The sequence below is a fragment of the Macaca mulatta genome, chromosome 6, assembly GCF_049350105.2.
Source record: "Macaca mulatta isolate MMU2019108-1 chromosome 6, T2T-MMU8v2.0, whole genome shotgun sequence".
Taxonomy (NCBI): domain Eukaryota; kingdom Metazoa; phylum Chordata; class Mammalia; order Primates; family Cercopithecidae; genus Macaca; species Macaca mulatta.
This window is the reverse complement of record NC_133411.1, coordinates 169,299,665-169,371,753: the sequence shown is the minus strand read 5'-3', so window position 1 is coordinate 169,371,753 and position 72,089 is coordinate 169,299,665. Positions and strand designations below refer to the sequence as shown.

The 72,089-nt window shown below is 42.9% G+C and overlaps 1 long non-coding RNA gene and 1 other non-coding gene across 3 annotated transcripts; both read right to left on the bottom strand.

Moving 5' to 3' along the window:
- Nucleotides 1-20,720: 20,720 nt before the first annotated feature.
- On the bottom strand, nt 20,721-40,199 carry LOC144329595 (uncharacterized). Of its 2 annotated transcripts, XR_013394989.1 has the most exons (4): nt 39,978-40,199; nt 24,404-24,525; nt 23,780-23,988; nt 20,721-23,157 (listed from the first exon to the last, which is right to left on the bottom strand). It is a non-coding gene; the product is annotated as an uncharacterized LOC144329595 (long non-coding RNA). The 2 variants fall into 2 exon arrangements; XR_013394988.1 differs by lacking the exon at nt 24,404-24,525 and having other exon boundaries at nt 39,978-40,150.
- MIR146A (microRNA mir-146a) lies at nt 23,006-23,104 on the bottom strand. The gene is given in 1 exon segment (NR_032416.1): nt 23,006-23,104. It is a non-coding gene; the product is annotated as a microRNA mir-146a (primary transcript).
- Nucleotides 40,200-72,089: the final 31,890 nt, after the last annotated feature.

Sequence of the window (72,089 nt, the reverse complement as noted above, 5' to 3'; positions counted from 1 at the left end):
AGGACACTGTCACTTCTCCAACTTGTTTTCCTTGCACTGAGGGGAAAAGGTCCAAGAATGATGGACTCTCCAGGTTCTTCATAGAATGAGGGAAGGTGGGAGCCCAGATGCATAAGAACAGAAACTGAGAAGTTACCTTGTCCCGCCCCTACCTGATTCTCTCTTATGACAAATGGATTTCCCCTACACTTACACCCCTTCCCACGAACAACGGGCCCAGCCCACCCAAGTGTTAGATGGGACACTGGAAACCTTTCCCTAAGAACAATGTCCAAAGAGCTAGAGACACAAAGGGCAAGAGCCCAAAGGATTTTTAAGTGAAAGAGGAATTTGCGGTCCAAAGACCAGAACCTGTCAATTCACATAGCCCTAGCCGCATATTCCAGTTCTGCTCCTCTCTCTAGAACCATCCAAGACTGAAATGGAGAGATTCAGGAAGTGGTGAGTTCTCCATGACTGACATATTCAAGCCAACATCAGCCAGCAAGGAGCTGCCTGACAGGGGGCTGTTCAAATCGTTTCAGGCTTCAGAGAGTCACGGTCCTGCTGGGGCAGCTCAGAGAATCCATGCGGTAGAAGACCAAGTCTTTCACCCTGCACCCTTCTACATCCCCAGGCCAGGAAAGAGGGAGACCAGAGGTGGAAACTGGAGGAACCAGCAGCCTGGGAGCCCAGAACTCTGCTGTGATGCCTACACGCTTGTGGGGACTGGCTCTCACAGGAGGTGATCTCTTCTCCACTGCCTTCACTGCCATCCAAGCAGACCCCAAAAAGGACTTGTGTTCTCAGCCTGCCCTGTCCCTTAGCTCCTGGCCAAGGTGGCAGGCAGCCAAAGCCACTCTCTTTTTGTCAGGGGAAAATTTCTAGACGTTAAATAATAATAGTAATAATAATAATAAACACAAAGATTTTTCCTTGTATCTGGAAAAGTGGCAGGATTACTGAAGCTGAACACATCTGACATTTCCCCAGAAATCAGGTGAGCAGAGGCCCCAGGAGAGAAGGGAAGAGCCAAAGAGACAGGGTCTCTGGGTCTGTGACCTGCACCCCTGGGACCCGTCCTGTGCTCCAGGCCTGACAGCCGGCAGCTTGGGACCTGGGATTCCCCATCACTATTCCCGGGAAGGTCAGGACCGCCGGGGAAATGACAGCATCTTAAGAAGGAGATAAAAGCCAGGGAAAGAGAAGAGACAGTGGCCCAGTGTTCACACCACCCCGCCACCCACCTATGCCTTCTCACACAGAGTCAGGAACTCCAAGGTTCTGAGAAAAGGATCTGAGAAAGCAGGGAAACAGCACTGGCCTGGGCCTGCCACACATGCCCCACACACACATACACACACATATACCCCACACAGCCCACACACACACCCCTACATACCCCACACACACACCCCACACACACACCCCACACACACCCATACACACACCCCACACACACATACACACACATATACCCCACACAGCCCACACACACACCCCTACATACCCCACACACACACCCCACACACACCCCACACACACCCATACACACACCCCACACACACACCCCACACACACCCATACACACACCCCACACACACATACACACACATATACCCCACACAGCCCACACACACACCCCTACATACCCCACACACACACCCCACACACACACCCCACACACACCCATACACACACCCCACACACACATACACCACATACACATAAACCACACACACACTCCCCTCACACACACCCATGCACATATACACAGACACCCCTCACACACACCACACACACCCCTCACACCCCATACACAAATACACCACACACACACCACATACACCCCTCACACCCCACACATACAGACACCACACACACACAGACACCACACACACACACCTCTCACACACATACACCACACACACACAGACACCACACACACACACCCCTCACACACATACATCACACACGCACACCCATCACACCCCACACACCCCACACATACAGACACCATGCACACACATACACCACACACACACACCCCTCACACACATACACCACACACACACACCTCTCACACACATACACCACACACACACAGACACCACACACACACACCCCTCACACACATACACCACACACACACACCTCTCACACACATACACCACACACACACAGACACCACACACACACACCCCTCACACACATACACCACACACGCACACCCATCACACCCCACACACCCCACACATACATACACCACACACACACATACACCACACACACACACCCCTCACACACATACACCACACACACACACCACACACACATAAACCACACACACACACTCCTCTCACACACACCCATGCACACATACACATACACCCTTCACACACACCACACACACCCCTCACACCCCATACACAAATATACCACACACACACCACATACACTCCTCACACCCCACACATACAGACACAACACACACACCCCCTCACACACATACACCACACACACACCCATCACACCCCACACACCCCTCACACACATATAGCACACACACCCATCACACCCCACACATACACACACCACATACATACCCCACACACTCCCATACACACACCCCACACATACACCACACACACACACACACTTCCCTCACACACACCCATGCACACATACACATACACCCCTCACACACACCACACACACACACCCCTCATACTCCATACACAAATACACCACACACACACACCCCTCACACACATACACCACACACACACACCCATCACACCCCACACACCCCACACATACAGACACCACACACACACAGACACCACACACACCCCTCACACGCATACACCATACACCCATCACATCCCACACACCCCACACATACAGACACCACACACACACAGACACCACACACACACCCCTCACACACATACACCACACACCCATCACACCCCACACACCCCACACATACAGACACCACACACACACAGACACCACACACACACACCCCTCACACACATACACCACACACACACACCCCCATCACACCCCACACATACATACACCACACACACATACACCCCTCACACCCCACACACATACACCTAACACACATACCCTTCACACCCCACACACATACACCACACACATACCCCTTACACCCCACACATATACACCCCTCACACCCCACACACCACCCACACAAATACACACATGTCACACACACTCCACATACCACACACATACACACACCCCTCACACACACATACACATACACCATTCACACCTCACACACATACACACACACCCCACGCACACCCCTTACATCCCACACACACATACACCACACACACACACCTTACACCCCACACACACGTACACCATACACACACATGCACACACACACCCCTCACACCCCACACACACCTTCACACCCCACACACATGCATACACACATCCCTCACACACACCCCACACACACATACACACACAGACTCCACACACACACACCCCTGGATCAGGGACAGGAGCAGGAAGGGGCCTTTTGTAGAAACACTCTCCTGGGATATACACACACACACTAGGCTTGTGCATGCATGAAACAGCTCCTGAAAGATGCACAGGATCTGTCAACAGAAAGGGACCAAAGAACTGGAGATGAGGGGGATAGGAAGGAGGTTTATTTTCCACCACACACCTTTTCGTAGAATTTTACTTATGTGCTTCTATTGCCTTTTCAAAAAGTAAATTCTGTCCCTCCTTTCTAGAACACACATACAGAACCTGTCCCTTGTCCAGTCCACGTGAAGTTAGGAAAACTAAGTCCTAGTTTTATCCAGCCAGTAACAGTGAGGCAGTGTGATGTCATACCGAGTCTTAAATATCCTTTGCCTCAGTTTCTGAGGCTATAAAATGGGGTTAACAATACCTATCCTCCTGTCCTTAGAGGCACTTTAGAAGTTCATTGAGATGAAACAACGATAGCGATGATAATAGTTTAAATATGTTGAGTGCTTAACATGTAATGGGCACAGTGCTATTGTCTCAATCCAAAAACAATCCTCTAAGGTAGCAACTAATGTGAGTCTCATCTTGAGAGACAATGAAAATAAGGCAGAGAAAAGCAACTTGCTCAAGGTCATGCAACTATATATCATAAACTAAAAATAAAATTCAAAGCGCCCCCCCACCAACTGACTGAATGGACCATCTCTTGGCCAAGGGGATCCCAGAGTAAACTTGAAGACTGAGTTCTCAGACATGAAAGGATAGGAGACTCAAATACACATCGTTATACCCCCTCCCTCTTTAACCATCATTAGCCTTTCTTCCCTAAGGGCTTAACAGAAAGTAGCCCTTTCAGATTTCATGACCAAGAACCCAAAAGCAAATGCAACAAAAACAAAAATAAATAGAGAGAACTTAATTAAACTAAAGAGCTTCTACACAGCAAAAAGAAATAATCAGCAGAGCTAACAGACAACCCACAGAGTGGGAGAAAATCTTCACAATCTATACATCCGACAAAGGACTAATATCCAGAATCTACAAAGAACTCTGATATGGTTTGGCTGTATCCCCACCCAAATCTCAACTTGAATTGTATCTCCCAGAATTCCCACGTGTTGTGAGAGCGATCCAGGGTGAGGTAATTGAATCACTGGGGCTGGTCTTTCCCATGCTATTCTCATGATAGTGAATAAGTCTCATGAGATCTGATGGGTTTATCAGGGGTTTCCACTTTTGCTTCTTCCCCATTTTTCTCTTGCTGCCATGTAAGAAGTGCCTTTCACCTCCCACCATGATTCTGAGGCCTCCCCAGCCATGTGGAACTGTAACCAATTAAACCTCTTTCCTCCCAGTCTCAGGTATGTCTTTATCAGCAGCGTGAAAACAGACTGATACAAATTCAAACAAATTATCAAGAAAAAAAAAATCCCATTAAAAAGTGAGCTAAGGACATGAATATCTTCAAAAGAAAATATACAAATGGCCAAGAAGCATATGGAAAAATGCTCAACATCACTAATGATCAGGGAAATGCAAATCAAAACCACAGTGGGATACCTCCTCAGTCTTGCAAGAATGGCCATAATCAAAAAATCAGAGAAAGAATAGATGTTGGTGTGGATGCAGTGAAAAGGACTTTTACACTGTTGGTGGGAAAGTAAACTAGTACAACCACTGTGGAAACTAGCATGGAGAATCCTTAAAGAACTAAAAGTAGAACTACCATTTGATCCAGCAATCCCACTACTGGGTATCTACCCAGAGGAAAATAAGTCATTATATGAAAAAGATACTTTCACATGCGTATTTACAGCAACGTGATTTGCAATTGCAAAAATATGAAACCAGCCCAAATGCCAATCAACCAACAAGAAGTGAACAAAGAAAATATGGTGTGTATACACACACACACACACACACACCATGGAATACAACTCAGCCATAAAAGGAATGAAATAATGGCACTTGCAGCAACCTGGATGAAGTGAAGTAACTCAGGAATGGAAAACCAAACATTGTATGTTCCCACTCATATATGGGAGCTAAGTTATGAGAACAAAAGGCATAAGAATGATACGTTGGGCCAGGCACGGTGGCTCACGCCTGTAATCCCAGCACTTTGGGAGGCCGAGGTGGGTGGATCACGAGGTCAGGAGATCAAGACCGTCCTGGCTAACACGGTGAAACCCCGTCTCTACTAAAAATACAAAAAATTAGCCGGGCATGGTTGCAGGCGCCTGTAGTCCCAGCTACTCAGGAGGCTGAGGCAGGAGAATGGCCTGAACCCAGGAGGCAGGGCTTGCAGTGAGCCAAGATCATGCCGCTGCACTCCAGCCTGGGTGACAGAGCGAGACTCCATCTCAAAAAAAAAAAAAAAAATGAATGATACATTGGACTTTGGGGATTCAGGGGAAAGGGTGGGGTGGCGAAGGATAAAAGACCACACATTGGGTACAGGGTACACTGCTTGGTGATGGGCACACCAAAATCTCACAAATCACCACTAAAGAACTTATTCATGTAACCAAACACCACCAGTTCCCCAAAAACCTATCAAAAATAAAAAATAAATTTAAAAATATTTTAAAAAGAAAGCAGCCCTTTCAAAAGACTCCACCACTGATATCAGCCTACCACCTAACGCTGCCTCTCCTTTTTTGCCTGATAAGAGACCACCAACCACAGAGTGGTTCTGGCCAATCTACAAGGAATGTGCAATAAGGGTTTTCCTGTCTGCTTCACCTTTTGACGTCAAAGGGCCAAAAACTCCACCCTTAGATCATGCTAACACCGTCATTTTTTATACATGGGACCCATGGAGGGGTATGAAGCTCAATTGCACATGCTCATGTTTCTCCTTCATAAATATTCATGATTCCTCCGATAGTTTATTGAATATGTATATTTGACCACTCTGCTCAGCATAAATTTCTATTCCATTTGCCCCAGTCTCAGAGTATCTGTTTTGGGCTTCTGACCAGAGGCTATGCTTCTCACCCTGTCAGAATGGCAACCCTGCAGGCTGCAATCCTTTATGAGAAATAAAGCTCTCCTTTCCAAATTTATGAACCTCCTCATTCTTCAGTTGATGATATCCAGCCTTCCATTTCTACAGCTCACACTTTTACCCACAAAATGCAATGTGTAGATTTGATATTAGTATTCATTACTCTAGATACAGCTTCCTGTCCTGAGGTGTTTGGATTGGTCATTAGATTTCCTCCACCTGTTTCCCCATATTGGAATTTCTACCCTACTCAAGAAAGTTTAATGAACAGGTAGAATCTAGAGATAGAAATATAAGCAATTTCAAAATGGGATCCTGGTCCCAGGAGTTAGGATTTGTTGCACGGCAGAGACCAGGATCCTGGATTCACCTGTAACTCAAGAAAGTGCCCAGAAACAAGCCCCAGCTGAGGTTTATAAACACAATTAGCTTGTTACCACCCCCACCCCCCACTGTTACCACAGTGACGAGAGATGTTGGATGCCAGTCCTCAATAGCTGTTCCTGATTTGCAGAGCCTTCCTAACACATGCTTCCTCTTTCAGTTTCCTCTTCTCCTGTGTACTTCACAGACCTCTGCAATATCTACCAACTATTGATCATGCAATCCTTCCTTAAACTCCCCCAGAAACAAGCAGCTCACTACCCACCAGGCACAAATCTTTCTCAAACCAGCCTTAACTGTTTGTGAAGTCTTTCTATTGTCCTAAAACCTGTCTCCCATTTTTTCCAGCCAAAGGTTCTGGTGCTGCCCTCTAGGATCTCATATCACACCTCCCTCTCCTGACTCCTTCAAATAACCGGAGATCAACTTCATAATCTGCCTGGGTCTTCTCTTCTCTAGACCAGTGGCTCTCAAACTTAAGCATGCATCAGATGTGGAGGTCTTGTTAAACCATATAGTCCAGGACCCTACCCCCAGAATTTCTACAGGTCCGGGGTGGACCCAGAAATTTACATCTCTAAGATGCCGCTGCTGCTGCTTGGTGATTACTCTAAGGGCCACTGTTTTTGGCAAGTACTCCTCATCCCTTTGAAAACTCTTTCTGTGTGAGAGCTCCCAGGCCTCTTTACCATTCTAATCTCTCTCCTGGGGACCTGCTCCAGTTCACCAATATGACACCCAAAACTAGACAAGGAATCTTGAGTAGACATTTTTGATGACAAGGAACAAAGATTTTCCTCAGGCTACCTCAAGCAATAGGAGGAGGTTACAGTGGACGTAAGAAAAAAAGAACCTCAAATTCATGGCCAGTTGATTGGACCCCAGGCAAATGAGGCCTCTAGGAAGGAGTAGAGACAGCAGTACACCTGGATCTCTACCCAGAGGACAAGAGCTCTTGTTAGTCCCTTAGCAGTGGGGCTCTGTTCATCCTCAGTTCTCTCCGCCTCATCTACTATTTCTGCTGCCACCAACCAATTCCATATCCCCTCTCCATTTGTAGATTTTCTCTACCTCATAGCTTCTGCTTCCTCATTCTTGTTTCTGTTTTCTGATTTCCTTCTGCTCCCTTTTGGCCTCTACAATAGCATGGTCTCCATATGGCCTCTACCATAGCATGGTCCCCATTAAGAGTTCAGCTTCAAGGCCTGCCGCCAACCTTCTGATTTGCCTTCTTTTCCCAAGTTCAAACTCCCCAAAGAGGGAATCAGAGTGAGGTAAGCTTGTTTCAGTTTAAATAAAGCTCTTCAAAGTAGCCTGCAGACTGACAACCCTTGGGTCCTATTCAATCTTTTGTGGCTGGTAGAAGGTTGGAATACATGATATAAGCGCTAGCTGCCTACTTGGAAGGAGATGGTAAGAATAGCCTACAGTCCATTGGTTACCTGTAGGTTTCATCTTGCATGCCAACTTCATTCAAGAACTATTGGCTTCCTTAAAGACTGTGCTGATAGAGGTTCAGAGGCTACATCTAAACCCAGTGGAATATGGTTAATTAGTGGTATCCATCATAGGCATTCAAGCAACAATCCTCAGCCTACATGCCAGTTACTTGCCATCCCCAGTGTTACAGCATGTGGTCTAACAAGAGCAAACCAAGTGGAGTCATTATCTTCCTCATTTTGACAAGTTTCTTACTTGTCTTTATGAGGACAAAGATTATATTTGCTTGTTTAGACAGCTGGATCACACTATGGCTTCACACTGAACTTCAGCCACCTAAAACTCTTAAGCATTTTTTATACCTGCTATTAAGTGTCATTTCTCCCATTCTGCATCATGCAAAAAAAGAAACATAACTAAATGATAAGTTTTACATTTTTACTTAAAATAGTTCACCTTGTTTAATTTGACCCATCATTCCAGCCTATTGAGATCTTCTTACTATGAATAATGTCTTTTTCTGGCCTATTTGATAAATTGCTCAAACTCTGCAGACATCTGTCCATGAAATGGGGATTAAATATTTATCTTCTTTACAGGATTCACAATGATGAATTTAGATGATTGGTTTGCATGTACTACCTTGCACCATTTAGGGAACAACTGAAATTATCAAAAATAATTTCAAGGAATTATTTTTGCTGGGCACACTGGTTTGTGCCTGTAATCCCAGCTATTCAGGAAGCTGGAGCTGGAGGATCACTTGAGCCTGGGCATTTGAGACCAGCCTGGGTGCCTGGGCAATACAGTCAAACTCTGTCTTTAAAAAAAAAAAAGAAAAAAAAAGTAATTATCTTAGACTAACAAGTACACATGCATATTTGTCCACTGTGTTCACGGTGAGAATAACCAGAGATAGTTAAACTAGTTAACTATAGTTAAACTAGTTAATAGTTAAACTATTTCATGAAGGCAGCTCCTTTCCTAAAACAATAGATGTCGTTCATTGAACAACTATTGTAGGTAAAGGATATTTTAATTTGTTATTTCTAACTCTTACAACAACATTAAGAAGAAGGTTTTATTATCTTTTTTTAGGGATGAGATGACTGAGACATAAGGGGTTTAATCACTTTCCAAGATAACACAGCTAGTATGTGGGAGATCCCACCCCCAATCTGCCTGACCCCAAATGCCCATGTCCCGTCCACTGTGCAACATAGCTGCTCCCTGAGCATGGTTCTCTGAATGACATTGAGACTTGCTGAAAATAACTGAAGGGACAGATTGAGGGCTCATGAACATATTTACTCATGGATGGATCACAGTGTTTGTTTGTTTGTTTGTTTGTTTGTTTTGAGACAGAGTCTCATTCTGTTGCCCAGGCTGGAGTAGAGTAGCATGAGCACAGCTCACTACAGATTCCACCTCCAGGGCTCATGTTTCCCAAGTACCTGGGACTATAGGCTTGCCCCACCATGCCCAGTTAATTTTTGTTAATTTTTTATAGATATAGGGTTTCACTCTGCTGCCCAGGCTGGTCTTGAACTCCTGATCTCAAGTGATCCTCCTGCCTCAGCCTCCCCGAATGCTGAGATTACAGGCATTAGCCACCGTGCCGATCTGGATGAAAGTTTTTTAAAGTACCACATGTATTATATTGAAAAAATTATGGTATATCTATACTTTGGAATATTATAGATATTATTTAAAAGAATGGGGCAGACTGACATGTATTTGCACAAAGAACTGAGCTTTACTGTTAGCTATGTCTACTCTGATCCTATTTTTTTAACATTACATTTATATATAGGTAGGAGGTGGAGAATTACAGGAGAGTTCAGTTCCCATTCTTAACACTTCCATCTTGATTGAATTTTTACATTTGCATATTTTTTAATCAAAAAAATAGAAAAACAATCTGCCAAAATTATTAGTTACCCTTCTCCTTCCCCTCTGACTCCTGAATTTCATGCCTCTGTATGGCACATCAGGATCCAGGCCCCTGTGTCTACAGCTCCAGCAATGAGAAACCTATTGTCTCACATTAGAAGACCTGAGGAAGGATAGAACTTGGGTTGGTGAACTCAGTGGTTCGTGGGTGTCAAACGGCATCTTTGCACTCTCCCATTTTCAACAGGAGATCTAGCTCCCTGTCCATCGTTTCCTAGTTGCCACAGTTCAAAATACCACAAGCTGCTACGATAATGTCCAGCAGAAAAAGAGGCAACTATTTCTTCCTATGCGACTCTTCCTAGCAGCAAGAAAAACCTATACAATGATCTCCCCTCTTCCACAGTTTTGCTTTCCTCGGTTTCAGTTATCTGTGGTCACCCAGGGCCCAAAAATACTAAATGAAAAATTCCAGAGATAAACAATTTATAAGTTTTCAATCACGCATTGTTCTGAGTAGCGTGATGAAATCCTGCACCGTCCCACACCATCCCACCCGGGATGCGAATCGCCCCTTTATCCAGCACCTCCACACTGTCTACGCTACCCACCCACTAATCACTTAGTCAGATCTTGTTATCAGATCTACTGTCACAGTATCTGTATCCCAGTGCTTGGGTTCAAGTAACCCTTATTTTACTTAATAATGGCCCCAAAGAACAAGAGGAGTAGTGGTGGCAATTTAAATATGCTAGGGAAGCCTAAAATGCTTCCTTTACATGAAAAGGTGGAAGTTCTCAATAAGCAATGAAATCATTTGCTGATGCTGCTAATATCTACAGTATGAACGAATCTTCTACCCGTGAAATTGTGAGGAAGGAAAAAGAAATTCATGCTAGTTTTACTGTCACACCTCAGATTGCAAAAGTTACAGCCACAGTGTGTGATAAGTGCTTAGTTAAGTTGGAAAAGGCATTACATTTGTTAACAGAAACGTGTTCTGACTGATGGCAGTCTGTTTCAGTACTATTCTTGGTTTCAGGCTTCCAGTGGGAGTCTTGGAATGTCTCACCCATGGGTAGGGGGAACCACTGTGCTAGAGACAGCCCCAGAAGACTTCTCACAGCCTACTGGTCAGAACTGCATCACACGTCCTGCTAATGCAAGCATCGGTGGAGTGAGGGCACCAAACCTGGATGGGACAAACAATTGGATCTCCGGGGCTGGGAAGCTCAGCTTCCTTTGAGGCACATGGCTTGCCTACTCTCTGAACAATATTGGGGTTCCATTATCTAGGAAAAAGAATGGGGCCAGGGGCAGTGGCTCACACCTGTAATCCCAGCACTTTGGGAGGCCAAGGCGGACGGATCACTTGAGGTTAGGAGTATGAGACCACCCTGGCCAACATGGTGAAACCCTGTCTCTACGAAAAACACAAAAAATTAGCCAGGCATGGTGGCACGTGCCTGTAGTCCCAGCTACTTGGGAAGCTGAGGCATGAGAATCACTGGAACTCAGGAGGTGGAGGTTGCAGAGAGCCAAGATCATGCCACTGCACTCCACCTTGGGAGACAGAGCAAGACTCCATCGAAAGAGAGAGAGAGAGAGAGAGAGAGAGAGAGAGAGAGAGAGAGAGGAAGAAGAAGAAGAAGAAGAAGAAGAAGAAGAAGAAGAAGAAGAAGAAGAAGAAGAAGAAGAAGAAGAAGAAGAAGAAGAAGAAGAAGAAAAGGAAGGAAGGAAGGAAGGAAGGAAGGAAGGAAGGAAGGAAGGAAGGAAGGAAGGAAGGAAGGAAGGAAGGAAAGGGAGGGAGGGAGGGAGGGAGGGAAGGAAGGAAGGAAGGAAGGAAGGAAGGAAGGAAGGAAGGAAGGAAGGAAGGAAGGGGAAGGAAGGAAGGAGGAGAGAGAAAGAGAGAGAGAGAGAAAGAGAGAGAGAGAGGGAGAGAAAGAGGGAGAGAGAGGGACAGAGAGAGGGAGAGAGAGAGGGAGAAAGAAAGAGAGAGAGAGAGAGAGAGAGAGAGAAAGAGAGAAAGTGAAACACTCATGGAGACATAAACAATGGTGTCACAACTAATTCCTAAATTAACTATGATACCAGCCTCTTGTGAATGTTCTTATCCAACAATGCTATGTGCCTCTGTCCTCTCACCCTATATATTCTCAGAAGCACACTGTTTCTGAACCAGGAACACTAGGTTTATAGACCATTTGAATTGTTAAAGTGTTAACTAAACTGCTCCTGTATTTGTTACTGTTACTTATGCTGACAGTGATATTCTGTCTCTGGGGTGGGCTGTGGGAAATGTCACTGTAAAGATGATTGAAATACACTGATGAAAACCTGCTTCCCTAAAGATCTAAAGCCATGGTCCAGTTGACTTCAGAAATGGCAAATTCTGAAAGTAAGCAAGTAAATGGTTTTTGGTGGTGGGTAATATATAGCTCAGTTTAGCAGGATATATGGTATTTGACAAGGATTGAGCTGAATCGATTTTAGGGAACTTGAAAAACAGGTAGACCTGTCTTGGAGGTTTTACAACATCGCTTTCTGAAGGTAGAGTTTAATGCCCTCTACCATTCCTCAAAAAATGGAAGACACCAGCCTGTATAGTTCAACCATCTGTCCATCTGAAAAGTCATCAAAACAGAGGTATCAAGTCCTGTGTTGCAAACTCGAGAAATCTCTGATGTGGAATCAATGATTTTTCTGGTAGACAAGGTGGCCTCACAGGACTGAGAGTAAGAAAGAGAAGGAAAAGGAGATGCTTTCCCAGCCCCATCAAAGCTGGACTCATCCTTATCTTTTTTTTTTTTTTTTTTTTTTTTTGAGACGGAGTCTCGCTCTGTCACCCAAGCTGGAGTGCAGTGGCCGGATCTCAGCTCACTGCAAGCTCCGCCTCCCGGGTTCCCGCCATTCTCCTGCCTCAGCCTTCCGAGTAGCTGGGACTACTTTTGCTGGGACTACAGGCGCCCGCCACCTCGCCCGGCTAGTTTTTTGTATTTTTTAGTAGAGACGGGGTTTCACCGGGTTAGCCAGGATGGTCTCAATCTCTTGACCTCGTGATCCACCCGTCGGTCTCGGCCTCCCAAAGTGCTGGGATTACATGCTTGAGCCACCGCGCCCGGCCTCATTCTTATCTTTATTTCTTCCCCTGCTCATCATCGCTGCTGTAAAAGGGGGGAAATTTCCTCTACCTTTGGAGGCTGAGTGGCCGCGCCTGCAAAGTAAACTATCAAAAGACAGATTAACAGGAGGTGGGGGGAGCATACAAACTTTGTGTGATTTTATAAGTTTATGTGGCCTGTGGAGGTGGTTCATAAACTAGAGGAAACACGCTCAAAAAAGTGACAAGGCTTGGAGGCTTTTAAATCATTGCAACAAAGGATGATACATTTGTAGAGATGTGACAAGACACGGGAAAGGGGGTTTGGGTTTTAGGCTTCCCAAAACTGTAGGAGGTAAATACAGGGGGAAAACTCAAGGAAGGTAAGAGCTATCTTTGCGAAGTTTGTTTATGCAGGTCCGATTCGGTGCAGCTTTCCATCTCCTTCAAGGCCATAAAACTTCCCCAAGAAAAGGGATTTATGACAGTCCTCATTTCTCAGAAGTTTCTGCTTTTAGTCAGATAAGGGATGCTTAGGGAAAGCTTCTTTCTGCATCTGTTGAATCTCAAATGCCTTCAGCTCAAAATAATCCTTCTGCTACAGAAGCATATTTTGAAGTGGTATATTCTGATTCCCCACTCTCCCTCGTCCCCTAGCGTGCTCTTCCTGACTTTGACTTGCGCCTTGTGCTGGATGTCCAGTTTGTCTCCTGGGCCATTCTCCACTCTTCTCTGCCCTACTTTGTGCTCTCAGAGGCTGACCTGTAGGAAGGCATCAAAGGCTCGTTGCCCTCTGACTTCCAATTGGCAGGAGATGAAAGGGAAGGAATAGAGACAACTTGGAGCATGAGCTTGGGGTATTTATTCTCCAAGTTGTCTCCCTGTGGAGTCCCCAAGTACTGGCTGCTTTTCACTGCAAAAGATGTTAGCTCAAATAAGGCAGTCCTCCCCTGTCTCCCCAGTTTCAGTAACCCGCCCTCTCATCTACCCCTAAAGGCTTAGGAGTGGTAATGGAGCCCTACTATTACTAATCTAGGGTTCTGCACTATGCCTTGCAGTTTCCCTACACTCTACCCACGCCTTTGTAAATAGTTTCTTTATGAAACTCTGCTTGAGTTATCCTAATTTGAGGATGCCATCTGTTTCCTGCTGATACACTGCTCTAATTTGATCTTATATGGGTTGAATGTTTTTGCTTAGTGATATTTTTGTGTTCCTGCCTCCTGAATAACCACTCTGCATAGTGGCAAAGACTTCAGCCTCTGAAGTTGCATAGAAGTGGGTTCATATCACACTCCACCTTCTACAGTTAGAAAACCTTGGCCAGTCACTTCACCTCTTTGAGCCTCAGTTTCTTTGTCTGCAAGTGGCAGTAACAATGATAATAATAATAATAATAATAGTGGTATCTACTCCATTGAGATTCCATGTGGATCAAATGAGACAATAGGAGTGATGAGGAGTGTGACAAATGACAGCTCTCATACCCCATCTAAAAGTGGCTCCACCTGCCGAGTGTGGTGGCTCACGCCTGTAACCCCAGCACTTTGGGAGGCCGAGATGGGTGGATCACCTGAGGTCAGGAGTTTAAGACCACCCTGGCCAACATGGTGAAACCCCATCTCTATGAAAAACACAAAAATTAGCCGGGCGTGGTGGTGTATGCCTGTGATCCCAGCTACTCGGAAGGCTAAGGCAGCAGAATCACTTGAACTGGGGAAGCGGAGGTTGCAGTGAGCCGAGATCATGCCACTGCACTCCAGCCTGGGCAACAGAGCAAGAATCCATCTCAATAAATAAATAAATAAATAAATAAATAAATAAATAAATAAATAAAGTGGCTTCCTGGATCCAGGTGATAGTTGTCATGAAAAAAAGGCAGCCCAGAGTTGTCACTTCTTTTGGTACTTCAAACAGCCAGAAATCTAGTTTTATATATGAAAACTCCCCTTTACTAGAACATCAATTCCATGAAGACAGTAATGACTATTTTATTCATTAATGTATTCCCACTGATTAGAATTGTCATTTTGAATTTCTGATTTAAAAATAATCACAATTGAAAATCACTAATAAATAATGTATCCTTTTAGAACCCCCTCTAACTAAAAGAAAGTGGGTTACAGCCAATCATTTTCAGAATCTCCATTACGTAGCCCCTAGTTCAGATCACCTGCAACCAGACACGTAATAAATGTGTTCTGGGCTGAGAGAAGAGATACAACTACTACTTTCAGCCCAAACGGTCCATGGAGCCTCCTCTCCCCTGTCACAGCCTGAAGATAGGAATCCAGTGAGCTGCAGATTTGTTACCAAGTTTATAAATGCCAAGGAGACAGCTCTCCAGCAAAAGAATGACTCAGTAGACACGTTGCAGATAAATAATGTATGAAACCACTTCTATTTTAATAGCACGTTGCGGTGACACTAATATTGATGAAAATGTTGGCATGTATTAGATGGTGTTATATTCAGTGAGAGATGAGGTTTGGCAGGCACTGGACCACTTCCAACCATAATCCAAGCCAGAGATGTGATATACACCAATTCTTAGCCGATGGTTGGTCCCTGTATGAAATTGGCTGCTAGGAAAAATAAGACCAACACTTGACCAGGGCAGATATCTTGTGGCCATTTGTCTTGGTCAGCTTGTACTACCATAACAAAATACCATAGAATGGGTGGCTTAAAAAAACAAATTTATTTTCTCACAGTTTGGAAGCTAGAAGTCTGAGATTAGGATGACAACATGGTGAAGTTTTGTGCCTTCTCACTGTGTCGCCATGAGGGGTGGGGGTGGCGATGGGGTAGGAGAGAGAGAGAGATTGAATCTTCCTCTTCCTATAAGACCACAGTCCTATTGAAACAGGGCCCCACCCTTATGACCTCATTTTACCGTAATAACCTCCTAGACCCTATCTTTAGATACAGTCACACTGGGGGGTTAGGGCTTCAACATATGAATTCTGGGGGACATAATTTAATCCATAGCAAAAGTGATGCCCAGGCCAGGTGCAGTGGCTCAAGCCTGTAATCCCAGGATTTTGGGAGGCAGAGGCAGGTGGATCACTTGACGTCAGGAGTCAAGACCAGCCTGACCAACACGGTGAAATCCTGTCTCTAATAAAAATATAAAAATTAGCCAGCCATAGTGGCACATGCCTGTAATCCCAGCTACTTGGGAGACTGAGGCATGAGAGTCGCTTGAACCCGGGAGGTGGAGGCTGCAGTGAGTTGAGATCGTGCCACTGCACTCCAGCCTGGGTGACAGAGTGGACCCTGTCTCAAAAAAAAAAAAAAAAGAAAGAAAGAAAGAAAAAAAGAAAAAAATCTTTCCCAAGCTCTCTTCCACTCCAGAGGTTGAAAAAGTTAAACAGTCATTTTCCCAGTCTCTTCTGGAGTTGGCAGTGGTCATGAAAAACACAATAATGCATGAGTGGAATTCTCCTGGGGAGACAAAGGGGATTCTGGAAAGAAAATGTGCTTTCCTGATAAAAGGAGCAGACGTGACCAGTCCACACCATCAGTTTCTCTCCCTTCCTCTCTTGAATCAGGATGTAATATCTACGACCTTTGCAGCCATTTTAAAACCAAGAGGCACAAGAGAAAAGTTCTGCAGTGACAACAGCCTTGATGTCACTGAGCCTCGAACCCAAATGCTAGTAGTAGTTGCCCATATTCAGACTGGTTAAGAACAAATAAATGCCTGTTTGTATACGACTCTGGAAGCTGGATGTTTTGCTAGACACAAATGAATGTGCTGTGATACTTAGCCTCTGTGTGTGTCTGTGACATCATCTATATAATGGGAATGATAACAGTATCTACTGTTGTTGTGGGAGATGAGGGCTTTAATGAGAAGCTCTTCAAAGTATTGAAATAGAGATTGGCACATAGTAAATCCTCAACACTAGCACTGTTATGTAGTAATGCAAAATACATTTATTTATACTGTTTTTTACACTCCTAAAATCATCACAAATAATTCTCAAATAAATGCAAACAAGAAGCTAAAGGAAATAGAGACAGATATGTGGGGGGAAAAAAATAGCAGCAGATTTAGAGTCAGGAGACCCAGGTTCAGAATATCTGATAATAAGGAAACGATCATGTAAACGAAGGCGCATCCACCCCTTGAACTACTTATGCACCCATTTAAAATGCATAAAAAGACCATGCAAGGACATGAGGAAAAGCACACTCTAAAACGTTAAACAACAGAACACAGAACACAGATACACAAATTAAAAAGATAATCCCAATCGTGTAAAAGAAAAGAAAAAAGTGAAAATGAAAAGAAACCCAAAATGGTAATCTATAAGCGTATAGATAACGTTTTTCTCCTATGATATTCTGAATTCTCCAAATTTCCAGTTAAAAAAATACGTAATTGCATAATTTAAAATTTTAATAATTTCAAACTTTCTCTTTTATAGTTTCCCATATATTCAAACTTATTTGCCATAAATTCATACTACATATATAAGAAGAAAAGTAAGTTTTTAAAATAAGAAAATATGGCCAGGTGTGGTGGCTCATACCTGTAATCCCAGCACTTTGGGAGGCTGAGGCAGGTGGATCACTTGAGGTCAAGAGTTCCAGAGCAGCCTGGCCGACAAGGCAAAACCCCATCTCCACTAAAAATTCAAAAACTAGTCAGGCATGGTGGTGCACGTCTGTAACTCTAGCTACTCAGGAACCTGAAGCAGGAGAATCGCTTGAACTCGAGAGGTAGAGGTTGCAGTGAGCTGAGATCGCACCATTACACTCCAGCCTGGGTGACAGAGTGAGACTGTCTCAGAAAAAAAAAAAAAAAAAAAAAAAGTGCTGACCAGAGACAGTGAAATCTGACCAGTCTTAGGAGCACTGCAGGACCCAAAGAAAAAGCACATATGGTTTCTTAATTATCACATATTTTAAAGTATAACTGTGTCCCAGGGGTGAAATTGGTCATGGACAGGGGCTCACTCCTGCTGACCAAAGGCACAGGTGGAGGAATAAGTCATAGTGGGCCTCAAAGCATGCTCTTCTGTTTTCATTCACATTGGAGAAACTGAGGCTAAAGATTTTTTTTCTTTCCTTCCAAGTTTATGTATATTCGTATACTTTTTTAGGTAAAAATGAACTTTTTGCTATGGGGATCTTGATTTTGAGGCTCTACGTCACCAATTACCAGCTATATGGCACGGGGGACAGATAAGTTGCAAAATCTTCTGAAAATTCCACTTTCCTATCTCCAAAATTAGGATTACAAGAAGAGCTATGGCCAGGCCCAGTGGCTCACGCCTGTAATCCCAGGACTTTGGGAGGCTGAGGCAGCCAGATCACTGGTCAGGAGTTCGAGACCAGCCTGGCCAACATGGCGAAACCCCATCTCTACTAAAAAATACAAAAATTAGCCGGGCGTGGTGGCGGGCACCTGTAATCCCAGCTACTCAGGAGGCTGAGGCAGGGAGAATTGCTTGAACCCGGGAGGCGGAACTTGCAGTGAGCTGAGACCACGCCACTATACTTCAGCCTGGGTGACAAAGCAAGACTCTGCCTCAAAAAAAAAAAAAAGAAGAAGAAGAGCTACTTCACTGAAGAATGTGGTGTTCAACAAATATACTAATGTGTGTTAAAGCGCTTTACAAACTGTAAATCCTAATACAGTACAAACTTGAGTGAAAGGAACATAGGCTCTCCCTGTGCAGTCTAACTGTGACACTTAACATGTTGTGTGTGAAATTCAAGCAAATTATGTAACCTCCCTGAGCCTCCAGTTTTCAGATAGAGAAAATAGAGAAATCTTTCTTTAATACAAGATACCTGGAGCATTGTAAATATCCAATAAAGAAAAGTCCTAATTATATTTGCTGCACTTTCCCAGGAATAATCAAAGTTAACTCTTCTACTTGGAAGGCCCTCTGCAGGAGATAGGAGCAGAACGTCCTTAAAAACTGTTGTGAAATCACCTTAGTGCTAACAAGAGCAAAGAGGAACTAGACAAGATGGCTTGTTTCCTGGTTTCCTGCCCCCAGAGCATTTTTCCAGACTTTCTGACCACCTGGACACCCAAACTGGGAGCTGTCTCTCTGAAATATTATTAGAAAAGAGGGCAAAAGTCTAGATGTGAGAAAATATGAAAAAAGAAATTTCCCTTTTAACTAACAAAGGTTTGACTGCTGGCAGGACTTAGGAAACCACTGTGTCCCTAAATCACTGAATCCCAGCAACCTAGAACCAGGGAAAGTCAGACTGTGAGGTAGTTTGTCCAACTTTCCACCTCGTCCCATTAATGTGAGCTGATAAATTGTGACCTTCCCCTGTTATTGGAGGATGGCAAATCAATACTTCCATTATCATTATTATTACTCCCAAGGCACCTCTCTAGCAGCATGTGAGCTATTCTATCCCAAGCACAGAGCAGAAAGGATGGCTAATCTGCTTCTGAGACCCCATCAATCACGACAGGAAGAGAAAGGATGAATTGGAAAGAAGAAACATAACAGTACGGAGGGGGAAAACGGCATTTGAAAAAGCCTAGAATAGTTGCTCTAAGTGTTGTCCTAGGACCTCCTTGATGACATTCAGTGAGGGATGGTTAAAATGACAGATCCCTGGAAATGCTTAGTCTGTGGGTCAGGGGTATGACCCAGGAGCCTGCCTTAATTGACAACTTCTTCAGGTGGTTTTATGCACCTAAAGTTTGCACATTAAAAACCTAGAGATCTACCATTCACTGGTGGAAATATCACTTTAATGATCTTGAAGTTTTGTGGTCCTGTTGTTCATCTCTCAGAAATAAGTTTTGCGGAATACTTGCATGCATACTTGTAGGAGTGGGCCAGCATCTTTCATGTCAATGTCAGCTATATTTCAGTTCCAGGGGAATGGAGATGTCCCTTGATTGACCCTATCAGTACTAAAACTTTAGTGTGCATAAAAGTCAGCCAAAGGGTTGGTAAAACAGAAATTGCTGGGCCCTACCCCTAGAGTTTTCTATTCAGGGGGTCTTGAGTGGGGCCTGAAAATTTACATTTCTAAAAAGTTCACAGGTTGGTTGGCTAATCCAAAAGTCATTCCCAGGCTAAGCGTGGTGGCTCATGCCTGTAATCCCAACACTTTTGGGGGCTGAGGTGGACAAATCACCTGCAGTCAGGAGTTTAAGACCAGCTTGGCCAACAAGGCAAAATCCCATCTCTACTAAAAATACAAAAATTACCCGGGCATAGTAGCAGGCTCCTGTAATCCCAGCTACTTGAACCCAGGAGGCGGAGGTTGCAGTGAGCCAAGATTGTGCCACCACACTCCAGCTTGGGTGACAGAGTGACTCAAAAAAAGTCACAGGTGATACTGATGCTGCTGGTCCAAGAAACACATTTAAAACCACTGGCACACATGGATGGATTTTTGGAGAGTGCTCTTTTTTTATTTAGGCAGAAAAGCATAATTAAGGAAGAGAGGAAAAAAATCACTTGCAGTCTTAACACCCACTACCCACTGGACATCCATACACTTACATGGACACACACACATTTCTCCTCTTGCAAAAAAAAAAAAAGAATCACACTACATATTATCCTGTGCCTCTCTTCTTCGTGGGACAACAAATCAGGGCTCTCTCTCCACTCCTCCATGACCCACCTGTACAACATACTGTCTAAGAAATGCACAGCATGAGTACTATCTGGACTCATCCCAGTTGGGTGTTATATTGTCTTCAATAACTTTATTATTGTAACTAAACATGTTCTAAGTCAAACAACAGAGAAAAATACAAAAAAAAAAGAAAAACACATCTCAAATCCCACCATCTCAGAGATAATCGTTGTCAACAAATCAATGTACATCTTTCAACACAAGTATTCCTACATGCATTTATTATTTTACATAAACTGAATCATAGACACCAAGTTATTTTGCAACATGCTTTTTCCACTTACATAAACCAAGTTTTGATAAAGCAAATACAACCTCAAAAATCTTTGAGAAATGTACTATCTAATGGAATCTTAACACAAACTCTTTATAAAAGGAAGCATTCCTTTATACAGTGAATTTCTGCCTACTCTTCACAGATACACCAGGTTAATTTTTTAATGTGTGTGTGTATCTGCGAATTCCATATTTCTTATTAGGTTTGCTTCAGGAATAGTGCCCCTGAAATTAAAATGAGCCTTTTGTACTAAATCGGAGTTCTGAGCCAAAGTCAGTGTCTACAGCACAGACGAGGTGAAACCCAGAGCACTTGGAACTTCTAGTATACATTCTGGATTTTCTCCATCAGTCTAGGACTGAAGACACCGATCTCTGGTCTCAGTTGAGATTTCACCAAGGTTCTGGTTCTAGAATGAGTCACTGGCTAAGGGTCTGATAAGCAAAGGGCGGAAGTGGGCAGAATGTGAGAAGGGTGGGGGAGGTCCTTGATCTGATCAGTACAACCCAGAGAACACACCCATGTCCCACACGCTTGCCAGGGGGCCTTCATAATAACCAAGCACCCCTTTGCATCTGTAGAACGTGGTTATGTGTTTTTTAATTTGCCATCCTGTTGTTAATTTGTCCCCATTTTCCAGATGAGGCTTGGTGAGATTCACTGAGATCATGCATACAAAGCCCTGAGCACAGTGCTCAGCACATAGTCGGTACTCAGTAAACCTCGGTGGCACTGAGAAGACAGACTGAGAATGAGCATGCTGTGGAGTCTTTCACTCGCCTCTCCTCTGGCACAGGTTACTCTTTCGTTCAGTAGACTGTAATAACATGGAAATTCCAGGACACCAAGAGACAACGATGAATCAAAAATCAGTTCCCAAAAGACAAGTCACATTCCTTATTCCCCATCAAATCTAAAGCCTGATAAAGTCTATATAGCACTCGTGAGACCTCTAACTTTCTGCCTAAAAGTGGTCATCATCACAGCAAACCTGAGCCTCAGAATGGACCTAGCTTACTTGGTGACAGAGGAGGGCAACAGAAGGACTTGGCCCACGGCACCCAGCTGACCATGTCAGCAAATAGAGAGGCCTTCAAAACCTTTGCATTCCTGTTCCGTGGAGAAACTGAGGATTGCAGTAAAGTCTAATTACAACCTCTTTTTGCCTTGTTTGAAATACAAGGGGACAATGTAGCCCTAATATATTTATAGAAGGAAGTAAAGATTCAAATAAAGGAAGAGGGGGACAAAAAGAAGGGCATACCTATGTTTCTCATCTTCTTTCACCACAGATCTTAAAAAGGAACCAGAAGCCTCAGCAGTCCATGCTAAAGAATCATTGTCACATTCTGTTATTCCCTCTGATTCCGTGAAGAGGGGGGAAAAAATCATTGCATGGCAATGCCATGTGTCTCAAGCTTCATTAAAGAGATTTCTCCCAAGAGTCTCCTATAACAGCATGTAAAGCACTTACGACAGTACCTGAATCATCGTTAAGTAATCAATAAATGTAAACGAGTAGCAGCAGCAGCAGCAGCAGCAATAGAGACTTGCTGAGATCATTCATTTAGCTACTTGGAACCCTGCTTAACATAGAACTCAAGTCTTTTCACAATCAAATGAGTGTTTCTCACAGGAACCCACACTCCTTATTCCTTCAGAGCCTGAGACTCTGCCTTCTGTCTCCAGTCTTCCAAGCTCCTCAGCAGACTGAAGTTCTCCATGATCTACTCTCTCCAGTGTCCTCAAGCCCACGACGACAGAGATATCCCAGCTGAAGAACTGAATTTCACAGGTCTGACACTGACACAACCCATGGAATTCAGTTCTCAAAGCTGAGGATACACACAGGCTTTTCTGAGATGGTGCAAAGACCCCTCCTTGCAGTCCAGGCCTGTCCCAGCCCTGTAAAATACAAGAGTGAAAAGCCTGGTAAATCCAATGCAGCTGCTTCCCAGTACCAGGCCTAGTCCTGGTACTCATGAGTTATAAACATCAGAGGGGACCAGGTCAGCAGTCTGGAATGCTGATGTGGGTGGATCTCTTGAGCCCAGGAGTTCAAGACCAGCCTGGGCAACACGGAGAGACTTTGTCTCTACTAGAAACAAAAAATTAGCCATGCATTGTGGCATGTGGTGGGAGGATCACTTGAGCCTGGGAATTGGAAGATGCAGTGAGCTATCATTGCACCACTGCACTCCAGCCTGGGCCACAGAGACTCTGTTAAAACAAAAAAAAAATCTGGAGGGGATGTGCACAGTAGACACGCACATCATTAAGCATCATTAAATGTGGTAGCTGGCCTTTCCTGCCTCATGGCCCTTCCATATGCCATCCCCCTGGCCTGGAAAACTCGTTTGTCTCTTTAACATCACCTTATCCCGAGGTTCTTGCTTTCAATGTCACTTCCTCAGAGAGGCCATCTGTGGCAGAGATTGCTAATTGTTTGCCCAATATATATTATCTTCTCCTAATAGAACCCTTAAGTGGTATCTGAACAGATGAACATCTGACTTTGTTTCCTCACCTGGTGTGACAAAGTGCTGAATGTGAGCAGGAGTGCCGAGTTTTGTACTGTTCCCCTCCCTCTTCGCAGGCTTGGACTGTAGGCATGGTGGAGAGCCACTGTGGACCATGCAGATGAGTGCAGCCCCCCAGGGAACAGCAGAGCAGCATGCCAGAAGAGCCCCAAAATGGTGAGGCTTCCATATGCACCCTAGACCGCTTACACCTGCACTGATAGATCAGCAAGAATGGAACATCTACCTTATTTAAGCCAGTGTTACTTGGGGATCTCTGTAAGAGCACTTGAATGTTTACCTACCGCCCCCCCATTAGCCTCCAGCTAGTCTCTTTCATAATATGGGATTCTTTTCCTTCACTATAATTTGTAATTGTTAGATAATTTTGTATAATTATTAGATTAAAATTATCTCTCCAACAAGACTGTTTTCCACAAGCACAGAGACCATGCTAGTGTTTTTTAAATATGTACATAGGCCAGGTGTGGTGGCTCACACCTGTAATCTCGGAACTTTGGGAGGCTGAGGCAGGCGGATCACCTGAGGTCAGGAGTTCAAGTTTCACCTAACATGGTGAAACCCCGTCTCTAATAAAAATACAAAAATTAGCCAGGCATGGTGGCACACACCTGTAGTCCCAGCTACTTGGGAGGCTGAGGCAGAAGAATCACTTGAACCTGGGAGGCAGAGGTTGCAGTGAGCTGAGATTGCACAATGGCACTCCAGCCTGGGTGACAAAGCGAGACTCCATCTCCAAAAAATAATAATAAAATAAAATAAGTACATGATAGCCTTATTGAGTTATAGCTCACATACTAGACAATTCACCTACGTAAAGTGAAAAACGCATTGGTTTTTTAGTATATTTGCAGAGTTGTACAACCATCATAATCAATTCCAGAACATTTTCATCATCCCAAAAATAGATCTCATAACCATTAGCAGTCAATCTCCATTCCCCTCCCTCACCCCTGGGGAATCACTGATCTACTTTCTGTCTATATATATGCTGGACATCTTATATAAATGAAATCATATAATCAGTGGCCTTTTGTGACTGACTTATTTCACTTAGGATAATGCTTTCAAGATATAGCCATGTTTTAATGAGTATCAGTACATCCTTCCTATGGATGAATAATATTCCATTGTAAGGATCTACCACATTTTATGTATCCATTCATCAGCTGATGGGCATTTGGGTTGTTGCTACCTTTTGCCTATTTGATAATGCTTCTATGAATGAATACTCAGGTACAAGTTTTGTGTGGACATATGTTTGCATTTCTCATGGATGTGTGAACCCAAAAGTATCTGAGACAGATCTCAATCCATTTAGGAAGTTTATTTTGCCAAGGTTAAGCACATGCCTGTCACACAGCCTCAGAAGGTCCTGACAACATGTGCCCAAGGTGTTCGGGGCACAGCTTGCTTTTATACATTATAGGGAAAATATGAGACATCAATCAATATATGTAAGATGTACACTGGTTCAGTCTGGAGAGGTGGGACAACTAGAAGCGAGGTTGGGGGCTTCTAGATTACAGGTAGATGTGAGACAAACTGTTGCATGTTTTGGTCTCTGGTTAGCCTTTTACTGAATACACAATTTACATGTGAAAGGAGGGTAGAGGAATAGTCACTTATGCCTTAGTCTGGCTTACTGAAATAATAGGGTGGAGGAAGAAATCAGGCATGCATTGGTCTCACATGAGCAAGGAATGACTGCATTCTCTGTCTTTTGTCCACAAGGAATTTCCTTGTGGGCAAATTGTGAGGGAGGTATGTAGCTTTTTTATCTTTGTAGCTAGCTTGCGTAGGAATAAAATGGGAGGCAGGTTTGCCTAACACAGTTTCAGTTTGACTTCCCTTTGGCTTAGTGATTTTGGGAGTCCTGAGATCTATTTTCCTTTCACGGACGTATACCTAAGTGTGAAATTTCTGTGTCATAGGTTAACTCTATGGCTATCATTTTCCAAAGCGGCCACACTATTTTACAATTCCACCAGCAGTGTATGAGGGTTCCAGTTTCTCCACATCTTGCCAGTACTTGTTAATGTCTATCTTTTGAGTATAGTTATCCTAGTAGGTGTGAAGTGGTATCTCACTATGGTTTTGATTTGCATTTCCCTGATGGCTAACGATGTTGAGTATCTCTTCATGTGCTTACTGGCCATTTGTATAGCTTCTCTGGAGAAATGTCTATTCAGATTTTTTTGTCAATTTTGTAATTGAGTTGTTTGTATTTTTATTATTGAGTTGTAAGGGTTCTCTATATATCCTAGATACAAGCCCCACATGTATAATTTGCAAATATTTTCTCCCATTCTTTGGGTGGCTTTTTACCTTTCTTAATGGGGTCTGTGCATGTGTTTTGTGTAACATTATTTCCAGCTTCTAGCATAATGTCTTGATCATAGTAGGAACTCCAGTGAAGGATAGATGGAAGGATGGAAGGAAGGAACAAAGGGAGGGAGGTGGAGAAGGGAGGAGAGAGGAGGGGAGGAAGGGAGGGAGGCTAGGTCTCAATAACGAAGGCTTCCATCACAACTGTCCCAGCACTGACTGACTAACTAGGGTAGACATTAAAAGCTGATTGAGCCAGTGCCCTTATACAAAGGCTGGAATGCAACAAAAGCCCACCAAAAGTTTTGCCTGGACACTAAAGCATGACAAAATAACAAAGGAATTCTTAACCGGACCCATTTAGGATTAAACAAGTTTTAATGGGGGTCTGAAGAAACTCCCCAGGCCTCCACAAACAAGTTTATTGGGGGTCTAAAGGAACTCCCTGAACCTCCCTGATTTAGCAGGAGACAAGATAAGTAACCACCCCAGCCCCTGGACCCATTTAGATTAAGTAAATTTACTGAGGCTCTAAAGGAAGGTCTTCAGGACTCAGACCTTAGTTACAGATTAAAAGAAATTAATCACTAATGTCTTTAGATGAACGCACACTTACATGTAGACATATAGTTTAGAAAACTTTGTAATTTTGAGTTGGTCTAGTGATAATTTCCTGGCCTTCTCCCTGTAACCAGTTACAGAAATAAAAATTATCTTCCTCCCCAGTTCATCTGCATCTCATTATTGGGCCCCGAGAAATAGCAGCCTGACCCTCAGTTTGGTCCAGGAACAGGAGGGAGCGAGAAAACAAAGGGAGGGAAGGAGAGAGGGAGAGAGGGAAGGAGAGAGGGAGGGAGGGAAGGAGGGAGGGAGAGAAGGGAGGGGAAGGAGGGAGAGAGGAGAGGGAGGGAACTTACTTTTACAAACAACACAGTTTAATTTCCTTATTTTAAAGATGGGGAAACTGAAAAGTTAAAAACATTAAGATGACAGCATGATGAGATAATAAAAACAAGGTGATAGGCTGGGCACGGTAGCTCATGCCTGTAATCCCAGCACTTAGGGAGGCCAAGGTGAGGGGATCACAAGGTCAGGAGTTTGAGACCAGCCTGGCCAACATGGTGAAACCCCATGTCTATTAAAAAGGCAAAAATTAGCTGAGCATGATGGCACACACTTGTAGTCCCAGCTACTCAACAGGCTGAGGCAGGAGGATTGCTTGAACCTGGGAGGTGGAGGTTGCAGTGAGCTGAGATCATGCCACTGCACTCCAGCCTGGGTGACAGAGACTGTCTCCAAAAAAAAATGGTGACAGAAGTTAGAACTGGGTTTTAGCCCTAGCTTTTCTCCTACCAGCTGTGAGAACTAGACAGGTCATATAACCTCTCTACACATCAGAGACCTCCTTAGAAATGGTCCTCTCTCACCCATCAGGTATTGGAAGGAGCAAAGTAAACTAATGTATGAGAAACCATTGCTTGAACATGAGTTATAATTGAGGCCCAAGGTCAAATAGCTAAATCAGCCTGGTCAGAAAATGATGGCAGGCGGCCCAATTTCCAGTCCAGGATGAAGTGTAGGGAGCCATATTTTATTTTTCAGATTGTTGCTGATTTTCTTCACCAATTAGAAGATTTTCTGGTTCAGTACAGAAAAGGGCACCATTAAATTTGTGGCAAATCACACAAACCCTGGGTCCTCCCACCACTGATAGTCCTAAACAAGAAGTGTTGCTTCCACTAAATGTAGCCCCAAGCCGAGATTGTTTTATTCATGTTTTATTCATGATTGTTTTATCCCTGGCACCTAACCGTGCCTGGCATACGGCAGATGCACAAAAGTAGTGTTTAAATTGTGGACAAATGAATGAGTGGGTGAACAATGAATGGCAACTGTAAAATAAACCTGAACCCCACTATCTTAATGAAGCCAGGGGGAATTAATCTACTGGTAGAAGGATTCTGGGGTAACATTTGCGTATTATCTGGAGAAAGCAAAGTGTAACACTTAGACAACAGGCTCTGGGAGTTCTGCTGCCAGAGTTCTAATTCCAGCTCTGAGCCTGCCGTGAGTGCAGAGGGAAACAGCGGCAGCCACGCATTTTCATCTCTGCTTAAACTTGCATCTATTTATGTCTATCGCTGTGCTACATCCATGCCTTTCATTCCTTCTGTTCCATGCCAGGCTTCATGCTCCCGTTCAGTCATGGCCCTAAGCCAAAGCTCAGGCATTTTTTTTATTCTGGTTGGATCCACACAATTTGGTGATTACTATATAAACGTTTTGTATTGCTCATGCTGCAGCACCAAATCCGTTTACTCATAATGATTCACTAGAGACACTCACTTCCCTCAAGAGACATGTAATGGCTTCTCCATCACCCTCGTCGTGACCTTTTACACTTAGAATACAATGTAAATTATTTGAGAGTTTCCACTTTTTTAAGTAAGCGTCGCCTTCCCTTTCACATGAAGGAAAACCAAGACATGGAAGGGGAAAAGTGCTCCAACTTAGATGGTTTTGCCATGTAGCCCAGGCTGGTCTCAAATTCCTGGGCTCAAGCAATCCACTCACCTCGGCCTCCCAAAGTGCTGGTATTATAGGCATGAGACATCACAATCAGCCAACAAGGCACTTTCACGCAAATCTCACTTCACTCTCAAAAGCCATAAAAAAAAAAAAAACCATTGCGGTCCTCACTTGATTAAAAAAGAGGAGGAGGAGAAGGAAAAAGAAGAGAAGGAGGAGGAGGAACAGCGGCTAAGCAGTTAAAACATTAACCTAACACAGACAACTAACACTTTTAACCATTCGGCCCCACTGTCTGGCTCCTGGAGACATAAACAAAAATGGTTTCTTCCCAAAAGGAATTCAAAGACTAGACAAGGTGGCAAGATATACAGATGAAAAATAAGTAACTGCAGAATGCTAGATAACTATGTACTCAGCCTGGCCTTCACAAGAGAGGCCAGCAGCTGGTAGAAAGGAGACGCTTTTTTCAATCCCTCTGCGGGTTCGGCAAGCTCTGCCTTCACAGCACACCTAGAATCTAACTGTTTACCCTCACCCAAGCCACCATCAGCTCCCACCTCGGAGACCTGCAACAGTGAGGTCTCCTGATTCCACTCCTGCCTCTGCAGTCCACCCTCCAAATAGCAGTCAGAGAGATCTTATTAAAAGATAACTCATAAGTAGGAGCTGAATAATGAGAACACATTGGACACAGGGAGGGGAACATCACATACCAGGGCCTGTCGGAGGGTGGGTGGCAAGGGGAGGGAGAGCATTCGGAGAAATACCTAATGCATGTGGGGCTTAAAACCTAGATGACAGGTTGATGGGTGCAGCAAATCACCATGGCACACGTATACCTAGGTAACAAACCTGCGCCTTCTGTACATGTATCCCAGAACTTAAAGTACACACACAAAAGGAAAAAAAAAAGAGGCCAGGCACGGTGGCTCACGCTTGTAATCCCAGCACTTTGGGAAAGCGAGGCGGGCAGATTACCTGAGGTCAGGAGTTCAAGACCAGCCTGGCCAACATGGTGAAACCCCGTCTCTACAAAAATACAAAAATTAGCTGAGCATGATGGCGGGTGCTACTCGGGAGGCTGAAGCAAGAAGAATTGCTTGATCCTGGGAGGTGGAGGTTGCAGTGAGCCGAGATCATGCCATTGCACTCCAGCCTGGGAGACAGAGCAGGACTCCGTCTCAAAAAATAAAAAAGGAGAGATAAATCAAATCATGTCACTGCCCTGCATAAAGCTCTCCAGCAGCTTTCCATCACACAGAGAACAAAACCCAAACCCCTCCATATGGCCTACAAGGCCCATGTCATCTGGCCCCTGCCTCTACCTCCAATCTCTTTTTCTACCATCCTTCCCTCATCCATCCACTCCTGCCCACCTGGCCTCCTTGCTGTTCTTAATTGCACCAAGCTATTACCTCTTCCTGGAAGGGTCTTTCCCAAAATATTTCCACTGTTCACCTCTTACTTCTTCCAGACTCTTCTCAAACATCACCTCATCAGAGTCCATCCCTCACCTACCCTACCTAAACGAACCACAGACATGCCCCACCCATTCCTCAAATGTTCCAGCCTCTTGCCTGCTTTTCTGCCTCATAGAATTTATTAGTTCACGGTTATAGTTACTTATTTGTTTACTGCCTTTCTGCCTCGTAAGAGTGAAAGTTTCATGGGAGTAGGCACTTTAACCAGAAGAATGCCTGGCACAGAGTAGGTCCGTTTCTCAATCTTTTTTTCATTTTCATCCTTCTAAGGAAACTTTTCGGACATTTTTTTTCCTAATCCCCCCACTATGAAATGTTAACACTACAGATACATGTCTACATATACTATGTGTATATTTGTGCTTTACACATAAAGAGAGTAAGGTTTTTTTCACCCCTTAAGGGCCAATTTTCATGCTCCTCGAGGGGAGGCATATCTTCCCCATGGAATAGGTGCTTGATAAAAATATGTTGAATGGATAAAACTCCTGAGGAGAGCAGCACGCTCTGAGAGACAGACATCATTCAAGGTATAAAGTTTAGCTGGGGAAATTCCAAGCCTCCCCCCACTCAACCCTCCCATCTTTGTAGCATGAGTACATCCTGTCATGCTGTGTCTGGTGACTATCCGGTATTTTTCTAATGCAGATTTTCAACCTTAAAACAAAACAAAACCCTACTCTTGTTTTGCATCCCAGCTCCCACTGCTATTTTGGATCCTTGAATTCACTTTTTCTCCACCCTCCTCCCCAGGCAAGCTTTAAAATCCAGATAAGGCCCGCTCCATTCGTTTATTCTTTCCTTCATCCTACAACCTGCACTGAGTTCCTATGCGAACCAGGTGCTAGAGATGAAAAGATGATGATGATTCAATCCCTGCCCTCTGGAAGCTTATGAGTGTGTGAGGGTAGACAAACAGGATGCTAAGTTCAACATACCAAGGGCTCCAGGACAAGCAACAAAGTGCTTTGAAAGGACAACTGTACTGACCCAGTGGAACCTCGCCTTGCTCATCCATTCACCCATCATGGACTTACAGAGCACCTGCTGTGTGTGTCAGGCCTGTGCCAGATCCTGGGGTTGCAGCACAGACAAGACCAGCATGGCCCATGGAGATCACCAAACAGGAGAGACTGAAATCTCACTGATAATCACACAAACAAGTGAGTCCAAATGTGATAAATGCAACCGGTGGAAAAGCTGAAGATTCTGGGAAGCACCTGGTAGTTGGAAAGAAATGACATTTAAGGAGAAACCCTGAAGAATAAGTAGAGAGTGGTCTGGTGAAGACCAGGTAAAGAGGACTCCCAGGCACAGGGAACGGAATGTCTAAACAGTCACAAATGGGATGTGACCAGGCACTCTTGTGAGGACGGAGAGAGATCCCTCTACTGAGGTCAATAACGAGACCAGGGATGGCATGAGGAGAGGGAGGCCCAGGCAGGCAAGAGCTGATTCATGTTGGCCTTGCTGAGAAATATGGAGTTGACCTTAACTAAAGACAGAGGAAACAGGGAAGGAATGTCATCCAGGTTGTATTTTTTAAATATTCTGGTTGGGTGTGGAAAACAGCTGGGAGGAGGGTAAAAATTCATCCCACACATCTGTCATCCGATCACGCAATTTAACACGCTATCCTGTGGGGTCTTGCACCCACTGGTGCAAGTCCTGTGAGACTGTGAAATTCTCAAAGGCAGATATCACATTTTCCGCCTCTTTTAACCCTGTCCCACAACAGCAGTGCATCGTACCTGGTAGACAATTAGAAAACACTTCTTGAGTAATTATTTTATAATAACAAGTTCTATGCTTTTATTATGATTAACCACTCCTTCTCTCTGCCCTCTGAAAGTTCCCCTCCCGTCCTCAGTCATCTTCCCATCCTCTGCCTGACTGACATATTCTGTTTTGTAAGACCACAGTATCCTTCAGATGACCTCCCACAAGCTCCCAGTCACTGCATTGCACGGAAAGCTGGACATCAGGGTGGTGACGATCTGAATGGTAAGCCATTGGCCCCCTTACTGCCCCCAACCCCCACCTGTCCCTGGTCACCCAGACCCTCGAACCTCCAGTTCCTCAGAATCTATATCTCCAATAAGGCACTAGTTTGTTCCTGTGCTACTGAAGCAGCCAGGCCAAAATAAACTTAAACTGCACAGTCGGAGCCATTCCTCAGCCAGAATGGGGAACAGGACAGAGCAACACAGCAAAGTAATTGCCTCCTATTTACCAGGACGTACTTTGCACTATGAGCCATTTTGTCAACTTCATGAGATTTGCAGTCAGAAAACACGGAAACAAAAGAGCAATATGAAGGTCTTTTAAACATTGACCATTTACATTTGTCAGCATGGCTGCTCCATCCATTATTATCATTTCCCCAGTGCACAGCCCAGGAAAACTGTAGTTGCATTAGATCAATAAAAAACTGAATTCTCTTTTAAGACACAGTCCTATTGTGTAACTCTGTTGGGCAAATGTATAATTTGTCCTATGAAAAGAAATCCCATACCTCATTTGGTCATAGCGCATTGTGACAGAGAAACTATTTGCTTCCATTTTCAAGAATTCACTCCCTTTCCTTTTATGTATTTTTCTCACCATATGAGGGAAAATTATAAAGGAACCCAAAAGTTGTTGTAAGTATGACTTTGCCAGCTCTCACCCCAAAAAATACTACTGTGGCACTTTGCTCTTGCTATGCAGAGTTAGAATAAAGGAATGGGTTTTCAATATGCGAGGCTTTTAGGAGAGACTTACCTAGTACTACTTTACAAATTCAATACCCTTTCAAAGCTAAATTAATCCTGGTCTTTCAGTTCATTCTCAAAAGATGTAAAGGAGATACATCCAAATTGCTTTATATGCTGGCTATAAAAAAAAAAAGTATGTAGTACCTAATGTAGCACTTTATTTTAAAAATTTTTTTAAATAGTCTGCATAATTATCTCATTTAGATCTCTGCACCGCCTTAGGAGGAAAGCTGGAGCAAGCATGGAAACATTTTGGGGTCAACAGATTTTTGCCAAGAAGGAACTGTAAGGTGATCCTCCAGTACTGAACTTCGCTAGCCCTTTCTGTAAAACAAATTCCCCTTATAACCATGAGGTGAGTTCCTGCAAGGTGAAAAGAAACATTACTAACCGCAAATAGCCAAACAAATAATTGCAACCCATACACCTTGTGCTGGGCACCTCTAGGCTCTGGGCCCCAGTCAGCTGGGAATCAGACGCCTGGCATAAAACATGCCTCAAGTCACAGAAACTCAGGGCTAGATTCACTAAGCAGAAACAGGCAATACATTTCTCTCTGGTCTTCCAGCCTATACATTTCAAACTTGGTAACTTTTCTATTTGGGGTTGGGGAGAATATTCTAAGTTTCACACGCCTGTTTCCATGGTCTTGACGTTCTGTATCTATGTGAATGGGCTCTGCTGATACAAAGGGAATGACTGGGGTCCATTCCCTTTGTAGTTACTCAGGTACCAGTCTCTGGGGACAAGTCCCTCCATAAAGGTCACCACCTCCCAAAAAGCTTCTCCAATTCCCTCCCCATGTCCACAGCCTTAGATGCTTACCTCTGTGGTAACAATCGCCTCCTTCCAATCTCCAGGGAATAAACTCTTCAGAAACCCAAAATGTCTTATTTGACCTGAATATGTCCTCTATCCTTACAATGCCTGGCTCATGGAAAGCTCACAAATGAATAATAACAGTTATCATTGTAGTTAAGATGTATTAAATGCTTATTATGTGTGAGGCTAAATTAATTCTTTCACTAAAAATTCCTAATAAAACTGTGAGGTAGGTCCTACAATCAACTTCATTTTATAAATGACAAAAATTGGGCTCAGAAAGGTTTGGCAGCTTTCCCAGGGTCACAGAGCTGGCAAGTTAAGAAACTAGGTTTTCAACTTAATCATGCTGCCTCCAGAACTCAGGCTTCCAACCACTCTGCTGTATTGACTAAGTGAATTAAGTGAGCATCACCAAGGTCATCAAACCAATGAGCCTGACTACAGTCCCCACCGCTCAGTCCAAGGCACTTCCTTCTCTTTGTCAAACCAAGTTCTGGTTTCATTGGAAGAAGGAATTGAGCCTTCAGGACAAAGGCAGAGATAGCCTACACCTGCCATCCTCAACCAGCTCTTACGCACTAGAAATAATCATTCCCGGGAGAAAGGCTCTCAGGCAAGCTTAATAACAAACATATTGGTTTTACAGTAGCTGCTGCTACAAAAAGCAAAACAAAACAAAAAAAAATTTCTGGGTGGCTAAGTAACATGAATTGCTAGAAGACGAGTCTTCATCCATCCCCCTCTGAATTGCAAGATGATGGTGTGTTTTAATGGCAAATGAACACGGCGTTCCCAAAGCCATCAAGTTAATGAATCAAGTAAATCCTCAGTCTTCTCCTTATCCAGATTTTTATCTTCCCCACTGTCATGACCATCTTGCTCAGAAAATCATTTCTAGGCCTTTCTCCTGCTCCAAAGAGGTGGATTGTCACTTAAAGGCCTGTTAACTAACTGGAACTGCTGTTCTGTAGCTGCAAATAAAATTCACACACAGCTCAGAAGAGTTTATCATGGGAGTTGATTAATTAGCAGTTACTGAGCCCTGAAAATAGAGTTCCATTTCATTAACACAGACATGTAATGTTTTGGTACATATTGTTGTGATTTAAACATATTTGCTCCACGGCGGAGAAGATATGGAGGTGTAGGAAAAATGGGAAGTCTATGGGATAATCAGGAGTGAGATCAAATGTAAAGGATTTTTTAAAATAATGTAATGGTTAACATTCAGCTCAGGTCTTTCCTACCAGAGTCTGTTCTGAGCATTTTGTGTGATTAATTAGCTCATTTGGCCTTCATGAACATCCTAGGAAATAGGCATTATTATTGTTAGCATTTTACACAGGAGGAAATTGTAAACCAAAAACAAAATTTGAAGCCCCCACCCGCCCCACCACCCAACCCCAACCATCTGAATGGACTTCCTCCTCAGCCAAGGCTCTTTTAAAATGTAACCTGAGAGACTGTTTCGGGCCATGATGGGAAGTGGGGTTCAAACATGCCTCATTATACCTCTCCGGCATTAACATCAACACAGACTGTAAGTCTGATAAGAAATATCTTATGGGCCGGGCACCATGGCTCTTGCCTGTAATCCTAGCACTTTTGGAGGCTGAGGCGGGCAGATCATCTAAGGTCAGGAGTTCGAAAACAGCCTGGTCAACATGGTGAAACCCTGTCTCTGCTAAAAATGCAAAAATGAGCCATGTGTGGTGGTGCCCACCTGTAGTCCCAGCTACTCCGGAGGCTGAGGCAGGAGAATCGCTTAAACCTGGGAGGTGGAGGTTGCAGTGAGCCGAGGTCGCACCACTGCACTCCAGCCTGGGCAGCAGAGCAGGACTCTGTCTCGGGAGAGGGAGAGGGGGAGAGGGGGAGAGGGGGAGACGGGGAGAGGGAGAGAGGGAGAGAGGGAGAGAGGGAGAGAGGGAGAGAAGGAGAGGAGAAATTTTACAACCTATCTTCTGTAAAGCCTAGTACTTAAAGGCTTCCTCTGCAAGTAAGAACTTGGGTTCCACAATCCTTTATCTTAATCCAGCCATTACTTTCTGTTGATCCCAGGTATTTAGACAAACTCAACCATTAACCAGAAAATGTTTAAATTTACCTACAGCCTGGAAGCCCCCACTCTGAGTTGTCCCACCTTTCTGGACCAAACCAGTGTATTTTTTAAATGTATTTGATTGATGTCTCATGCCTGCCTAAAATGTATAAAACCAATAGGCACCTGGGCCACCTTGGGCATATGTTCTCAGGACCTCCTGAGGGCTGTGTCACAGGCCATGGTCACTCAAATTTGCCTCAGAATATATCTCTTCAAATATTTTACAGAATTTGGCTATTTTTCATTGGCAAAATGAAGGCATACAGTTACTAAACAGTAGAGCCAAGGTTAACACTCAGGCTGGCTCCAGAGCAGTGGTTCTCAACTGGAGGGGCAGGGGGAGGGGAGGAGGAGGCTTAACCTTCCTAGGAATATTTGCAGTGTCTGAAAATATTTTTGATTGCCATGAGTTGGCTGTCATTTCAAGGTGTCATGAGTTGGGGGACATCTAGTGGGTTGAGGCCAGAGATGCTGATAAATGTCTTACAATGCACAGGTCAGTACTCCCCAATAGCAAAGAACTTTCAGTCCCAAAACATTAATAGCGCTAAGGTGAAGAAACTCTACTCCAAAGCCTGGTCCTTGCTATTGTGTCCAAGACTTGTGCCCAGAGAAAAGGGCAGGTGACCAGTGATCACCTCCCTTCCCTGTGTAGCAGCTGTGTTACTTCCTGGCCAGTTACCTCAGCAGCAACAACTACAGGGTTGATATTATTTCACTTGCCTGAAGGCTGAATTTGACCTCTTAAAAGTCCTGTGAGAGCTCAGGTTTCCTAGCAAAAGCTATGAAATCTCTAGAAATAATAATTAAACATGTGACATTGGAGCAGAAATAGCATATCACCAATAGAATAAAAATGAGATTCTAGAAAGATATCTGTGTACATGCTGTAATTTAGGACCAGGTAAAAATATCCTTTCAAAGCAGTGGAAGAAATCAAAAAGCAGGAGAGCGGAGTGTACGAGAACACTCTGTACTGTCTATGCAATGCTTCTATAAATCTAAAACGATCCTAATTCCAACATTTTATTTTTTTAAAAAAGTAGAGGAAAAACTAGTACCTAAAGAGGAAAACATTAACATCAGATCTGTCTTATATCATACACAAAAATATACTTCAGATGGATGACGGACCTAAATGCAAATGAACAATGTGATAGCAACAAAAACTATAGATGTTTCAAAAGTAAATATAAAAATAAATATTTACAATCTTCACTTGAGGAAGTCCTATGAGACACAAAAACAACTGCAAAAAAGACTGACAGGTTTGAGACTCTCTGTGTGGCAATACAATTGCACACTGGAGCAGCAAAGAGGATCAGTTTAGTAAAGAAGTAACCCGAGTTGTTTTTGCAGCTTTCTTCTGGGAGATAATCCAGAGCCAAAACTGAATCTCCGGTTACAGAAGTCAAAGGGAAAGGCCCTTGTGGGGAACACCCATTTGGCATCCCTCTCTAATTAGCTTCAGATTTAACAGGGAAATTTTTCTTCTTTCTCTCTGTTCCTGGTGTCCCCGGTTAAAGGAAGTCTCTGGCAAGCTGATGGATGTTATTGGTACATGGGTGTGACCTTAAGCCTAATTCTTGGTTTGGTTAGAACAACTGGCTCTTTTCTTATTATTTTAATGTCTGAACTGATATGGGTGACATTTCCTCCAGCAGTGGGGGCAGCTGATAATGACGATTGTAGGCCAGATGACTACTGAATGCTACACACCAAGATTACCCCAAAATGGCGGCACCGCATGACTCCCTCCAGTACCCCAAGAGACAAACCTAGAGAAAATATTCAGCTCCACATCCAAAACTCTGAAATTAACTTCCCCTGAGATGTGCAGAGTTTTATGCTCAAACTTCCAAAAAATATTAAAAATTCAAGATAGTCATTTTTTTCAGCATGAACTTGCACACTCTTTTTTTTTTGTATATATACACCATGATTCAGCAATGAACTTGTGCTCTTATCTCCAACAAGGAATGTATCTAAATAGTCATATCCTTAAGGATATAAGTTTTTAGCAGAGTCAGGAACCTAGGAAAGAACTATACAAAGAGGTAGACAGCCCTCAGCCACCCCTTTGATGGTGTATCCATGCATTTGCATTGTCCTATTATCTTAGAGAATCGAAGGATCTTTCCAAGATCTTGGAGAAAGAGTAACAAATAGTACGTAAGATATTATATCAGAGTCAGTCTGGAATGGGAAAAATCAGATGCGAGTCCCTATTGGAAAGTGGAGCCTTAAATAGATCACTTGATCTCTTTGAGTTTCAATTTTCTCAGCAGTAAAATGGATTTAATTCATTCATTTAACAAATATTTAATAAGTTCCCATTATGTGCTAATTATACTGTTTCTACCAACCTTACAAATTTTATGAATTACATGAAATGACAAAAATGCTTCACAAAGTGTAAGTCATAAAAATAATTTGTAAGTTATTGTTGAAAATAGAAGATTTTCTCTTGTTACTAAATAAGACTGAAGCCCAAAACAAAATAAGAAATGTTTGCCAGATTGTAGAACAATCGGAAGGAGGAATCCCCATTGCAATTCAAAAATTGCCCAAAAGCTGGCTTTAAGGGACCACACCCAAGACTAAAGATTGCTGACAGCCAGAGAAAACAAATATTTACTACAGGTTGAGCCTAAAGGCCTCCACTGAGAACCTAAAACTACACCCAACTGAAGCAGTGCATGTGTCTGATTCCCGCAGGGCCTTTGCAGAAAGTGGGACTCTAGGAATTCAGACATGAGAAGAGGGCGCAGGAATGCATCACCAGGGGCCATCCAGTCAGCTCCTCATCCCATCCCAGGCCTGGCCTCATGGAATCCTGAAGATGAAACACCACCCACTCCACAAGCTAACAGTCCAACAACTCCAAACAACCTGCATGACCCCCAGAGTCCACCAGAGTCCACTTTCTCTCTCTCAAAGAGCTTCTTGTACTGCTGCTTATCTGTTCCAAGGAGTACCATGCATAAGGACAGCAGTATGATTTTAAAAACAATAACAAAAACAAATAAAGATAAGCCAAAAGTTATGTCCAAAAGCCCATTATTAATAACGGGGATAAAATGTCAGCAGAGGGCTATACTCAGAAGGGTTTGGGGCAAAATCAGAGCAGAACCGGGGCACACAAATGAAATAAAGGACACTGCACTTTGGGAGGCTGAAGCGGGAAGATCACCTGAGCTCGGGAGTTCGAGACCAGCCTGGCCAACATGGCAAAACAGGGTTTACCCTGTCTCTACTAAAAATACAAAAATTAGCCAGCGTCATGGCGCGCTTCTGTAATCCCAGCTACTCTCGAGGCTGAGGAACAAGAATCGCTTGGACCCAGGAGGTGGAGGTTGCAGTGAGCTGAGATCGTACCACTGCACTCCAGCCTGGGTGACAGAGCCAGACTCCATCTCAAAAAAAAAAGGAAGAAAGAAAGGACACTGAATATAAAGGTCTCAAATGACAAAAAAATACAGTAATACAATAATTAAGCCCATCGAGGCATCAAGAAAGAAAAGTGACACTGTTTGCCAATTAGCATACAAGTCAGGTTCAGTATGTAACAGATTCTTTAAAAAAATTAGAAAAATTTTAAAAAATTATTAATATACAAGACAAAATTGAGATTGAGAATAGGAACACAATAAACAAAAAGTAATGGCCATAATCCTCCAGCCCTGAAACCTCCTAAGAGCACCATATTTACTGTGCAATATTTTCATGCTGTTGTCACTGCAAGAAAGTTTATGACTTCCTAAATAGAGACCACAGTCTACAACTCCAGGGTTTAAAGCATATTATTTTATCATCCATAGAGATTCTAAACCACTTCCTGACCCCACTCTATCCCACCCCACCCTGAAAATAACAAAAGGTTAAAAATATGTCCCCTTTGGAAATGAAGCCGCATCTTTACTAAAGCACTGGAAATATCTCCAAGTCACTGACATTTTTATATTTCTAGACCATGACAAAAGTCTCTCACCTACTTTAATTCTAATGCCATTTCAATATGCCTTAAACATCTTGATTATATCTTTAATGTGCCATTTACTCTGCAATAATCCACTGTACAAAAGCCTGCTGCCTCTCAAACAGAAGGTAAGTACATAATAAATCAGCTTGCAATGATTATTTTTTCCCAGCTCATACTCACAGCGAGCTCCTAAAATTTCATTTTATTTTATCATTTCCAATTCAGCCTCCGTTCTCCCCCTCCTCGTTGTGCTACTGTCTCCTGTCCATCCTGCCCACCCCTTTGGCATGGCTTCCGGCCCAGGGTTTACCACTCCAATCGGCCCTGCTGCTGCCATCCAGGGAAGGAAGAGCGGTCAAGCGTCTTGGAGAAAGACTCTTATTTGCTGGGGTAGAGGAAGGCAGCTAAGACCTATTTGCATATGCTTTTATTCCATTTCCACACCCTGCACGCTAACCCTCTCTGGAAAGTCCCTTCTAGATCCCTCCTCGGCACAGCGAGGGAGGAAGAGGCTGGGCCGGAATGGAAGGTTCCAGCCTGGCAGGGTCAGCTTCTCTCCGGGGGGCTGAGGGGAAAGCCTCCACCTCCCTCCTCATGCGTGCAGGGTACAGACCCCCAGCTCGGGACCCTCTTGCAGCACGTGTCGGGAGCAGGCTGCTGCTTTGGCCTGCGGCGCTCTAGAGCGTTCTGTGCAGGATGCGCCTGCTCCCCTGCAGCCTCCCCCGAGGAAGTTCTGGTCAGGCGCTGGGTCCCCAGGCTTCCTGTCTGTACTCTCCGCAGCCTCGCGGGGAAATCCCGAGAGCTTTGTCGGCTGCCCAATGAGCCTGTTGGCTTTTCAAGTGCGCGCGGGCTGAGTTTCAGCCAAAACCTCAATTTAAACGTTAACCAAAAATAAATAAATAACATGTGTGCAGGCATTTAAAAAGAGAGACTCTGCCTTTGGGGTGAAGATCAGGGAGAAAACTCCCTTGTTTCATTGCTGCAGATACACGAGACCTGGATTTGCTCACCCTTTGAACAAAGGGATTCTTTGAACTGTAAACTGACTGCTTGAAGTGAGCACCGACCTGGCAGGCGGAACACTGAGAAATCTTCCCGAGCACCTGTCTCTGGAAATGTGAACATTCAAGGCAGTCCTGTGTGTCAGCTAAAGGGAACAGTCATAGCTAAATTTTAATGGGCACCTACTAGGCACCAGGCACTCTGCTAAAAGTATCACGTGCATCATTCCCCTAATCCCACAGCAATCATAGCAGGTAGCCCGAATTATTATCTCCGTTTTATGATTCCCATTTTACTGATGGGGGAATTTTATCTTTGGTGAGGTTGGGGGACTTGCCTAAGGTCATACAATTAGTAAGTGTTTCCATGGGTGCCCTTAGCTGTTCCTTTTCCCAAACTGGAAAGAACTCACAAGGCCTTTGGAATGTGCAACTGCAAATTCAAATTCGCAGTCAAGAAAAATATAGCTTCCTTTCCTTGGTCATGTGCTCATGGACGGGAAAAGATCAGCTCAAAGGATTTTGCTTCCAGGCAGATGTAGTCACTTTCCTGACCTCCCCTGAGGGTTTTTGTTGCTTATCTTGCTGAGTTCCCAAAGGGTTTGTTTGAACATCTACTATAGATAACTTTTTTAAAAGCAAATATTTATTGAGCACTTATTATACACCAGACACTGTTCATACAAACATGTTCTTATTTAATCCTCCTAAGAACCCTAAAAAGCAGATACTATTATTATTCTTAGATTAGAAATGAGGAAACCGAGGTTCCAAGAGAGTCAAAACTTGCCAGAGTTCACATAGCTAGAAAATACCAGAGCCAGGATTTGAATTGAGGTTTCCTGTCCCCACATCTCTGAACCTGGTACACTGCATTACTCTGCCTCTCAAGGGGTCCACATCAAAACTCTTTCCTTGTGTGAGATTCCCTCCCATTAGAAGGGAGCTCCCTGGGAGTGTGGGGTGGACCCAGGCATCTGAGTGGGCTCTGAGCATACCTTCAGGCACTCCAGCATCTGCTGAAAAGGGGTGGATGGATTGAAGGGAGGAAGCATAAGGGTGACCAGAAGAGTTAAGGGCACTCTTCACACATCCCATGTTGTATTAAGGAGTAAGCAACCTGTTTGTGAAGTTTTTATAAAAGGTTAAAAGCTGCATAACGTTAGCGACAATTCTGTTTAAAGAAATCCAAAATTATTTGGATCCATTAACTGGGGCTAGACTCGAATGGAGTAAACAGAAGGAACTCAGCCCTAGCTGGTTTCTGCTAACAAGTACATTATCCCGTTCCAGTCAATTAACTCGACTTCGGCATTCCTAAGGGCTCCTTTATGACACCTGGGGGTCATTAGTATCATTTTCCAGAAACAGGAAAGCGGATGCTTGGAGCCAGAATTTAAATAGCTATATGCTGCCAGCTGTAAGCACCTCCATCCGCTGCCTTTTGCCTTGGGAGGAATAAACTCTAAAATCTTGAGGCAGGTTTTCTGGGATGATATATGAATTCAGCCTCATCCTTCTATAACCAAAATACGTATCATTTTTGTTTCATTTTGTTGGGGGGGGAAGATGGAGAAGAGCTTAAGCATCATTTATAGAACTTATATTACATTATCTCATTTAATGCTTATAAGATGGGTATTTGTCTCCATTTCACAGACAAAAATCCAGCAGACAGACACTCAAAGAAATTAAATAAATTCCTAGAGTTAAAAGTCAGTGAAGAAGGCCTGGCACGGTGGCTCATGCCTGTAATCCCAGCACTTTAGGAGGCCGAGGCGGGTGGATCACCTGAGGTCAGGAGTTCGAGATCAGCCTGGCCAACATGGTGAAATCCCGTCTCTATTAAAAAATTAAAAAATTAGCCGGGTGTGGTGGTGGGTGCCTGCAATCCCAGCTATTCGGGAGGCTGAGGCAGGAGAATCGCTTGAACCCAGGAGGGGGAGGCTGCAGTGAGCCGAGACCGCGTCACTGTACTCCAGCCTGGGTGACCAGAACGAGACTCCATCTCAAAAAACAAAGATGCTGGAAAGAGAGGAATGTGGAAGGAGTGTGAATCTTTGTTGACAAGAGCACTGTCTTACCCGGTTTGGAGTCCCAATCCAACTAAATGTTATGCTACCTTTCTTATTTTTTAATAAGAATTTTTAATTAAGAATGCTACATTCTAAATTTCTCATAAATGCAAAAATTAACTGAATTACTGGGTTGGAGCTGTTGTCTACTCTCAGGAAGCAATCTTCACTGTTGTTATGAAGACTTTTTGAGGCCTGCATTGTTTTTACTTTAATTCCAAGCAGCATCACTCTTCCTTTTGAACACCTCACTCCCTCCCCGTCTCTACCATTGAATTAGATATTTCAAAATGCACCCATACAGGCTGTCCTCAATTCTGCACAGCACAGTACTACACCGTTTATATAAGGGACTTGAGCATCCATAAACTTTGGTATCCATGACAGGGTCCTGCAACAATCTCCCTTGGATACCAAAGGATTACTGTACTGGGTTAACTGAAACATGCATATATCAGAACCATGTCCTCAATTTGCATAATTCCGTGGTGATGTTGATATATGAGCTAAAGCTGATAAATCAACTCAATGTTATGATGTTATCTTGAGAAAGCATTAAATTAAACATTTATTCACTTTAATTTTGTGTTTTCCTTTTGAATTTTGGAGCCAATTTTTTTTCATGAGCCCTGGAGAAGCACAGACACAGTGTCTAGAGTCCCTTATGTTTTACCTGGTCGCATGTAGAAGGGATGCTTTTGCTCCGTGGTTTACGTTGCACATACAGGGGACTTGAGAATCTTGCTGTTGTTCACCTTAAATGTCACAGTGTGGGCTCAAAAGTACAAAAATATAGACTGGAAAGATGACCCTCAAGTATGCCCTGAGTACTGTGGGGAAGTCTCCACCTGAATTCTTTGGCCCTCAGACTCTTTGATCTGGTAGTAGGAAATTGTGACATACACAACTATAAAAAAAAAATACCCCCAAGTGTCACGACAACCTTTGTGTTTCCAGCCCACTTGGTAGCTGAGATGCTTGGGGTTCTTAAACCCAGGAAATTCCCCAAATAGACAGCCGCTGTTGGGTGTAAGGATTAGAGCCGGTACTTGATCAGCTGGCTTGCAGTTCAGCTGGGGTTCAGACTCGGGATGCCGCTCTCCTTTGTCTCTGCAGGTTCAAGTGAACCTGCTGGATTTCCTCTATCCAGAGAAAACTCTCATGTAACCAAACGCCCTTTGGCCCATGAAGGTGCTGCAGACCAAGCATAATAATCATTAGACACCCTCCTGGCTGCCGCAGCCCACACTTTCTCCCTCCTTTCATCAGAGCACAAGCCTGTCTGGCAGAGATGCCTTACACAGTGTTTTTAAATTTTCATTTGTGCAGAACTTGTCTCTCTGATCAGTTTAAATACCTGTAAAGGCAACAAGAAATCGTCAAAAAGCTGGGCTTTAGACTCTTGCTGAGAAAAACTAACTTAACCTCTCTAAGCCATTCTTCTAATAAAATCAGAAACATATACCTGACAGGTTGCATTAAAGATTACATTTATTTTAAAAGCCAGTGAAGTGCCAAACATAATACATGATCCATAGCAGCCCCAGGAAATGACAGAGCAAAGAGATCACCTACTAAATATCTTTGTTGTATGTCTCATGTGGCCTTTTCCCAAGCTGGACATCCAGAGCGCTGTCTAAAGCATTGTGTGAGGGAAAGGGATCACATTACACTGCCAATATCAATATGCAGAAAAACAATAATGATACCAGCTGTGTTTCTGCATCCTGAGAGTCTGCTCCTGAAACTGAAAATGTGTAAATGGGAAATCTCTGCATAGCTAGAGGTGGAAAAAAATGAACTGGGCCTATAAGAGAAGCACAGCATCCTCTCCTTCAGAAGTCCACAAGGGCTGGAGTACTGATGATGGCACACATGGGCACCATGAGTTGCTGTGCATACTAACGTTGCAGACTGCCATATCTGGAAGGTGAACAGAGGAAAGGCAGGCATGACTTACCAAAGGGAGCACATCCTTACCCAGCAAACTAAGGAAGTCACCGATAATGTTGGCAAGGATTTAGACAAAAAATGTTCATGAGTAAAGCTGTTTTAACATCAAAATATTAGCAACAAATTTAATTGTCCCAAACTGGGAATTGGTTACATTATGGCACATCTACAAAATAAGCACATTTACTCTATTGTAAATGATGATGCTAAAGAATACTTAACTTTTTTAAACCTTCTAGCTGTTTTTTAAAAGGGAAAATAATGCTATAAAATGCTTGTTGTTGTCATCTAGTATCTGTGCAAAAAGCAAAGCAGCACACCAAAACGATAAGAGGAAGATGGGACTATGTGAGATCTTTCTTACCTTTTCTCATCTGTGCTTTCCACATTTTAAAAAAAAAAAAAATTAAGGCCAGGTGCAGTGGCTCCCACCTGTAATCCCAGCCCTTTGGAAGGCCGAGGCAGGCAGATCACTCAAAGTCAGGAGTTCAAGACCAGCCTGGTCAACATGGCAAAACCACGTCTCTACTAAAAATACAAAAATTAGCTGGGTGTGGTGGCACGTGCCTGTATTCCCAGCTACTCGGGAGGTTGAGGCGGGAGAATCACTTGAACTCAGGAGGCAGAGGTTGTAGTGAGCCAAGATTATGCCACGGCATTCCAGCCTGGGCAACAGAGCAAGACTCCATCTCAAAAAAAAAAAAATTAACCATATTAAACTTTTATAAAAAGGGGGAAATTGTTAGTTTTAAAGATAGATAAAGGAAGAAGAGAAGTAGGAGGAAATATAAGGGAAGGAAAGGAGATCGGAAAGCAGGGTTTCATAGATATCTTCCCCGCAACCTGCTTCCCCCTCTACAAGCCTTTCTACTCTGCCTCTTCAAAACCTCTGGGTGAGGAAAAACAACACTAGCCATGCTGCTAGTAAAAGATTACAGACAAAAGACTAGAAACATAGATCCAATGCACCAACAGATAGTAAGTATTTATAGAGCAGAGATAAGCGCAATTTAAGGGTAATTTGAGGCAAAAAGAGGTTGTCTTTCTCATGCATTCTAAAAGCAGGAAAGTATTAAAAAAAAAACTACCCAAAAGCTTTCAACCAAGGATAGTGATCTAGGACAATATGGGAACATCATCTTCTTTCAAACGCATCCCTAATTACAGCAGACAGTATTAGGGAAATGATTATGTAGAGCAGAACTTTTTGTAGTTCCCAGCCTGAGTCTGGTAAAAACCATGGCACAGAGTTGTGACCAGAGAGTTGGAGGATACAGACTGCTTGGCCGCCATCCCTTCACTTCCCCTTACCAAATGAGCCACCTACTTGGTCTCTGTCTGCCCCGTCACCTCAGCTTGGGAATAGAAAAAATATTGGAGGCCAGGGACAGTGGCTCATGCCTGTAATCCCAGCACTTTGGGAGGCCGAGGCAGTTGGATCAGTTGAGGTCAGAAGCTCAAGACTAGCCTGGCCAACATGGTGAAACTCCATCTCTACTAAAAATAGAAAAATTAGCTGGGCGTGATGGCAGATGCCTGCAATCCCAGCTACTCGAGAGGCTGAGGCAGGAGAATCGCTTGACCCAGGAGGCAGAGGTTGCAGTGAGCCAAGATCACACCACTGCACTCCAGCCTGGGCAACAGAGTAAGACTCCACCACAAAAAAAAAGAAAAAGAAAAAGAAAAAAATATTGGTACCTCACAGGGCTTTTATTAGGATTAAATGAGTGGCTGCATGTAAAATGTTTAGAGCCATTCTGATGTGTAGGAGGTACTCCATAAATAAACAGTTGATTATTCTGGTGGACAGTTATTATGTACTGGCTGCCTAGCATCCATTTCCCTTCCTAATACTATTCCAGATTTAACCCCTAGGCCACAGACCAGCACAGATCTATAGCCTGTTAGGAACCAGGTCACACAGCAGGAAGTGAGCAGAGAACAAGTGAGCCAAGTTTCACCTGTATTTACAACTGCTCGTCATTGCTCCTATTACTGCCTGAGTGCCACCTCCTGTCAGATCAGCAGCGGCATTAGATTCTCACAGAAGCACGAACCCTATTGTGAACTGCACATGCAGGAGATCTAGGTTGCATGCTCCTTATGAGAATCTAATGCCTGATGATCTGTCACTGTCTTCCATCACCCCCAGATGGGACCGTCTAGTTGCAGGAAAACAAGAGTTCCCCCCTGATTCTACATTATGGTGAGTTGCATAATTATTTCACTATATATAACAATGTAATAATAATAGAAATAAAGTACACAATAAATGTAATACACTTGAATCACCCAGAAACCATCCCTCTGCCCCAGTCCATGGAAAAATTGTCTTCCACAAAACTAGTCCCTTGTGCCAAAAAAGTTAAGGACCACTGGCCTAAACCATTCTTCCAAACGATGATGATTGTTTCAGAAAAGGACCCATGACCCAATTCAGGCCAATAAGACGGAAATAATCAGAGGCTTGCGAAGCGTCTCCAGAAGAGACCCTCTCTTCTCCCCTGGATAGTGTTGAATATGAAGATGGGGCCTCACTAGGATTAAGCCTGTAATCTGAGCATCTCAGGGGCTGAGGCAGGAGGGTTGCCTGAGCCCAGGGGTTTGAGTCCTGCCTGGGCAACATAGCAAGACCTTGTCTCTAAATAAATAATTTTTTTTTTTTTGAGCTGGAGTCTCGCTCTGTCGCCCAGGCTGGAGTGCAGTGGCGTGATCTCAGCTCACTGCAAGCTCCGCCTCCCAGGTTCATGCCATTCTCCTGCCTCAGCCTCCCCAGCAGCTGGGACTACAGGCACCTGCCACCACACCCAGCTAATTTGTTTTGTTTTGTTTTGTTTTGTATTTTTAGTAGAAACATACTTAGCCAGTAGAAACTTTCACCATGTTAGCCAGGATGGTCTCCATCTCCTGACCGCGTGATCCACCTGCCTCGGCCTCCCAAAGTGCTGGGATTACAGGCATGAGCCACCGTGCCCGGCCAATAAATAATTTTTTTAAAAAAGAAGAATATAGAGCCTGCAGCTACCATAGCCTTTTGGCTACCATAAGGGGGAGTCTGGAGCTACCAGAGATCTCCAGGTAAGAGTTGAAAATAAAGCCAACACTAAAGAAAGCTCTTGTTGATATCACAGAAGTCCCTTGATCTGGCCTCACCTGAGGTCAAATCGCCTGCTAAACATCTCAGCTATATAAAACAATAATCTGCTATTTAAGCCAGTTAAGTTTGGTCTTTTGTAATTTACAAATAAGAATCCCTAATTGATCCACTTGTCTCAGATAAATAATCCTTTGCATTTCTTTCTCTGGACCCTGACTACATTCCAGGCATCCTCTGCATCAATAGAATTTTATGAAGCCTTGAGTCTCACACTTCCTTTGATTTTCTCTGAAGAAAATGGAAGCAAATAAACCTTCAGCTGCCCTCACTGTTTCCTACTTCAACTATTTCAAACCCCCACCCCAATTTCTAAGGTACTCTCCAAAACCAACCACATGGCATGGAAAATGGTTCAGGCATCTGGAATAAGAAAAACGTAGAAACTAAGTCAAATGCATAAAACTCTGTGGAGAGAGAGAGAGAGAGAGAGAGAGAGAGAGAGTGTGTGTGTGTGTGTGTGTGTGTGTGTGTGTGTGTGTGTGTTTTAATCCAGTAACTACCCAGGAGGGGAAGGCAAGAAATATGATTTGTAACAATATACTTACGCATTTTGATGAAACTCCACTACAAAATAAATGTTTCTGGGACTTTGTGATGAGCTACCAGAAGGATGGAGCACATTAATCACACAGCTTTCAATCACCCCAAAACTTCCGCCAGAGTCTCACATCTGACAGATACCAATATGCACTTGTCAAATTGCCCGTCATTTGTGCTATGCCTGCTCAACCACAGCCGCAACTATTTACTGAGCACCCACTATCCACCAGGCACTTTGCTGGGCAGTTCATATCTATTCTCTTAGATAATTTACCTCAAAGCACATCTGCATGATGAGTACTGAACTTCCATTCCAATTTATAGAGGAAAAACCAGGGTCAGGAAGCTTGCTCAAGGCCAGACAGGTAGTAAATGGTGGCGCTAAGATTAGATCCCTGCCCTAATATGTAAAAGACACATTGACAGTGAATCACACATCACATGAGTATCAGTAGATGAGCAAAAACGACCATGTGGTTACGAGATGCAAAGGTCAAGAGCAAAGATATTTAAGAGGTGGGAGGCAGCGTGATATAGAGGGAAAAAACAGGGGCTCACACAGATCTGCTGTGACCCAGCTACATGACCTTAAACGAGACAAAGAATTCATTCATGCGTGTGTTCAACAAATATTCATCAAGGGTCTACGATGTGATTCATACTCAGGAAACAGCATTGAACAAAACAATGGAACTCTTCTCATGGAACTTGCAGTCCCATGAAGATGGCAGAAATGGAAAGACCCTTTGGGATCACCCTGTCCAATTCTCCCATTGACAGACAGAAAGACAGAGACCCAGACAGAGGAAGGGACTCGCCCAAAGCTACATACACAACAAGGTGGTTAGTGGCCGAGCTAGACTAAAGCCTAGCTCTTCATATGGCCCACTACAACACTTCACAAATGGGAAGAAGGTTAACTGCCTGCCCCTAGCTCCACAGGACTCCCATGATAACTGAGGTGGAGTCTTTGAGAGCAGTAGGGAAGACCTATTATTAATATTATGAATAAAGATGTTCATGGCAGCACCATCAGAAGGGATGTGCACTTGCACACACACGGACATTGGAAACAACCCTAAATGTGCTCTAAGTGAAGGGCTGTTAAGTAAACTATGATACATCAATATAGTGGATGCTTTTGCTACTAAAAAATAATAATAATAACAAATGTTAGACTTACTGGCTTGGCCTGCGGAATGGCCACGGTGTTCTGTTAAGCTTGAGGGAAAGCAAGTTGTAGACCAATGAATATAACATAATCCAATTTCTTGTTTGTTTCTTAGTTATAAGAATAAAATATAGATGTGTTTGTTTCATATACACATTTGTGAACATAGAGAAAGGTAATGAAAAGACATACAACACTGGTTTTCTCAAGGAATGGGATTGAAAAATCAAAGGTCAATTATTAACTTATTTATGTACAAATTATATCCCAGCACTTTGGGAGGCCAAGGTGGGTGGATCACCTAAGATCAGGAGTTTGAGACCAGTCTGGTCAACATGGCGAAACCCCATCTCTAATCCCAGCTACTTGGGAAGCTGAGGCAGGAGAATCGCTTGAACCCAGGAGGTGGAGGTCACAGTAATCCAAGATTGCACCACTGCACTGCAGCCTGGGCAACAGAGTGGAACTCCATCTCAAAAAATAATAATTGTTAAAAATTAAATTAAATTAACTCTATTGCTGGGAGCACTGGCTCATTCCTATAATCCCAGCACTTTGGACAGCCGAGGCAGAAAGATTTGAGTCCAGGAGTCTGAGACCAGGCTAAGCAACATGGAGAGACCCCTTCTCTACAAAAAAAAATTTTTTAATTAGCCGAGCATGGTGGCGAGCACCTGTAGTCCCAGATACTCAGAAGGCTGAAGCAGAAGAGATCGCTTGAGCTGGGGAGATAGAGGCTGCAGTAAGCCATTATCAGACCACTTCACTCCAGGATGGGTGACAGAGCAATGCCCTGTCTAAAAACTAAATACAAGAATAATTATGTTTAAGTGGTTTGTCTAAGGTCACACTGGGAGGTGGAAGAATCCACAGCATGGATAAAGCATAGGCAGCCTAATTCCAGAGCCATGCTCCCAGCAATCAAACTGTAACTCAAGTTCCACCCAGTCCAGGGGTCTTTCTAAAGCAAGTAAAATCCTAGAAAGTCACGAATACATGACTATAGTCAACATTCTTCACTTTTATTTTCACATGAACATGCATGGAGCATGGAGAGAATCAGGAGCCTGCTCCAGGCTGATGATGCATTGAGATTTAAGTAACTCACTCCAGGTCACACTGCAGTGTGTCATGAAGCCAAGATTTAAATCCAGATCTTCCTCCTTTCTGAGCTTACCCTCAAGCACATACCACACCACCTGCACTTCAATCAGAATGAAGGAAAAATAAATAGGAGGTTTGTATGCATATAAAGACCACGAAACTTCCAGGAGTTTCTTTTTGTTTTTTGTTTTTCTTTTCTTTTTTTAAATTTTACTTTAAGTTCCGGGATACAAGTGCAGAACATATAGGTTTGTTACATGGGTATACGTGTGCCATGCTGGTTTGCTGCACCTGTCAACCTGTCATCTAGGTTTTAAGCCCCGCATGCATTAGCTATTTGTCCCAATTCTCTCCCTCCCCTCGCTCCCAATCCCCCAGTTGGCCCCGGTGTGTGATGGTCCCCTCCCTGTGTCCATGTGTTTGTCATTGTTCAACTCCCACTTATGAGTGAGAACATGCAGTGTTTACTTTTCTGTTCTGACTTCCAGGAGTTTCATTGTCCCTAAGGACTCACAACAGCCACCAAGGCTGCCACCTCCTCTGGAAAGTCTTGATTTAAAGGTTCTTTCAACAGGAAGTGTTGCCAACTCAGATAAGTACCTTGATCAGTGCAGTGGCTGGAAGCTTTTGCAGCCATGTCAAGAGGACACAAGTAATATCATTGTGAGGCTTGAAATATTATCTAAGAGGCAGCTGAAGGTCATCCTCCAGGCTACTAATGTGGCCATCAGAGTGTGTGAGTGATGAACAGTGTCAGCCTACATTAGGCACCCGAGACCCATTTACTGTTACTCTCCACATATCCTATTAGAACATTGTAAATCGCAGTTCCATCTCTAGTGATGTATCCTTCTGGGGCAGGGGGCGGCTGACATTTAACATGCTATTGACCCAGAGCAGGCTTCTAAGTCTCTTGGCACTGCATGTTTGCACTTGTGAAATAAAAGTGAGGAATTAAGGCTACATGGCAGGCATGATGGCTCGTACCTATAATCTCAGCACTCTGGGAGGCCAAGGTGGGAGGATTGCTTGAGCCTAGGAATTCGAGACCAACCTCAGCAACATAGGGAGATGCTGTCTCTACAAAAAAAATTAAAAATTAGCCAGGCTTAGTGGTGTGCACCTGTAGTCCCAGCTACTAGGGAGACTGAGGTGGGAGGATCACCTGAGCCCAGGAGGTCCAGACTGAGTGAGCCACTGCACTCTAGACTGGGTGATGGAATGAGACCCTGTCTCAGAAAAAAAAAAAAAAAAATGCTACATGTATTTATGGGTTGTTGCCCAGGTTTGGGATATGTGTGTCGAGACCGCGTTAGTTTCTGACGGTTGCATGACATTTCTGTGGGTCTCAGTAGAGTTGGCATTTGGGACAAGGGCTGTGAATTCATACTCAGTTCCTTTCCGAGCCCTGACCCTGGCTAGTTCCAGGGCCTGGGACCCACTGTTCTTTGCACTGCTTCATTTCTCCCTTCCATTTGGTGCAGGAGACAGGGTAAGCCTGTGCTGAGGCTCCCGGAAAAGCAGGGATGCCAAAAAGTAATGTTTCAAAAGCAACAAGGACTTCAACAAAAATACCAAGGTGGTTTCCTGAGGGGAAACAACTGATGTTTTAAAATTTCCTTATACTAAATTTATGGGTTTTGCTTATGGGAGAAAGCACCATAATCTTTCCATATTTATAACCTCCCAATCTGACCTGTTCTGAAAATGTGCAAGATCTTGACCTCCTCCCTCCAATGCTTTGTTCAAAAAAAATTTCTAAAAACCTCCATGCTCTACTTTTTTTAAAAAAAGAGCAGTTTCCCAGAGCTACCTCACAAGAGTCCACATTTACACGCAAGAGGATACAGATCACTTACCATGAGAGCAAAGAAGTATATGTAAGAGTGCTAATACTCTAGCATTTTCATAGGTTCAAATTAGGAGAAATAATCTAAATGTCCATCAACATGGTTGTCATTAAATCAATCACAGCATATCCATTCTGTACAATACTAAAGTGAATGTGGCAGATCTGTATGCACAAAAATGAAACGTTCTCCAGAAACCATTTCTAAATGAAAAAAAAGCAAGATGCAGAGCAATGTATAGTAGGCTCTCATTTGGGTTTTTTTCAAAGTAATCTATATTCACGTATGCTGATTTATACATGAAATTTTTCTGGAAGGATAAACAAGAAACTGTTTCCAGCAGTTGCCCCTGGGGCTTAGATTAGGCGGCTTGAATAAAAGGGAATGAAACTTTATTTTCATTCTATACACTCTTGTACTGTTTAATTTTTCTCATCATTCATGTGCAGAGTTTCTATTTCAATAAACAAAAGGGCCACATTTATGTACCATGTTGTTATCAATATTAATAATAGAAGATAATGAAAGACCATACTCTGTCAATACCAATTAGAAAGTATGCATTTATTTAAAACACCCGTGGAGCATTTATTATATGCAAAATGACATACTGCATACACTAGCCATGCCAGAGACCTGGCTCCTTCCTTTAGGAGGGCACAGAAGTTACCATCTCCAACTCTGGAGGGAGTTGATTCAAGATGTACCAAGGATCCACCACTTCCTTACAGTGTGACTGTGGGAAAATCAGATCACCTGTTTTTTTGTTGTTGTAGTTTGTTTTGTTTATTGCTTTTTTTTTTCTTTTTGAGACAGAGTTTTGCTCTTGTTGCCCAGGCTGGAGTGCAATGGCGCGATCTCAGCTCAACTTCTGCCTCCAGGGTTCAAGCAATTCTCCTGCCTCAGCCTCCCGAGTAGCTGGGATTACATGCGCCTGATACCACGCCCGGCTAATTTTGTATTTTCGGTAGAGACAGGGTCTCTCCATATTGGTCAGGCTGGTCTCGAACTGCTGACTTTGATTGATCCGCCTGCCTCGGCCTCCCACGTGCTGCGTGTGAGCCACCATGCCCGGCACCTCTGTTTCTTTATCCTCAAAATAAAGATATTCAAAGAGCCTACTCTTCCCACCCCCATAGAGCTATTATGAAGAATAAAAGAGATAAAGCAGGTGAAAAGCTAATCCCTGGTTCTTAGTAAACGGGAACAAGTATGACAAGTGTGGGCCAATGTTATGACAGGTATTGTCCTCTATTTGAACTCTACTTCCTTTCTCAAAATCAGGAACCTCTTCATTTTTGATAACTCACCATTCCTCCCTATATAAACATGCTATCTGAAAACAGGAACAAAATAGATTCAGAGAATTAAGATGTTTAGAAAAGGAATCTGAGCTAAGCCTTGAAAGATAAGTAGAACTTCAATAGGTGGGGGTGGGGGGCGGGGGGATGGAAAGAAGGGAAAACAGGACTTCCTTGCTAAGAAAGCAACATGAATCAAGAGAATGCCGCAGTAAATATGTCAGAGGAACAATCAAGAACCCGGAATGGGTACCTCCATCATGGGAGACCAGTGGGGCAATCTTGGTAAAGTTTCAAATCCTGTGATGAGGAGCTTTTAGAACAAAGTAGATGCTGAAGGTTGAGGAACAATGGAATTTCTTGACCCAACAAGGAAGTGAGGAGGGCAACCAAAGTGAGAATGGAAATGAGAAAGAACCTGAGTTACCCTAGGATGTGGACTATCTAGGGTTTGGTGACCAGTTGGATGTTTAACTAGAGAAGGTAGGGAGAAGTTAAAGACCAACTCCAGACTTCTAGTTAATGCAAAAATTCCGAGCTTACCCTGACAGTTGGAGGTGGAAATGGGGGTACAAGTGGGTTTGTGTCATGTTACCAAACACAGTTTACTCTTTTATTTTTAATTCGCAACCTGTCAGAAGCCCTGAGCCTGCTTCTCTTTCATTCATTCAGTAAATATTTATCGAGCACCTATTGTGCATCACCTGCTGTGTTATAAGCCAGAAATACAACAGTGAAGAAAACACAGTCCTTGATCTCACAGACCATAAAATTGACTTGGGAGTCCAGGAAGGTGAACGGACAATCACAGTAATGCTCAGAGAGGAGAATTCATGGGATATTGGGATTTCATGTAGGAGCACCTACCCCAAGTTTGGGTTTCCCTGGAAACTTAGGAAGTTGTTTCAAAGCTGAGCACAGAAACGGAAGTAGGATTTAAGAATGCAAAGACCAGAAAAAATATTTTTTCAAGCAGAGAAAACAGCAAGTAGGATGGCCCTTGAGAGGTGGAGGAGCAACAGAGGTAGAATGTGACTGGATGGAGGATGGGCTGCAGTGGGACCAGATCACCACATAAGATGTTTGGACTTCATGCCAAGGAGTCATTCTCTGGATATTTCTCAGAGCCAGTGTGAGGTAGCAGCCACCCTTGCCCTTACAGCTCCAATGTGCACACTTAGCAGGATGGCCTCTAGGCACATGTGCCTGGGAGCCTCCCTCGAAAGCCTATGCAGAAGCACGAGGCAAGCCAATGAAGCAGAGCCAAGTTTTGATTTGAAAACGATGACTTTGCTTTTGTATCAGATTTCTAAATCGGGGTTTTTTATTTCAGCCCTACCAATGTCATGTGCACTGAGTTCCTCCTTTCACCCCCTCTTAAAAAAAAAAATAAAAGAAACACTTGCGCAAATATCCACATGAAGGTAGATATATGGGTATGACAAAGTAGGACATTCTTAAGTACAGAACCTTCTCTGTAGACTTTTCCCCATCCTTTCATTTGCCAATCATAACAGCTTCCAATGTTCAGTTCTTAAAACCATTGTCCCACCCTTAGGACACAGTAAGAGCCAGTTTTATTTTGATGTTGGTTCTGATGCTTGTAAATGTTATGTAACTTGTCCAAGGTCATCTAGCAATTTCTAGGTTTATAAGGGCAAAATAGCTTGGTTTGCTGCTTCACTACTTACTTCTCCCATTCTCTTCCTCTCCATTTATTTTCTCTTTCCTTTCCTACTCTCAGTTGCAAATAATAAAGACTTGTGTGCTTGCCTTAAGCAATGGAGATGGGGGAGAATGTGCTATGGAAATAATAAGGTGGATATATAGGGGAATCCAAGAACCTCAGTGGGGCATCAGTAGGAATAGAAACATCCCAAAGGCCAGTCTTGGAGATGCTGGCCCTCAATCCAAGGAGGCCCCAGGTCTATGTAGCAGAAGGTCCTTGCCCTTGAGTGTCTGCCTTGAGTCTCTGTGAATCAGCTGTTTTCAGGGAGTTTGAGTCTCCCTCCTCTCTAGATAGGGCCCTGAGCTATAGAAAGGAAATTATCAGGGTAACTGGTGATATCAGACTGAAGATTAGACAATAGTATTGTTAAATTTCCTGAATTTGATCACCATATTTTGATTGTGTAAGAGAATAGCCTTAGCCTTATTCTCAGGAAATATATACTAGAGGATTTAGGAATAAAGGGACTTGATATGTGCAAACTACTTTCAGATAGTTTAGGAAAAAAGTATATGGTGTGTGTGTGTGTGTGTGTGTGTGTGTGTGTCTGTGTGTGTGTATAATGAGATAGAGAGAAGCAAACGTGGCAAAATGTTTACAGTTGGTGCATCTGGTTTAAAAGTATTTAGAAGTTCTTGCATTCTCTCTCTCTCTCTCTCTCTCTCTCTCTCTCTCTCTCTCTCCCCCAACATATATATACGAGAGACTGTCTCACTATACTGCCCAGGCTCAGATGCAGTAGCCTGATCCTAGCTCACTGCAGCTTCAAATTCCTGGGCTCAAGCAATCCTCCCACCTCACCTTCCCAAGTAAGTAGGACTACAGGCATGCAGCACCACGTTATTTTATTTTTATTTTTTTGTAGAGATGGGAGCTTGCTATGTTGCCCAGGCTGGTCTTGAACTCCTGGCCACAGGCGATCCTCCTGCCTCAGCCTCCCAAAGTGCTAAGATTACAGGCATGAGCCAGTGTGCTCAGCCTTGAAAATAAGTTAACAAATGAGATTATAGGAAACAACATTAATTTTTTTTAAAGGCCAAAAATGTAGTCTTGGACCAGATGCGTAAAATGACTGGTTTAAAACACTGTACCAGTGCCTGAGCCCCATGCCAGAACAATGGAATCTGCATCTCTGGGGCTGAGTTCTAGGAACTAGCATGTTAAATAAGCATCTCAAGTGACTTCTATGTGCACTAACAAGCATAACTTTCACCAGTTGTGTCAAGACCACTCCACATTTCTCACAACTTCAGCCTGCTCAGGTATTTCTTAGATCAAAATTCTCAGTGAATAGAGGCTCCAATAGCCCAGCCTGTCTTGGATTCCAGGCCCCTTCTCAGGCTGCTACAAATCCATTTGTTGGCTGCCTTGGGGGTCAAGTGGCAGGTCCAACATCATTGGCTCAGGACCAGGGTCCCTTCGTCCTCTTGGGGATGCCTCTTCTGGCTGGACTAGGTTCACCAAAAGAGTGATAAGAAGACCCTGCTACGGATTCATCTAATACAATATTCTTAATAAAGATATCCATAGCAAAGCCTTTTTCAGCAAACACCATGTGTTTTCTTCCCTAATAAGAATATTGACCCCTGAAAATTGGAGGTAGTGGGGGAAGTTTTGCATAATTCAGACACAATCTTTGAAAAGCAGAAACTTGGAAAGTCTCTAGGTGACTTGAAAGTAAATGTTTTCCCCAAGGACCAATGGTTTTATTATGTAGTCATACACTATGTAATGCATTTGAGTGTGTGAGGCATAAAGTGGCTGAACTATTTATCAAGACTTTATGAATATCTGACTTTCCAATAAGGAGATATTATCTGAACGATGTGATTTAGTTTTAAGAAGCACATTCTTGAAATACCATATTGCTGGGTATTTTTAAGTCAAGACCTAAGAGGTAAACAGGAAGGTGGGGTATGAAAGTGTTGATTTCTCATTTACCTCAAACCAAGCCTTACTCCCACTCCTGCCCAACTCTTCCAACAGCCAGTCTTATAAATGTATTTCTTTAATAGAATGAATTTTATCCACACCCCCAAAATTTCTAGGTTGAACACATAGCCCCCATTGTGATAGTATTTGGAGGTGGGACCTTTGGGAGATTATTAGGTTTGCATGAGGTCAAGAGTATAGGGCTGTCATGATGGGATTGGTGCCATTATAAGAAGAGACATGAGAAAACTCTCTCTTCCATGTGAGCATACAGCAAGAAGGCAGTTGTCTGCAAACCAGAAACAGGATCCTCACCAAGAACTGAATCATCTGGCACTTTCCTCTTGGACTTCTTACGTTCCAGAACTGTGAGAAATAAATTTTTGTTATTTAAGCCACCCAGTCTGTGGCATTTTGTTATAGCAGCCCAAACCAGCTGATACAATTTCCAAAATACATCCCCAATGCATCTACTTTCTCTAACTCCACTGTCACCAGCCAATTCCTAGTGTCCATCCTCTCTCCGTGGACCAGTGGCCTTCTGTTTCTATTCTTCCCCTATACACAGCAACCAGAATTATTTTTTAAACTTTTTACCATCAATAATGTCAAGCCTATAGAAGAATATGTACTTCTGTCCAAGATGGAGTAATAGTAGATTTACCCTCTCACCTGAATCAACTGAAAAACCAAACAAAATATATGAAACAAAGGTTTTCATGACACTAAACAGGACACAATGAAAAACAGTGATACCTGAGAAATGAAAACAAAGCAGGCAAGCCCTTGATTGCCCCCAGTTTACTGCATTATGAGACCTTCCAGGCCTGGGCACAGGGAGGGGCAACCCATGCAAAACCCAGCAAACTCTCTGAGTTAAGAATGCAGAGTGCAGAGTCCTTGAAATCCACAGGGGCTAGAATTCATAAAAGAGAGGACCAGAGAGAAGAAGATACAGAAAAAAAAACCCAGAGCACTGTGAAAGTCTACCTTGAGTATTCAGGAGAGTAATGAATGCATTCATTGCATTTATGTGAAAAAAAAAAACTACCCAACACTGGTGTTAGTCTGTTTGTATTACTATAAAGGAATACTTGAAACTTGGTAATTTATAAAGAAAAGAGGGTTAGTTTTGCTCATAGTTCTGCATGCTGTACAAGCACGTCACCAACTTCTTCTCAGTTTCTGGTTAGGCCTCAGGAAGCTTACAATCATGGTGGATGGTAAAGGGGGACCTGGATACCACATGGTGAGAGAGAGAGATAGCAAGAAAGATGCCAGACTCTTTTAAACAACTAGCTCTCATGTGAACTAAGAGCAAAAACTCATCCATCACTAAGGTGATGGCACTAAGCTATTCATGAGGTATCCACCCCTATGAATCAACAAACCAACACCTTCCACTCAGCCCCACACTTGAGGGTCACATTTCAACATGAGGCTTGGAGGGGACAAAACATCCAAACCGTATCAGCTGGGAAAGAACAACCTGAAAGGATTACAGGGAAGACTAATTCACTAAGGGCCAGAAATAGAGCCTATTCCCTCCAACCAGACTGGAAAACCTCATTGTCCATGGAGCATTGGCTAGAGTAGTAAGAAGGGTCCTGCCCTGGTAGAAGGAAATAATTAGCCCTAGACTAGGTGCTACTCTGATCCTGCTAAACAAATTTTAATAGAATTAAACTAATCTGAAAAGATTAAACTATTTCCAAGTAACCTAGCTGCATCCTGGAGAGGGAAGCTCAAGAATATTGAAGTATAACAAATATCAAAAATATTTTAAGAAAACAAAACTACCCAGCACCCAAAAAGCAAAAATTTACAATATCTGGCGTCTACTAAAAAATATACACATGCAAACATAGAAGCAGAAGAACAAGATTCATAATGAGCAGAAAGATTAATTGAAACTGGCCCATAACTAACACAGATGTCAAAATTAGCAGACAAAGACATTAAAACAGGCCAGGTATGGTTGCTCATGCCTGTCATCTCAGCACTTTGGGAGGCTGAGGTGGGCAGATCACAAGGTCAGGAGATCGAGACCATCCTGGCTAACACAGTGAAACCCCATCTCTACTAAAAATACAAAAAAAAAAAAAAAATTAGCCGGACATGGTGGTGGGCGCCTGTAGTCCCAGCAACTCAGGAAGCTGAGGCAGGAGAATCACCTGAACCCAGGAGGCAGAGGTTGTAGTGAGCCGAGATCGCGCCCCTGTACTCCAGCACAGGTGACAGAGCAAGACTTCATCTCCACAAAAAAAGACATTAAAATAGTCCTTATAATTATATTTTGTATATTCAAAGAATTAAGTAGAGTCATAGAAGACATTTTTAAAAGACCCAAATCAAAATTCTAGAAGTGAAAATTACAATATCTAAAACGAAAAGTACACTGGATGGGATTAAAAGTAGATCATCTGTGCACACGACAAGGTGCTTAAAAAAAAGAACACATTAGAAACTGTGGAAGAAAACATTAGTGAAACTGAAGATATAGCAATAGAAACAAAACAAAAAGGAAATACAGAAAGTAAAAGGCTGGAAAAAAATATGCAAAGCATCAGTGAACTATGGGACAATTTCAAGAGGCCTTGTATACATAAAACTGAAGTCTCCAAAAGAAGAGAGGTAGTCAGAAAAAAACTACTTAATGAAAAATTCTAAAGTCTGATGAAAACTATAAACCCAGAGATCCAACAAGCTCAGCAAACTCCAAACACAGAAAAAAATAAAGAAAACTACATTAAGGCACATCTCACTCATTCAAAATATGTGCTACAGGGCATTTGGGGTAAGGAGCATATCTAGAGGAAAAAAGCAACCAAACATGCCAGGTACAGAGAGGCAAGGATAAGAAATGCAAGTGAAAAGGCACTAGAGCAGAATCTTTAAAATACCTAAAGGCAGGCTGGGCTTGGTGGCTCACACCTGTAAACCCAGCACTTTGGGAGGTCGAGGTGGGTGGATCACTTGAGGTTAGGAGTTCAAGACTAGCCTGGCCAACATGGTGAAACCCTGTCTCTACTAAAAATACAAAAATTAGCTGGGTGTGGTGGTGTATACCTGTAATCCCAGCTATTTGGGAGGCTGAGACAGGAGAATTGCTTGAACCCGGGAGGTGGATGTTGCAGTGAGCCAAGATCATGCCACTGCACTCCAGGCTGGGTGAAGGTAAGAAAAGAAGAGAGGGAAGAAGGGAGGGAAGGAGGGACAGAGGAAGGGACAAGGGAGGGAGGGAGGGAAGAAGAAAGAGAGGGAAGAAAGGAACCTAAAAGGGAAAAACACTCTGAACCTAGAATTCCACATTAAAGACTTTTCCACCATCATTACAATTAATGTTGAGGCCAGGCGCGGTGGCTCACGCCTGTAATCCTGGCACTTTAGGAGGCTGAGGTGGGCGGATCACGAGGTCAGTAGTTTGAGACCAGCCTGACCAACATGGTGAAACCCCATCTCTACTAAAAATACAGAAATTAGCCAGGCTTGGTGGCGGGCACCTGTAATCCCAGCTACTCAGAAGGCTGAGGCTGGAGAATCGCTTGAGCCTGGGAGGCAGAGGTTGCAGTGAGCCAAGATCGCACCACTGCACTCCAGCCTGGGTGACAGAGTGAGACTCTGTCTCAAAACATAATTTTAAAAAATAAAATAAATGTTGAAGAAAGTTCTTCAGACAGAGGGAGAAAGATACCAGAAAGAAATCTGGATATACACAAAGGAATAAAGAGTATACCAAAAAAAATAGAAGAGGTTGTCTTATTATTCAAATCTCTTTAAAAGATAATTAACCACTGAAACAAAAATAATGACAATATAATATAGGATTTATAACATATCAAAAAATAAAAATGTATGACAATAATAGCTCAAAGACTAGGAAGGGAGAAATGGAACATATTGTTGTAAGATTCCTATACTATCAGTAAAGTGACATAATAACACTTAGAAGTATACTATGATAAGTTAAAGAAGCATACCGTAAATTCAAAAGCAACCACTAAAAAAAGTTCTAACCAGTCAACTAAGAAGATCGTTTTCAAAATATTTAATCCAAAAGAAGACAGAAAAAGAAGAAAAAGAAAGCAAAGAACAGCTGGACAGGCCAGGAGCCGTGGCTCATGCCTGTAATCTCAGCACTTTGGGAGGCCAAGGCGGGCAGATCACCTGAGGTCAGGAGTTCGAGACCAGCCTGGCCAACATGGTGAAAACCCATCTCTACTAAAAATACAAAATTTAGCCTGGCTTAGTGGTAGACGCCTGTACTCCCAGCTACTCAGGAGGCTGAAGCAGGAGAATCACTTGAACTTGGGAGGTGGAGGTTGCAGTGAGCCAAGATCATGCCACTGTACTCCTGCCTGGGCGACAGAGTAAGACTCTGTCTCAAAAAAAAAAAAAAAAAAAAAAAAAAAAAAAAAAAAAAACAGATGGGCAAATAGAAAACGAATAGCAAGATTAAATAGACTTAAACCCAGCCATATCAAGAATCAAAGCTAGGGAAAAGTTGCAAGAAGAGTACAAAGAACTCAACTATGGTTTTCATGCAGATTCACCAACTTTTATTGTTATTCCACATTTGCTATTGCTTGCCCTATGCATACATTTTTTTCATAATTTGAAAGTATGTTGCATACATCATGCCCTTTTACCCCTATACATTTTCACATGTATTTCCTAAGAAAAAGGACATTCTCTTGCATAACCTTCAAGTTATCAAATTCAGGAAATTTAACAACAATACAATCCTCTTTTCAAAAGCCAGTCTATTCTTAATTTTCATCATTTCCCCCAATAATGTTCTTTACCAACTTATTTCTCAGTCCCAGATTCATCCCACAATTGCACACTGCATTTAATTGTCCTGTCTCTTTAATGTAGAACTGTTCCTCAGCTCTTCCTTGTCTTTCATGACCTTGACTTCTTTTTCCTTTTACTTTCACTTGACACATAACAACTATACATATTTATGGGATAAAGAGTGATATTTTGATGTATGTATACAAGGTATAATGATCAAATTAGGGTAATTAGCATATCTGTCACCTCAAATAGTAATCATTTCTTTGTTTTGTGAACACTCAAAAATCCCCTTTTCTTGTTTTTTGAAAATATACACTAAATTATTGCCAACCATGTTCACCCTACTGTGCTATAGGACACTAGAACTTATTTCTCTTTTTTAGTTGTAACTTTGTATTCATTCTCTCCCTATCCTCCCTCCCATACCCTTACCAGCTTTTAATAACCACAATTCTACTCTCTGCCTCTATGAGCTCATTTATTTAGCTCCCACATGAGTGAGAATATGTGGCATTTATCTTTCTATGTCTAGCCTAATTCACTTAACGAAGTACTACAGGTTCACCCATGGTGCTGCAAACTACAGGATTTCATTCCTTTTTATGGCTGAATAGTATTCTATTGTGTACATATACCATATTTTCTCTATCCACTCATGTGTTAATGGACATTCAGGTTGATTCCTTAGCTATTATGAATAGACATGCAATAAACATGGGGATATAGGTATCTATGTCTTTGATAAATTAATTTCCTTTCCTTTGGATAAATACCTAGTAATGAGATTGCAAGATCATATGGTACTTTTACTTTTAGTTTTTTGAGAAACCTCCCTACTCTTTCCCACAATGGTTATATTAATTTACATTGACATCAAAAGTGTATGAGTTCACTTTTCTCTGCATCCTCACCAGTATTTGTTAATTTTTTGTCTTTTTGATAATAGCCATCCTAATAGGTGTGAAGTAATATCTCATTGTGGTTTTGATTTTGATTTTTCATTTTCCTAATGATTACTAATGTTGAGCATTTTTTCATATGCCTGTTGGCCATTTGAATGTCTTCGTTTGAGATATGTCTATTCAAATGTGAGGGGATCACTTCAGGACATTGGTCTAGACAAAGATTTTCCAGGTAAGACTTCAAAAGAACAGACAATAAGAGTGAAAGCAAACAAATGGGACCAAATCAAACTAAAACTATATCTGCACAGCAAATGAAATAATCAACAGAGTGAAGAGACACCCTGTTGAATGGGAGAAAATATTTGCAAACTATACATCTGACAAGGGACTAATATCCAGAATACACAAGGAACTCAAACAATTAAACAGAAAAAAAAAAATCCTATTTAAAAATGAGCAAAGGGAAGATGGGTGATTTTCGCATTTCCAACTGAGGTACCGGGTTCACCTCACTGGGGCGTGTCGGACAGTGGGTGCAGGACAGTGGGTGCAGCCCACCAAGTGACAGCCAAAGCAAGGCAAGGCATTGCCTCACCTGGGAAGGGCAAGGGGGAAGGGAATTCCCTTTCCTAGCCAAGGGAAACCGTGACACACAACACCTGGAAAATCGGGTCACTCCCACCATAATACTGTGCTTTTCCAAGGGTCTTAGCAAACGGCACACCAGGAGATTATATCCTGCACCTGGCTCAGAGGGTCCCATGCCCACAGAGCCTCCTTCATTGCTAGGACAGCAGTCTGAGATCTAACTGCAAGGCGGCAGTGAGGCTGGGGGAGGGATGCCCACCATTGCTGAGGCTTGAGTAGGTAAACAAAGCAGCCCCCGGAAGCTTGAACTGGGTGGAGCCTAGTGCAGCTCAAGGAGGCCTGCCTGCCTCTGTTGACTCCACCTCTGGGGACAGGGCATAGCCAAACAAAAGGCAGCAGAAACCTCTGCAGATCTAAATGTCCCTGTCTGACAGCTTTGAAGAGAGTAGTGGTTCTCCCAGCACAGGGTTTGAGATCTGAGAACAGACAGATTGCCTGCTCAAGTGGGTCCCTGACCCCTGAGTAGCCTAACTGGGAGACACCCCCAACTAGGGGCAGACTGACATCTCACACCTCACACGGCCGGGTATCCCTCTGAGACGAAGCTTCCAGGGAAACAATCAGGCAGCAATAATTGCTGCTCAGCAATATTCACTCTTCTGCAGCCTCCACTGCTGATATCCAGGCAAACAGTGTCTGGAGTGGACCTCCAGCAAACTCCAACAGACTTGCAGCTGAGGGTCCTGAATGTTAGAAGGAAAACTAACAAACAGAAAGGACATCCACACCAAAACCCCATCTGTACATCACCATCATCAAAGACCAAAGGTAGATAAAATCACAGTGATGGGGAAAAAGCAGTGCAGAAAAGCTGAAAATTCTAAAAATCAGAGCATCTCTCACCCTCTAAAGGAATGCAGCTCCTTACCAGCAATGGAACAAAGCTGGACAGAGAATGATTTTGATGAGTTGAGAGAAGAAGACTTCAGACGATCAGATTTCTCCAAGCTAAAGGAGGAAGTTCGAACTCATCGCAAAGAAGCTAAAAATCTTGAAAAAAGATTTGATGAATGGATAACTAGAATAACCAAAGTAGAGAAGTCCTTAAGGGACCTGATAGAGCTGAAAACCATGACACAAGAACTACATGACAAATGCACAAGTTTCAGTAACCGACTCGATCAACTGGAAGAAAGGGTATCAATGATTGAAGATCAAATGAATGAAATGAAGCAAGAAGAGAAGTTTAGAGAAAAAAGAGTAAAAAGAAATGAACAAAGCCTCCAAGAAATATGGGACTATGTGAAAAGACCTAATCCACGTCTGATTGGTGTACCTGAAAATGACGAGGAGAATGGAACCAAATTGGAAAACACTCTGCAGGATATTATCCAGGAGAACTTCCCCAGCCTAGCAAGGCAGGCCAACATTCAAATTCAGGAAATACAGAGAATGCCACAAAGACACTCCTCGAGAAGAGCAACTCCAAGACACATAATTGTCAGATTCACCAAAGTTGAAATGAAGGAAAAAATGTTAAGGGCAGCCAGAGAGAAAAGTCAGGTTACCCACAAAGGGAAACCCATCAGACGAACAGCAGATCCCTCAGCAGAAACTCGACAAGCCAGAAGAGAGTGGGGGCCAATATTCAACATTCCTAAAGAAAAGAATTTTCAACCCAGAATTATATATCCAGCCAAACTAAATTATATAAGTGAAGGAGAAATCAAATCCTTTACAGACAGGCAAATGCTGAGAGATTTTGTCACCACCAGGCCTGCCCTACAAGAGATCCTGAAGGAAGCACTAAACGTGGAAAGTAAAAACCAGTACCAGCCACTGCAAAAACATGCCAAAATGTAAAAACCATTGATTCTAGGAAGAAACTGCATCAGCTAACAAGCAAAATAACCAGCTAACATCATAATGACAGGATCAAGTTCACACATAACAATATTAACCTTAAATGTGAATGGGCTAAATGCTCCAATTAAAAGACACAGACTGGCAAACTGGATAAAGAGTCGAGACCCATCAGTTTGCTGTATTCAGGAGACCCATCTCACATGCAGAGACACACATAGGCTCAAAATAAAGGGATGGAGAAAGATCTACCAAGCATATGGAAAACAAAAAAAGGCAGGGGTTGCAATCCTAGTCTCTGATAAAACAGACTTTAAACCAACAAAGATCAAAAGACACAAAGAAGACCATTACATAATAGTAAAGGGATCAGTTCAACAAGAAGAGCTAACTACCCTAAATATATATGTACCCAATACAGGAACACCCACATTCATAAAGCAAGTCCTTAGAGACTTACAAAGAGACTTAGACTCCCATACAATAATAATGGGAGATTTTAACACCCCACTGTCAATATTAGACAGATCAACAAGACAGAAAGCTAACAAGGATATCCAGGAATTGAACTCAACTCTGTACCAAGCAGACCTAATAGACATCTACAGAACTCTCCACTCCAAATCAACAGAATATACATTCTTCTCAGCACCACATCGCATTTATTCCAAAACTGACCATATAGCTGGAGGTAAAGCACTCCTCAGCAAATGTGAAAGAACAGAAATTATAACAAACTGTCTCTCAGACCACAGTGCAATCAAACTAGAACTCAGGATTAAGAAACTCACTCAAATAAAAAAAAAATTAAAAAAGAAAAAAAAGAAAAAAAGAAACTCACTCAAAACTGCTCAACAACATGGAAACTGAACAACCTGCTCCTGAATGACTACTGGGTACATAACGAAATGAAGGCAGAAATAAAGATGTTCTTTGAAACCAATGAGAACAAAGATACAACATACCAGAATCTCTGGGACACATTTAAAGCAGTGTGTACAGGGAAATTTATAGCACTAAATGCCCACAAGAGAAAGCAGGAAAGATCTAAAATTAACACCATAACATCACAATTAAAAGAACTAGAGAAGCAAGAGCAAGCACATTCAAAAGCTAGCAGAAAGCAAGAAATAACTAGGATCAGAGCAGAACTGAAGGAGATAGAGACACAAAAAACCCTCCAAAAAATCAATGAATCCAGGAACTGGTTTTTTGAAAAGATCAACAAAATTGATAGACCACTAGCAAGACTAATAAAGAAGAAAACAGAGAAGAATCAAATAGACACAATAAAAAATGATAAAGGAGGTATTACCACCAACCTCACAGATATACAAACTACCATCAGAGAATACTATAAACACTTCTATGCAAATAAACTAGAAAACCTAGAAGAAATGGATAAATTCCTGGACACATACACTCTCCCAAGACTAAACCAGGAAGAAGTTGAATCCCTGAATAGACCAATAACAGGCTCTGAAATTGAGGCAATAATTAATAGCCTACCAACCAAACCAAGTACAGGACCAGACAGATTCACAACTGAATTATACCAGAGATAGAAGGAGGATCTGGTAACATTCCTTCTGAAATTATTCCAATCAATAGAAAAAGAGAGAATCCTGCCTAATTCATTTTATGAGGCCAACATCATCCTGATACCAAAGACTGACAGAGACACAACAAAAAAAGAGAATTTTAGATCAATATCCCTGATGAACATCAATGCAAAAATCCTCAATAAAATACTGGCAAACCAAATCCAGCAGCACATCAAAAAGCTTATCCACCTTGATCAAGTGGGTTTCATCCCTGGGATGCAAGGCTGGTTCAATATACGCAAATCAATAAACATAATGCAGCATATAAACAGAACCAAAGACAAAAACCACATGAATATCTCAATAGATGCAGAAAAAGCCTTTGACAAAATTCAACCGCCCTTCATGCTAAAAACTCTCAATAAATTCGGTATTGATGGAACATATCTCAAAATAATAAGAGCTATTTATGACAAACCCACAGCCAATATCACACTGAATGGGCAAAAACTGGAAGCATTCCCCTTGAAAACTGGCACAAGACAGGGATGCCCTCTCTCACCATTCCTATTCAACATAGTGTTGGAAGTTCTGGCCAGGGCAATCAGCAAGAGAAAGAAATAAAGGGTATTCAATTAGGAAAAGAGGAAGTCAAATTGTCCCTGTTTGCAGATGACATGATTGTATATTTAGAAAACCCCATTGTCTCAGCCCAAAATCTCCTTAAGCTGATAAGAAACTTCAGCAAAGTCTCGGGATACAAAATCAATGTGCAAAAATCATAAGCATTCTTATACATCAATAACAGACAAACGGCCAAATCATGAGTGGACTCCCATTCACAATTGCTTCAAAGAGAATAAAATACCTAGGAATCCAAATTACAAGGATGTGAAAGGCCTCTTCAAGGAGAACTACAAACCACTGCTCAATGAAATAAAAGAGGACACAAACAAATGGAAGAACATTCCATGCTCATGGATAGGAAGAATCAATATCATGAAAATGGCCATACTACCCAAGGTAATTTATAGCTTCAATGCCATCCCCATTAAGCTACCAATGACTTTCTTCACAGAATTGGAAAAAACTACTTTAAAGTTCATATGGAACCAAAAAAAGAGCCCACATTGCCAAGACAATCCTAAGCAAAAAGAACAAAGCTGGAGGCATCACGCTACCTGACTTCAAAGTATACTACACGGCTACAGTAACCAAAACAACACGGTACTGGTACCAAAACAGAGATATAGACCAGTGGAACAGAACAGAACCCTCAGAAATAATGGCACACATCTACAACCATCTGATCTTTGACAAACCTGACAAAAACAAGAAATGGGGAAAGGATTCCCTATTTAATAAATGGTGCTGGGAAAACTGGCTAGCCATAAGTAGAAAGCTGAAACTGAATCCCTTCCTTACACCTTATATAAAAACTAATTCAAGATGGATTAGAGACTTAAATGATAGACCTAAAACCATAAAAACCCTAGAAGAAAACCTAGGCAATACCATTCAGGACATAGGCATGGACAAGGACTTCATGTCTAAAACACCAAAAGCAATGGCAACAAAAGCCAAAATTGACAAATGGGATCTAATTAAACTAAAGAGCTTCTGCACAGCAAAGGAAACTACCATCAGAGTGAACAGGCAACCTACAGAATGGGAGAAAACTTTTGCAATCTACTCATCTGACAAAGGGCTAATATCTAGAACCTACAAAGAACTCAAACAAATTTACAAGAAAAAAAAAACAAAAAACCCTATCAAAAAGTAGGCAAAGGATATGAACAAGCACTTCTCAAAAGAAGACATTTTTGCAGCCAACAGACACATGAAAAAATGCTCATCATCACTAGCCATCAGAGAAATGCAAATCAAAACCACAATCAATGAGATACCATCTCACACCAGTTAGAATGGCAATCATTAAAAAGTCAGGAAACAACAGGTGCTGGAGAGGATGTGGAGAAATAGGAACACTTTTATACTGTTGGTGGGACTGTAAACTAGTTCAACCATTGTGGATGACAGTGTGGCGATTCCTCAAGGATGTAGAACTAGAAATACCATTAGACCCAGCCATCCCATTACTGGGTATATACCCAAAGGATTATAAATCATGCAGCTATAAAGACACATTCACACGTATGTTTATTACGGCACTATTCACAATAGCAAAGACTTGGAACCAACCCAAATGTCCATCAGTGACAGACTGGATTAAGAAAATGTGGCACATATACACCATGGAATACTATGCAGCCATAAAAAAGGATGAGTTCATGTCCTTTATAGGGACATGGATGCAGCTGGAAACCATCATTCTCAGCAAACTGTTGCAAGAACAGAAAACCGAACACTGCACGTTCTCACTCATAGGTGGGAATTGAACAATGAGAACACCTGGACACAGGATGGGGAACACCACACACTGGGGCCTGTTGTGGGGTGGTGGGGGGAGGGGTAGCATTAGGAGATATACCTAATGTAAATGACGAGTTAATGGGTGCAGCACACCAACATGGCACATGTATACATATGTAACAAACCTGCACATTGTGCACACGTACCCTAGAACATAAAGTATTAAAAAAAAAAAAAAAAATGAGCAAAGGACCTGAATGATCTTGACATTTTTGAAGAGTGCCAGCCAGTTGGCTTATTGTCACTATTGTTTGGTTTGATTATAGGATGCCTCTCTATTTGGAATTGTATGATAAAAATCATTTTTTAATGTAAATCTGATCATGACAGTTTCCTACTTAAGTCACTCTTTTCTCTTTATACTTAATCACACCATTACAAATCTAAGCTGACCTCTGCCTTCCTCTCCCATCACTCTCTTCCCCATTATGTTCGGAGCTTTCTTTCTGTTGCTAACAAGCTCTCACTTCAAGGCTCACTTCAGGCTGTCACATTTGCTGTTCTGTCTTTCCTCAGCTTCCATCCTTCAGACTTCAGTTCCCAAACGCCAACCCAGACGTATCTTCCCTGAACCCACTGTCAAAAGTAGCCCACCCCCAGAGCCAAACCTTATCACTTCTCTGCTTGTTTCCTTCAGAGCACTATAACCATCAGAAATAATCTTGTTTGTGCATTTGATTTCCATTGAAATAAAAGCCCTGCGAGGGCAGGAATCTTGTCTCTGTGTTCACAGTTAAGTCTCCAGCATCAAGAATATTACCAGGCACACAGAAGGCCTTCAGTATATATTTTTGGAAAGGACAAATAATCAAGAAAGAGAGCCAAGAGAGCAAAAGGGAGAAAAGGAAAGGAATGTGCTTTGAATTAAAAGAAATCTGAAAGACATAACTAAAGTCTATTGAGAGCTTCCTACATGCTAAGCACCATGTTCCAACCCATCCATGGGACAGTCAGAATCTCGAGTAAGTCACTTAATTTCTTAGACCTCAGATTGTGCATCTGTAAAAGGAAGGCCTAACATTCTAGGAGTATATAAGCCTCTACCTGCAGCCTCAGAGAGATACAAAGGGGGATATTTAGGCTATCTAAAGCAACCTCAGCAGACAGTGGAGGAGAAAACAGTATCAAACAGCAGACAAGCTGAGTGACCAGAATGAAGGTGTGAAGGGGGCTGGAAGCCCCCCCTGTAGTGAATGCCCGCCTCGCTTTTCTAGGAGGTGTCCTTTGAGCCATGGGAGGAAGCCTTTCCAAAGATCACCTGATCCCATCTCCTGGACTGAGGAAATAAAGTGTCATAATGCAGAGAGAAAGAAGTGCAGAAGGAGCACAGAGAAGCACAGGTGAGAGCTGGGAAAAGAGTTCTTTAACTTTCAAGTACTTGGCTCCAGGCCCTCCCAAAGGCCTGGCTTCCCTCCTGTTCTTGGTTTCATGAAACACCCAATAGCCTGAAAGAGTCTTTTATACTGAAGCTAGCTCGAGCTGGTTTCTGTTCCTGCTGACTATTTGTTGCTTTTGGAGGGCTGCCTTCAGTTGTTTGAGGAATTCCCCCACTTAAGAGTCTTGGTGGGAAGCAGAAAGCACCTCCCATCATGAAAGTTGAAAGTGTCAGGGATGGTTGAGGATATGACCCAGGTTCAACCAATTAGATATGCATATGTCATGAACCCATTGTAATAGGAGTGGCAATAGTAGCAGCATCCTGTGTCACCTGTGCTGGCAGTGTAAGCTAGGGTTTTCAGTGGCAGTGGCATCTGTGCCAGGTTGGCATTGTGTCATCATCACCCAGACTGCTACCCTGGCTGATGCCTGCCCTTCCTTGTTACCTCCCTTTATCTGGTGCCTCTTCTATCATTTTCCTGGCATTTCTCTGAACCACTTGACATGCTCTCAATTGATTCCTTTTCTACTTAAATCAGCCGGGACTGGTTTCTGTTGTCTGCAACTAAGACTCCAGTGGCAACCAAGAAACTCCAGTGTCTTTCCATAAAAGAGTCCCAACTAGTTCAAGGAGCTCAGCCTTGCCTGAGCCTTCTTTGAGTGTGTTTTCTAGCCTATCGACCCCTCTCCCCAACCACTGGTTCACAGAGAGAACCAGATGCAGGTCAAGTCTTTAGATGGACAATTTCCTACTGGACCTTACATTTGGTGCCCACGCATATGTTGCAAAAGCTGCTGGTGGCCCAGGCCCACCTATGTGTCAATTAGGAAAAGGCCTGATAAGCAGAAGGGGATTCCCTGTGCAGGGAATACCTGCACTTTCATACACAATGGCCTTGGTATCACATTTTTTCCAAGGCCGTGTTGGGCTGAGTTGGTATTTTAGGGAGAATATACTAAACACAAGCT